The 72,089-nt window shown below is 35.6% G+C and overlaps 5 protein-coding genes across 8 annotated transcripts in view; 2 read left to right on the top strand and 3 right to left on the bottom strand.

Moving 5' to 3' along the window:
• LOC105249852 (high choriolytic enzyme 1) overlaps positions 1–1,002 on the bottom strand; it is a 1,804-nt gene extending 802 nt beyond the window's left edge. The window contains exons 1-3 of the mRNA XM_011255613.2: positions 777–1,002; positions 489–644; positions 1–319 (exon numbers count right to left, since the gene is read on the bottom strand). The exon at positions 1–319 is cut by the window's left edge and continues 8 nt beyond it. Coding sequence (XP_011253915.1) covers positions 1–319; positions 489–644; positions 777–960 — 659 coding nt within the window. The 5' untranslated portion in view covers positions 961–1,002. The remainder of the gene's footprint in view (positions 320–488; positions 645–776) is intronic.
• A 2,187-nt stretch (positions 1,003–3,189) lies between these two features.
• Positions 3,190–6,398, top strand: LOC105249769 (serine/threonine-protein kinase fused). Of its 3 annotated transcripts, XM_011255484.3 has the most exons (9): positions 3,190–3,444; positions 3,531–3,644; positions 3,717–3,862; positions 3,944–4,123; positions 4,193–4,337; positions 4,408–4,601; positions 4,694–5,883; positions 5,969–6,153; positions 6,237–6,398. In XM_011255484.3, the coding sequence occupies exons 1-9, from the start codon at positions 3,310–3,312 to the stop codon at positions 6,303–6,305; spliced, it is 2,358 nt and encodes a 785-aa protein (XP_011253786.1). In that variant the 5' UTR covers positions 3,190–3,309; the 3' UTR covers positions 6,306–6,398. The 3 variants fall into 3 exon arrangements, with proteins under 3 accessions (XP_011253786.1, XP_011253795.1, XP_019882639.1); XM_011255493.3 differs by lacking the exon at positions 3,190–3,444 and having other exon boundaries at positions 3,559–3,644; positions 3,733–3,862; XM_020027080.2 differs by lacking the exon at positions 3,190–3,444 and having other exon boundaries at positions 3,559–3,644; positions 3,733–3,866.
• A 216-nt stretch (positions 6,399–6,614) lies between these two features.
• On the bottom strand, positions 6,615–8,300 carry LOC105249842 (zinc metalloproteinase nas-13). The gene is made up of 5 exons (XM_011255602.3): positions 8,117–8,300; positions 7,757–7,936; positions 7,203–7,505; positions 6,866–6,999; positions 6,615–6,791 (listed from the first exon to the last, which is right to left on the bottom strand). The coding sequence occupies exons 1-5, from the start codon at positions 8,268–8,270 to the stop codon at positions 6,642–6,644; spliced, it is 921 nt and encodes a 306-aa protein (XP_011253904.1). The 5' UTR covers positions 8,271–8,300; the 3' UTR covers positions 6,615–6,641.
• A 23,273-nt stretch (positions 8,301–31,573) lies between these two features.
• LOC105249758 (cytochrome P450 306a1) lies at positions 31,574–48,743 on the top strand. 2 transcript variants are annotated; one of them, XM_025411205.1, is made up of 10 exons: positions 31,574–31,721; positions 32,761–32,889; positions 33,018–33,128; positions 34,278–34,634; positions 45,117–45,265; positions 46,426–46,628; positions 47,454–47,742; positions 47,875–48,027; positions 48,233–48,407; positions 48,502–48,743. In XM_025411205.1, exons 4-10 carry the CDS (start codon positions 34,313–34,315, stop codon positions 48,678–48,680), a joined length of 1,470 nt encoding a protein of 489 aa, XP_025266990.1. In that variant the 5' UTR covers positions 31,574–31,721; positions 32,761–32,889; positions 33,018–33,128; positions 34,278–34,312; the 3' UTR covers positions 48,681–48,743. The 2 variants fall into 2 exon arrangements, with proteins under 2 accessions (XP_025266990.1, XP_011253774.1); XM_011255472.3 differs by having other exon boundaries at positions 33,012–33,128.
• Positions 48,744–54,209: 5,466 nt separating this feature from the next.
• On the bottom strand, positions 54,210–58,565 carry LOC105249751 (cytochrome P450 18a1). Its single transcript, XM_011255449.3, has 5 exons — positions 57,648–58,565; positions 57,084–57,205; positions 56,268–56,712; positions 55,815–56,079; positions 54,210–54,923 (listed from the first exon to the last, which is right to left on the bottom strand). The coding sequence occupies exons 1-5, from the start codon at positions 58,099–58,101 to the stop codon at positions 54,500–54,502; spliced, it is 1,710 nt and encodes a 569-aa protein (XP_011253751.1). The 5' UTR covers positions 58,102–58,565; the 3' UTR covers positions 54,210–54,499.
• Positions 58,566–72,089: the final 13,524 nt, after the last annotated feature.

Below are 72,089 nucleotides of genomic sequence, written 5' to 3'. Positions count from 1 at the left end.
ATGTTTTCCCATATTATAGTGACGTATTTGTCGCGATCTGGTCTCATGTGTTCGTGATTTACACCTAAAGCATGTAGTATTTCGTGTATCGGATGTCCAATTAAATAGAAACAGCCATCCACGTTTAAATTCAGGTTTGTAGGTCTATATGCGTTACGTCCTAAATTGGAGAAACAACCCTTTTGATGACCCGTAATGTTGATCCAATTGTTTGCCGGAAGTTTCTCATATTCTTGAATGCGTACGAATTTAATACAAGTCTTTGACATTATAGTTTGCAATGCACTCTCCAGCATAGCAAGTTTCGTCGGTTCATTAACTGAAGCAGATAATGTAAACCCCATGTTTGGAAATAGTTTTTCAACATGTTACTTGATTTTAAGTTGGAATGGCGTAAAAAAATTGTCATATGTATCATTATTATATGTATGTTTTTTTATTATTATTTCTGTATGATTTAAAATTGTCAAAAAAATGAAAATTTTCACCTATGGAAGAATGAACGTAATAATTGACGACACCATTGGTCCATAATAAAGCTTTATTCGTCGTAATAGTTTTTCTCGATTTTCGCGAAACATGTATATCTCCTTCTGCTTGTTCTGCACTTTCTTCAGGATTATCGTATTGAGACCACTTATCCACTGTGTATAAAATATTATTGTCATAAGACATTGTGACGTTTTAAACTTTATTTTCATCGCTATCTATCTTTTACACGCACTTGTACATTATCTTTACAGTTAACAAATTAATGAATAAACTTCTTCACTTACGTCTATAACTAATGACAGTTCCAGAAGCGGTTCTCCTTGTTTGTATCAATCTTGATGGCTCAGATCTTCTCCATGGATTGAGAAACTGCTTCAAATGTGCGTTAACATCTGTGGCAAGCCAGTTTCCTAATAAAACTATCAATGTTAATAAAAACAAACTACACAAGCATCGAGCTTTCTGCATCCTTTTGGATAAATTATAAACATAGACTGGCGTTGAGATTGCTGGCTCGCATTGTAGTGAAATTAATATTGATTCGGCATGTTTTATCAATCAATGTCTTAGAATAACAACAATCAAAATGTTATTAGAATTATTTTCACCGATAATCCTCAATGATTCGAAATGTCATTGTTAGCAAATTAAATTGGGAAACCATTGTTAAGAAATGGAGCATTATGAATTCACAATAATTGCCAATGAAATTTTGATCAATTAATTTTTATATCGCTCATATAATTTTTATTACAGCAGTTCATCAGAATTATATTCAAATAGTCCAAAGTCTGTCGAAAACACATTTTGCAAAATGTTTGAAAATTTTAAAAAGTACATATAAAGTTTGTCAACAAAACGTGAGCAAGTAATAAAAATCAAGTAGATTTACAATAGCTTAACGTAGAGTTAACAGCAGAAACTCAGTAAAATCCGCGATTAAAATAGGTTTTGCTTTCATATAAATATATATATTATCAATCTTTATTATCAATATATTATCATATTAATTTGCAAGCAAAACACTTAATAGGCGAATTTTATAATATGGATGATCTGCTTTCGAATATACTATCATTCTATGATGACAGTTCGTTCTTACTGTAAATATTTGATATTGTGAGATTTATGTTTGTAAAAAATAATTTTTCAAATCTTCAAAAAATAATATTTTCTGTGCATTTTTGAAGATTTTCATTTCAATTATTCAAAAATTATGCTTTTTGTCATAGCAAATTTAATTTTCTTACAAATATAAATATATATTTTAACGAAAAAGTTAATAGATTGCGGCGCGTAACAAAAGTGTTCTTTTATCGTAATTCTATTTTTTTTACTCTTAAACATTAACACCGTATAATTTTACCGTAACATTTTAACACCGTACAATTAATATTTGTTACGGTGATAAAAATTATCATGCAATAGCAAATTTGATCGAAGGAATCATTCTGACACAAATCAATTACAAAAGATTTAGACACTATGTTCAATCAGAGAGCACATGGCCCAATAAACACTGTTGCAACAATATAACGTGGAACTAATAAATAATATAATGCAAATTATCTGTGTGGTAAAAAACTGTAATATATATTATTTTGCGATATTACAACAGTAGTAATATGACAGAATATATTAATTTAATATAATGTTATAAAACTCTCGCTTACTATTACGCGGCGAAACTAGACTTAGCTAAATCTTATTCTATTTTTCATCATAAAACAAAAAAATATAGGTATAAAATTTATAAAAAACTAACATAAAATCCACAATATATCTCTTTTTTGTCAGTTTCTAATTTAATTTCTAATATAATTCCGACAAGAGATTCAAAACATCGATTATTTGAAATTAAGCTAGTAAATGAAAAATAATTTACTATCTACTTGAAGCAAAAAATTAAAAAGAAATTTCTATGTAAATCTATACCTTGAATCTTATGAATTAAATTGATCAAAAAACACAAAAAATTCTACAGATATACTTTTATCAATTTAATATTATAAACTGAAAGATATAATTCTCAATATGTACTGAGAAGTAGGAAGATTCGGACATATAAAAGCATTCTTACATTGTTTAACGATTATAATTGCTTGATTAATCGTAAACAAAGCGTGATTTAAAATGAGAAAAAAATACATAATTAAAAGAATATATTTATATAAATTAATAAACATGCATATACGATATAATTATTAGTTTTTAACATTTATTTTGTTTATCTGCAATTGTATATAGTAAAGAATTAATTCATCATATATAATTTATTGTATTTAGTTTACAAAATGCATATTGATTTTTTTTCTCGCAAATTGTCTTTTCTCTGTTATCATCAGAGGCTTCTTACCGATCATACATTGGCTTACTATTTCTCTCTGCTTCAACAGTATAAAGTGGGCGTTAGTGCGCAATCATAACAAATAATCTTTGTTTACAAGCTTGTAGACTGAGAAAGTAAGTAATTGAAATATAAGATTGCTTAATTTTTTATTGTAAAAACGTGAAAAATAATATGAACAAGTGTTGAAAGTAAAAAAATCTACATTCATATGTGTTGAATAATTTTTTCAAATTGGAAGCACTTCTTAAAAAAAGAGAAAGAACATGTATCGCGATGCTGTGAAAACTTTCTTAAATTTAAAGTGATTCAAATGAGAAAAAATGTATTTGCTTATATTTAATCTATAGTTAATGCTTTTATATTTAATTATCTATATTTAATACATCTCAACGTCGAGCGGTTTTTATTTTGTCGCATGCGCATATTATAATGTAAAGAGTGTATCTTTTGACTTAAAAGCTGTCAAGATGAAGAAATACGAAAGTTTCAAAATGAAAAAATACGAGATTTTGAAGCACATTGGGGAGGGATCTTTTGGGCAGGTTTATAAAGCAAAGAAGCGCTCGGATGGTGAAATCGTAGCTTTCAAAATGATAAGAAAGGTATGTTGTTGACTGTGTACATGAATCAAGAGAGATATAAATAACTTCTGTCTCGTGACTAACACACCAATATATTTACTCCACAGTGTGGCAGATCATTCAAAGAACTGAAGAGTTTGCGCCAAGAATGTGAGATTCAACGCCATTTGCATCATCCCAATATTGTACAGATGTTAGACTCGTTTGAAACAGAGAATGAGGTATGTCAGATCAGAATTGAATTTATATTTTACACATATATTTCTAGATATTTTGTGGAATATCTGATCTAGATCGTGGTTGTAACAGAATACGCAGATAAGGAGCTCTATGACATATTGGATAAGGAAGGCAGATTATCTGAGGAAAGAACACAAGTAATAGCATGTGATTTAGTATCTGCGCTCTATTATCTGCATTCAAATCGAGTGATGCATAGGTTTGTATGTAATTAATTTTAGACATAAACGACAGCAATGTAATATATGGAATTATATGGTAATTATATTAATATTATTAGAGATCTGAAGCCTCAAAATGTTCTTTTGGAAGCAAATGGTGTGGCTAAGCTATGTGATTTTGGATTTGCTCGTAGCATGAGCACTGGGACACATGTACTTACTTCAATCAAAGGGACACCGTTATATATGGCACCAGAACTTATAGAGGAATATCCCTATGATCATAATGCTGATTTATGGTAAATGTATACTATTCCATATAACTATTAGATACAACTTATTTATATAACAAATTGTATCATTTCTAGGTCTTTAGGTTGTATAGTTTATGAATTGGTAGTTGGTTCTCCTCCTTTTCAAACCAATTCGATATTGCATTTAGTTAAGTTGATCAGATTTGAAGCAATAAAGTGGCCAGATTTTATTTCTTTAAATTGCAAAAGCTTCTTACAAGTAAGAATATTTATTTTATGTAATATATATATACATTAACATATAACTTTTACTATAATTTCAATTTTAGGGTTTACTCCAAAAAGATCCTTCTCAACGATTAACGTGGCCTGATCTTCTCAAACACCCATTTGTCAAAGATCGAATTATAATAGTAAGCGGTACTGCACCTACTCCATTCACAACTCCATTGTCTGCAAGCCAAGCGATAGCAAAGCAGCAGCAATTACATAATCTGGCAATGCGGTCTGCAAATCAATCCAAGTATTGTATTGTAAATTTTTAGTATTCATTTAAAAGGAATTACGTACATAATATTTATATATATTTTTTATATTTAATCATACTTCTTTCAGAGTTGTGGAAAAAGCAATCCAAAAAATGCAAGAGCAAGAAAGGAAACATCAGGAATATCGTCAACGAACGTGTTTTTCACAACCAGGTTATCCAATATCTTTTACTTACTGTCAGCATGGAATAACTCAATGTCAAGCATTACGTCGTAGCGAACCAAGTGGCACTGATTCTAGTGCTAGCATTGATGTACTCTTAGGAAATCTTAGTCGTAGAGCGTCTCTGAGAAGTGATCTATTAGCTGCAGATCATTCTGTATGTCAAAATGATTGTCCGCATAGTGCAAATGTACATCATAACTTTCCAATACTAGAAGATCACTCAAAACCTGTTCAAACACAAACGGATAATAATATATCACAGTTGAATATGGAAATGCATCACACTAATGCTCAGGGTGATGGAATTAATGTAGGACAACAAATCGAAGTATCTTCACACGTGAATCAAATTGTACATGGTGATGGTGATTGCAAACAGAGCTGCTTGAGCATTGATTATGAACAGGAATTCGGCGGAAAAAAATTGACAGAAAAGCATACAAGATTGCCAGATTGGGATCTGAGGGCAGTAGAGAGACCTATCGAAAACGAAGAGTGGGTTGCATTTTTACAAAGATCAATGGAAGAAGTTATGGAGGGCGAGATCGACTCATTATTGCAACAAAACTGTGTTTCGGTGTTTGTTTCTCCTCTGAGAAATCCGGCAGCTGGTTGTCGAGTCGTCGAATATGTAGCTTGCTTATTATCTTTGCCATTTACTGTATCAGTGAGCAAGGAAAATTTGAAAAAAATTGAACAAGTTTATTTAGATGTAAGAGTGGTACCGAATCTCGTTTATGCTATAAAATTGTTAATGTTAAAACGTTCCGACAGCGAATCGAACACAGCAGATTTAGCCAACGCAGGAACGAGATCGGCGTCTTCTTTATCTGCGGATGAGCTTGAAGCGCTTGAATGTGCTATGCTGGTTCTTTGTAGATTAGTCTACATCAAGGATCAATTCCTCATGCAGTTTTGCGATGCTATTTACATTGTGAATGGAATGTCACTTCTACAGCAATTGCTAGCTTTGGAAAAAAGGAAGGCAAGAGTTGTTGCAGATCTCATTGCGATTTTAAATAATGTTTTACGTTCTCAACCGGAGAATGCTGAACTTGTGGAACAAGTTGTACTACGTGCAAAACCTTCTGGTGAGCCATTTATGCATATTATTTTTTCTTACAATATATTATAATTGTATAAATTGTATGAATGTCAATTTATATTTTGATGAAGGAGTTTTGGTGGAACAGCTCAACAAACTTCTCAGTCATCGACAAGCTATTTTACGGGCGAGAACATGTATTATGATCAGATTGTTGGGTAGATTTTGCTGTCGAGCATTACAGCAAGTGTGGGATAAGTCATTAAGAAATCTTATTGAAAGTTTAACTGAGGATGAGGATGAACAAGTACAACATGTAAGTAAATTATTCATGCAGTATGTTCTTTAAAATTTGAATTTTATATAATAATCACACAATTTTATATAATATTATTCTAGGCTGCAGAGGATGCTGTAAATGAATTGAAACAACTAACATATTACAATCAAAAAAGTCCTGCCAATTAAGTGCCTTAAGAGCAAATAAAAATATTATTTTTAGGGATCAATTTTAATGCTATTTTTATTTGATACGTAAGGTTTATAATATTTCAGAATCAAATATATATTTTATTATTCATAAACAGAATAGTTATACTTCATAAATAAAACATATTTGTGATATTTTCATAAATTGCTATATAATAAATATGTATTATACCTTAAAAGTGCGCTTACATATATATGTACATTTAATGTACTTGTGTATTTTAGTTTATTTTTTCTTTTTGCTTTTCTTATTTATATATATTTATATATTTTGATATTATATTTTGGACAATTTGTTCTATAAAACATAAACTTTTAGTTGAATAGCCACTCTATAGAAATCTCTTCAGAAGAATCACTTTTTTCCGGTTTACGATCGCCACATTGCTCTTTATACATTGCTTGGACTTTAGCTACATCCTTTTCGCTGAGTCCGTCTCGCTGACCAAGTTTTACCTTCTCTTTCTGCGAAATGACATGAACATTGAGAGTAAACCAAAATCAATAAAAATATAGCGAATGTGACACACGGTTATTACCTTGGGCGTAATAGTAGGTTCTCCATTCTTGGAAAATGCATGGGAACTATAGTGCATGACACTTTTGTAATCATAGCTTATACCGTAATCGGTGACAGTACGATTGTCATACTTTTTGAAATTATGCTCTTTACCTGCAACAGTTCATTAAAATTCGGTTCATGCATTACACGAGATTATCCGTCTTAAGATTACGAAATGTGTCACCATTTTGATTTTGATATATGAATAAATTAATAAATAGTATATTACGCGTTAAAAAACGTTAGCTTTCAAACATGAAAAATTATTACAGAAGATAAAATATTTTAGAAATATTAGTATTATTGGCAAATACCCAATTTGATGTTCTCCCAATGTATGGTGACCCACTCGTCTCGGTCCGCGGCACTCTGCTGATGGTAAAAGCCTAAGGCGTGCATGAGCTCGTGCACGACAACACCGTGATGAACGCATCCCGGATTTTGTAGATTCAACACCTGCCCCTGACCGTGACGACCTACCAAGGACCAACATCCCGAATTTTTCGCTTGCATCGTCACATAATCCTCGTCGGTATCTTTGTAAGGTCGAAAACGCAAGCAAGTTTTCTCATGATATTCCTGCATAGCTCCTTTGATCAGTTCGATTTGATCTCGATCTATGAGTTTATAATTCTTACATATAAAATTGAATTTTCAGTATATGTTTATAAAATAAATTATTGCTGTAATTAATTTTGTGACACGCTTAATTTCAATCTTAAGCGATTCTGAGCAAGATCGATTAATAAAAATACAAATATATAATATATAATAATATAGCATGTATATATTTAACTAAAAATATTTATTTGATATACTATTCTATTTACTATATATTATAGTTATGTAAAGAAATATGAAAAATTACCAAAATCATTTTCTTGTATAAAAAAGGGCACAACACCGCCGGGCCATCGTGCTGTAGCATCTAGGACGCCATTTTTCCCCGGTGGACTATCCGGATGGAGCATTATGTCACCCTCGTGTAAGCCACTCAGCTCCCAAACATTTTGTGGATCATTCGGACTCCAAGATTTTACATCATTGGCTATGGGAGAAAAAAATGAGTATAACAATATAATTTTGATGAAGCGTTGTTCAACGATTACACCCGTATAACAAAATGTAATTCAAGTAAAATTTATTTTTATTTTAAATTATATATATTTATGTTTATATATGTTTGTCGCGAAATTAGAAATACAATTAATTGAATTATTTTAATTACCAATTTGTTCATGATTGTAGTCATTGTCGAAAACTCCATTGAATCGTGGCTCAGGCGGTATAGGACGACCATGAGATCCGCGATGACTCTTAGCTGGCAATCCTGAACCGATACCGATGGCTACAAACGGTAAAATTATTCGCATTAGGATCATTATTGTTCCTTTGTCTTGAAGGAGAGCACCACTCAGTCTAACATTACAAGGTATTGTTCTTTACCTTATATATGTAACTCCTATCCATCGTAGAGTACACTCACTTGCAGAATTTTTTAGATACTAGATATGCAAATACATAGTTTTTATCTCGCGGATTTGAGCGAAGGAAAAGATAAATGTTTTTAAAATGTGACACATCTTTCATCGATACTTCTTTAATTCAATTTACACCAAATTAGTATTGTCTTCGGGTGCTAATTAGTAACATTAATTATCATCGCTATGTTTCATTCATGCTCTCTCATTTTGAAAACTATTTAGGTCGAAAATTATAATCGCGGACACAGCCGGAATATAAATTGCACGGCTTATCTTTTGCGACCTAATAGTATCCAGAAAATAGGTTCCGGTGACAAGTAGAATTATCACCGCACGTTATTGTGATGTACATCAAGACATACATTTACATAAAGGAAGTTACGTGTACACGAAATAAATACAAATTAAGTTTTGTTGCGTTTTATCTCGTATGATTAAATTTAAAATATTTCTTTTTGTAGAAGCAATTTCTTTTACAGTAAATTTTTTTTATTAGATATTTTGATGACAAAAATACCTTAAATAAAAATATATTTGCAAAATAAATTATATTGCAAAATATTCAAAATATATTTCGCATTTGCTTAATTTATTACAATCTTTTAATTGATAATTAAATTTCTTTTTTGGACATAATTAAATTTACGTTGGATATCTAAATTTTGTCTAATTTATCATTAAAGATTTTAAACTTTGAATTTCGTCTAATTTATCATTTAAGATTGATTTTAAAGATTTATTAAGAAATTTGAGAGTAAAATACAGATTCCGACATATAGAATAACAAACTTTTGACATTTCAAGTTGCGCGTCTTTTACACGCAAACTTTTCAAACTTTTACTCTTTACTCATGCATCTATCATAGAATATTCTCCGTTGTTGGCCAGTTACCAGTAAAAAATATGGCATGTCTCTTTTTTTTCATCTCTTACAGCGCATTATTTATCGCTGTTCCGAAAATGAGCGACACGGTAGATTCGATAAAGGAGCGCCAAGAAGAAGGCGCCTGATCGGATCTCCGGCATCCCGTCGCCTCGAGGCGACCATGGATGTGGGTCAAAGTGATTCGGTAGCCGGCCGCGTAATTCAGTACATCGGTATATTATCTTCGAATCGTGCGTTTCGTGCCTTTCCCTCCGGACCTCCGTCTCCGTCGCGCCCGAGCTTCGTCCTCAGTCCTCAGCCTCTGTCTTCACTCGGGCCCGGGCATGTACGAGGCGAGAAAAAAAGGCGTGCAATTATAATCGCGCGAAATTAACGGTAGCGACTTCGCTCACCGCATCAAGTGCTCGATGCACAAACAATGTTGATAACGCTAATGCATTTTAATAACTATTTCATTATCAGTTTGAATAACGAGAATTAGAGTGACATATCGCAAATGAAAAAATGAATCGAAAATTGATTCAAGATACAGCTATAGTCACTAATTTACGGATGATTATAAGAAATTCAATTGTGGAACACAAAAATAATTTAGAAATGAATTAATCTTCTCTTTTATAAATAATTTTGACATAAATCAATAGCTAGGTTTAATTTGAAAAATTATTTGACGTTTAAAGGATCGATGTCGAAAATATTAATTTTGCTTAACAATTGCAAATTTTCAAGTTGAATAATTTTTGTTATGATTGTGATATTTTTTACACTTAATTAAAAATTTCTATTTAATATTTGTTTCTTGAAAATGTTGAACGTAATCTTCAAATTAGATAAATAAGATTCAGAGTGACACAGAGATTTATTGAATACAAAAAATAAAAATATAGAATATTATCTAAAATAGAATATTATATTTATCTTTTAGTGTTCTTTTTGTCATTTAAAAATCTTCTTATGTATTTATTATCTTATTATTATTTAATATAAACTGTATCTGTATATTTAATGTGCAATTAATGTCACATTGACGGATTTGTCATTTTACATCGATTTTATTTATCTTTATAATAATCGAGCGAAAATAAAATTATAATATCACTAAAACTTCAAATTATCGAAATTACTAAAATTTCCATCTCTTAAGCGGACGTTGTTTAGATTTCATCTTCTCCCTTCCGTAACCGTTCTACGGGTTTGGGGCAAAATTGTCGGCGATGTCGCGTGATTCGCAAGCAGCAGCATGTTTGGTTCGAACCGGTCTAGACGTTTGTTAGATAAAAGCTTCGTTTTAACATATGGATGTACAACCACGCTGGTATACGACAATATTGCGCCCGAAAATCTCGAAGGCAGGGAATCGAAGGCAAGGCCAACGACCGAGGCGTTCCAGATTCGGGGAGCTCGTAGCCTAAATTCTAACCGGACTTCTTGGAACCGCAAGCGAACAAGAATGATTCTTACACGTTCGTTACGGGGAACTCGCGTTTTATGAGCGTCTAACGATGGTTTATGGCTTTTCGTCTCGGTTTCTTCTCCACTTCTTTTCACAAATTGGATCATCTCGTCGCGATCCTGTCGGATGTCTGCCCACTGTCTTTTTATTATCTGGCTTATTTTCTCTCTTTCTCTCTCTTTGCTTTTCTTTTAAAAACCTTTTATTTTATTAAGAAATTTCTTTTGCAAAATACCTTCCATAAAGACCAGATTACGATCTTTGACGCGGATCGAATCATTAATTCTTGACAAGTTGATAAAATTTATACAGTGGCCGATCGATAGCCTAACGGTTGTTAAAATGCAGATGATTCTTTTAAATTTTGTAGCTTTATGCAGAGCTGCTTACGATTTGCTATATATTATACATACTTTCTATTTTATCTGTTATACTGCTGAGAGATAATAAATAGATGTCAATATTAATTTCCTATATGCATACATTAATAATATCTGATGTATCTCAGAGTGGTTGAATTTCTCTGTAATACTTAAGATAAGTACCTTATTTTCTTTATATAGTTGATTTACCTGTAATATTCTTGCAAAAATATGAAACGAAAAGAATCAGTAAATCGCGTGTCATGAAATATCTGTGAAGCACATGGGATAAAATTAATATGCACGATTACATAATACTTGTATATTAATTAGTATATATTATGAATACAAAAATCAATTGGTAAATAATCCGTTAGAATCAAAATGGACTCTACTAAAAATCGTCCATCTTGTCATCAAAAATAAGAAAAGAGGAAGATATTTAAATTTTGCCTTCTCGTCGTGTTTTTTTCTCTCATTAAAAATTCTCATTGGAAGAAGAAACTCGTTTTAGATTTCAACACGTCTAGATATGTTAATAAATCACACATCTAGTTTTTTAATAAATTAATTAAATTTTAATATTAAATTTTATACTAATTTTTGGTGATTACGTAGAGAAAGATGGAGAATTTTATCAGGGAATGGCGAGCGAAGGAATTCTAATTCTACGAGAGCCGAAAGAGCAAAGATCGAGACATTCGCGCAAGTGCGAGCGAACGTATCGCCTCGAGAGGAACGTCATCGTCCTTATTGGACTCTCGGCCGGCTCGTCGGAGTCATTGTGTACAGGGCGCGAATTCAGCGTGGTGCTGTGGCACGTGACTTGTCTAACGAGCGATTAGGCCAGGCGAATGCCGGCCGTGGCGCAAGAAACGTGAGAGATTTCTAATGATTGCCGTGGTCGCATTAGCAGTTCCTTGCTCCCGGCGCGCGAACCGAGTCGAGGCGATAGTCGCTAACGATCATTCTCCTAACGCGAAATCTTTTGCGAATGCACATGCTACTCCACGTGTAGCCACATATGTGGTTCAATGAACCGAGATCTCTTTTCCGTCGTGGGGGCACTTATATGGCGTGCTTTTACCCCGTTGTTTTTAATATTCGAAACGCAAGTGCAATGCAACACGAAACAGTTTCTGGGGGAGAAGGGATGAGTGCAATATAATGCTATCAAATTTTGACACACGCAAAGCCTGATGATCGATCCTGGCCTATACGAGAAGTTGAAGTGGTGGAAATTGTATTTTCTCAATAATATGTTATTAATGCTTTTTTTAAGAGCTAATTTTTTTCAAATTAGCATTCAATATATATTTTATACATGTATTCTTGTATATTAACGCAATGTAACAAGTAGTATAGGTATCTATGTATGTTGATGATTACATATACAATAATATTTATATTGAATATATTTTATATTAGTTGATAAATTAAAAATAGATAAATATATACAATTTCCGATATTAAAATATTAATTTATAAATTGTTAAAGCAGAATTATTGGTTTAAGAAAAATGAAGAATGGAAGTCTTTATAATTGATATGGCTATTAATAACTTCATGACGATATATTTTACTTCATCACAAATATACCTTTTGCGAGATAGGAGATCGTAGTCATTAACATTGCGCAATAAGCCAAACATGCGGGTTACTTCGTGGTAATATTTTGAAGACCATATTTGACTTTTTCTGCAGAGTGTTGTCACTCATTGAACTCGCTCAATATCATGTACGTAACCGGTCTTCATCAGGGGAAGTCTCCCCGTGAAGTTTCACTTGCACAACATTCATTTAGTTTCTTTTTTCCTTTTTCTTTTCTTTTCTTCTCTTTCCTTTTTTGCGAAAGTCCCAACCTGCTCAAATTATGCCGGTTTTACCACATAAATATATGTTTCATTTTTGTCAGATATATAAAAACAACTTTTTCAAGCGTGTTTAAAAAATACTCTAAGTAAGTGTCATAAATAATAAATAGAGATAAAGAAAGTATATAATATTGATGGTATACATGATAATTAAGACACATTTCTGTATTTTAATTATGTCTGAAAAATTAAACGAATTTCTTTTCTTTTTAATATATTGTTATAAAATTATAAATAAAAATATGATAAAGTATATATAAATAAACATAATATTTATCGATAAAAGATTTAATTTTAATTAACAAAAAATTAAAATTGTTATAGGATGCAGAACTAGCTGCTTAGAATTCTACACCTACAATCCTTCAACGTCTTCTCCAATTATTCTAATCATTTCTATTTTCGCTCTATTACATCCAAAGTCTTGCGAGCTTGCAGAATGTTGGATACGAGAGAAATGGATCTGATATATGCAGTGGATGGAAGACGAGATGCGAAGGCGGGATGGAGATATTTTTAGCAGCACAACAGTTAACCTCTTTATCCTGCTTTACGAGCCTCGCGTCATTTCTGCAACGCGATTTCCTTTCTTCCCTTCGGGCCTGATCGCCAAATAAAATCGACCGATGGCTCTGAATGAGGTGCCTTGTCGATCACTTGCGCCTTGTCGACATACTCGACACGCTTCTACCAAACGACGCTACTTGGCGAAGCAAATTTGCAGAATTCAAGTTCTTCAAAATCAGGCAAGTCGAATTTTTTTTAAACGAATAAATGATCCATCGAACGATATGAAATGCATATATCTATAGAATAGAAAGATATAACAAAATGAGCAGATCCGCTTCAAAACGGATTTAATTTTGTTCGCAAAAAACTGGCCAAATCCTAGATGAAATTTTAAAAACAAAATACATATTGAGGATTTTTTTTAAGTAATGAAAGTATTCTTTGTTTCTTGTTAACATGAAATAAAAAAAAATTGAATACAATTTTAAAAGGTGTGGGAGCAATTTTGAAGTGTAATAAAAAATAGATATAATTTATTCGCAAGAATTTAATTATTATATATTAGTCAGTTATCAATATATTATGTATATCACTTAATCTGGCTCTAATAACCATCATAGATTGTCTAACAATATGTATGTACATTATGCGTGCATATCATATATAATTGCTTATTAATCTGCGAACGAATTCTGATATGTGTGCCGACATTTATAATTTAATCATCTACTTTCTACGGTGTTTCGCGAGCGCGAATGATGCCAGCGTCTAACTTTGCGTTTCCTGTAATTATTGTTGTCGATGTTGGCAAGTGGCACCGTCTTGTGCACCGATATTCTCGAAGATCGCAGGCGCCGATGAAAGCCGAAATCGTAAAGGATGTTTCCGCACTGCGTATCTCTCTCCGGGCAGGCTCGGTCCCCCGTGAACCACTAACCCACTGGGACCACTCCGGACCATCGGGACCAACAATGTATTTTGGTAGTGAGTAAACTCGGCGAACAACGCGGACGTCCTCGGTTCATCGACCCTTATCACCATCCTTTTCTCTCTCTCTTTCTCTCTCCGTTTCGCCCTCGTTCACTCTTTACCTCCCTCTTTCTCTTTCTCTCTTTTTTTCTCTTGCCCCCCTGCAGAGTTCTTTCTATCCCTCCTCTCATCGTCGCCAATGCTGCCCGCGGCTTTTAATGCGATCATATCCGCTATCGCGATGGACCACTGTATTCATCGTTTTTCACCTACTTCGCTATCGTAAAAGAACGCGAAACAAATCGATAAAATTGATTCGTATAAATCGATTTTATCGTAAATATTACACTATTTTATTATAAATATTACAATTTATATCTATATTTTACATTCAGTCTTAATTAAAAGATATATAAATAGAGGTTTATATCTACTTTCTTGAAAATAATGAAATATACGAAAAAGGGTGAAACGAATAGGATCAAGAGACGACTATTTGAGAGAGGTCAGTCTTTATGATCATCTTGATCAAATCACATGTCAGCGTAAAACTATGGTAATTTCTGTTTTCGCTAACAATTAAACAGTAGAAAATTTAATATATACAACTTTCATCAAAGTAATGATAGTGCATGTGTATTTGTTGTATAAGTGTATTTTTAAGTATATAATATTATCTTTTAGTAAATCTTTTAGTAATTATTTTTGTAGTTATTTTGTCAATCTAGGATATATGCTCTTGTCAAAAACTGCTCTTTATTATAAGATTTTAATTAAAAATTTAATATGGGATAAAGTTCTCTATTTCTTGTATATTTCTTAAGTCATATCGCGATATGTCTCAATTAAAGATGTAGTCAATAATTTTCAACAATAATCAACAATTGCGATGCATAACAAGGGGGCGATTCAACGTCCAAATACGACATATCTCGTATTATCGCGATGAAGGAGGTGAACGTTAGTACGTGCGAGCACGTGACCGATGGGCCGTTATCTAGCGGCCCTCCACTTTATGGAACGGAGAGTCCGAGATCATTGCGGTGTTGAATCTTCCTTCCTCCCTTCCCCCTTTGCTCTTCGCTCTTTTTCTCTTCATCTTTCTGGTCCTTTTCCTTCTGGCCCTATCCTCCCTCCTCTCTTTCTCTCTCTTTTTCTCTTATCCACCCTCTTTACCGCTTTGTCCTCTCTCGTTCGCTCGAGCAACGAGCTTCGCGTTCTTCAGTCGGTCATACACCTGTGAGAGTGAAAGTGTCCTCCGTCCTGCCCCGCATTCCTCCCCCCTTCCCACTATTTATCAAACCGCCACCTTCGGCGACCACCACCTTCCGCGACACTTCCAACGACACAAGCTGCCCATCCTCCACGATTGCCAAGTTCCTCGACTCGTCCCGTCGTGTCGCGTCTGTCCTCCAGCGAGACGATTTCTTCTTTCTGTGAATTCTTCTTTTTGCAACACGCGGGACGGCCTCGCCCGCGGCAAATTTTTCCGATTGTAATCGGTTAATTCTAATGATTGTTCCATGTTAGAAAATGTAATATGTAAGCTCCGAAAATTATTGAGTATGTATCTTCTAATTGAGACATGTCTCAATTTTTTAACATAACATAAGAAATATACAAAACTAGAGAATTTTTATCGTATATTAAAATTTTTAAAGGAGAGTTCAAAGAAAGATATATTAAAAATCGCAAAATTTATGTGGCTTTATTTGAAAAATAATAGAATGGAATAATAAATTAATTTAATTAACTAATATTGATCTTTAAAAATTAAGATATTTCATGAGATTTTTTAAAAATATCAAGCATAAATTGTAATTGTAAGTTCCGAGTTAGCATATTAATTAGAAATTGTCATTATAGACTTGATAGATTCTTTGTCTATGAGACATCAGAAAAAAAGGGCAGTTTTCGATGGGCTTATTTTGGCACAATATTTTTCTCTGGATCTGTTGTTCGAGAAGCAATTTCATGAGCGTATAGTAAAACACTCAAATGAAGAAATTTTTGAATAAAAAGAAATCCTTCTTTCTTCACTAATTGTAAAACTTATTTCGAGACTTTATGAGACTTTATCGAGCTGATATGAGACTTTTTGAATATTATTTTCTTTTTAATTTTTGATAGAATCATTCCTTAACGGATTATATCGGTTAAGATAGATGATTATATCTTCGCATAAATTTCGTGTTTTTTCCCGAAAATATCGTTTTGTTAGAACCAGATATTAAAAATAAATAATTAATTCATTAGAAACAAATTATCATAGAACGAATTGAGGAACAAATTATTTACATATTTTTTTATTATATAATTATATATTTTTCAAACGTTTATCTTCAATGAATATAAATACATTTTATACATTTAAATGTATAAAGAATTCAGAACATTGAAAAAATGTCCAAAATATATTTCTTGACAAGCAATCCAATATTTTTGATTATTGTCACATATTATTTGTTATTTTATAATATTGATATAATCATATATAGCTTTTTGCAAAGATATAAAGGAAGATGTGCGATTACAGGCGAAAAAAATAAATGTTTTAGACATTGAGAACCTCTGCCCCGCGATAGATCGAATGGCCACGGGGCAATGGATAATCTTCTTGACCGGTCGTTCATTATCATAAATTCGCATTAGAAATTTTGTTAATAGACAATATCGCGAGACTCGCATGCTGATGAGCCGGGAAAGCTTCGACTTTCGAGTACGTCGACCCCTGATGACCCGGAGCAATCGGCCAAACGTCTCGCTCATCCTTTCTACTGATTGTAAGATCCGAATCTTGATTTTATAAAGTCGTGCAAACCCCTATCTCTTCTGGACATTTTCGAACGTTAAACTGAAGTGCACAATTATTGACTATAAATTAGAGATGGAGAAAGAGAGCGAGAGTTGACATTTCAAATTTTAAAAATTTATTATCAGAATTTATTTCGGTAGTAAGCACAATAAATAAAATATTACAGTATAATGTTACTAAATAAATTTAAAAACAGGTTAAGATTATATATATTTATGCTGGAGTGTAATTTAAATTTTCTATACGATGTTTTCTTTCTGCATTCTGAAAGCTATAATTACATAAAAGTATATAAAAGGTGGAATGCATCGTGTGAAAAAGATGCAATCCAATAATTTCAGAAATATTTTTAGGCATTGCACTGTGAATGCAGATCACAAAAAAAAATTCCTCTTTTGCAATCTTTAAATAAAATTTATTTTTTCTTATTTTATCATTATTTCGAATTTTATCATTTACTTTTTTCGCGAAAAAATAGTGCTTAATTTGCAACTTTGAGTATCGCTGCTTTTGATGATGTTCTTTCACGGTCGATTTCTCGCATTCGTCGCACCTCTCGATTCGAGATTCAAGATTCCAGATGCCACAAAAGAAGAACTTTTTTTCTGTGGTCGACATTCACAGTGCAATGCATAAAAATATTTCTGAAATTATTGGATTACATTCTTTTTACACGATGCATTCCATGGTTTCCATCTTTTATATAATTTTATGTAATTATGATTTTATTAATTATGGATTATATTTTTTTGCAAACAATTTTATCTCCTATAAATCAATAAACTATCACATTAAAATGGTTTTTTTTTATCCTCGTAATTATAATGTAGAATAAAATTTTCTTTAACGAAAATTTATTTCACATTTAAACTATAGATTGTGCAATTCTGTGAATGTTTTTATAACTTATCTCGATTTTTTGCAGAGATTGCGAATTATTGTTTTTAAATTAATCAATACAATTAAATCCTCACACATTTAACGAAAAGAAGAAAAAAATAACATAAAATCAAATAGAATTCTAAGAATTATAAAATGTTCAAAAAATTCTTAAATTATGGAAAGCTCAAAATTAGGCTTTGGTACCTTGACAGAGGCCCAAGGAACCAACATGCAAACGGGGTGCGCGCAAATGATTGCAGTTACGATACTTGGAATCGCATCGTGTCACGACGGAGGCCGAGCGGGAGAGTCGTGCGTGCGTTTTGGGTGTCGTAACACAATTTTATAATTCCGCCGCGCTGCTTTGCCTACCGCGGGGCCAGGTCGTCGACCGACCTGCCGTGTGTTTCAAACGGGGTACAAACGCGGTCGTACGTACATACGATCGACCGATCGCGTCTCTCTACTCGACCGACTCTCTCAATCGTGAGATAAGAGAGCGTGAGCGCAATAAAGAGTACGGAGCTAAGATTCGTAGACTAGGATCCCCTTGAATAGTAAGATGAACAAATCGGTGGTTTGGTGGGATAGGCCCTGGTCTACTCTCTCTCTAAAACCGACCAAGTGAAAGAGACGGTCGAGATGCGTAGAAGAAGGAAAGAGGAAATAGTAATCGTCCGCGAAGGAAAAAGGAAAAAAAAAACGAGCTCGACAACTTTTCTATTTTTTTCGCGAAGATCTAATCGTGTGCACTGCATCTTTTTTCATGATCCCTTCGTGTAATGTTAAGCAAGCTACGGTACATCTTTGCTCTTGTATCTAGGCTCCACTGTAATCCGAGTTTCGATTGATTCTGTATTATTAAGGGCATTGTAATTAATTATCAAAATTTAGGAGTGCTTTTGAGATATTTCAATATTACATTTTTTTTCTTTTGATCGAAGATATGTTATTTTGGCGGTTTTGAGAATTTAAAATTGACATTTATTATTCGTATATGAAAAAGTTTATAATAAACTAAAATATGGAAATTATTTTTATTTATCTCCAGGATATATTCAACGAATTGATAAATCAATTATTAAATATTTAATATAATTTAATATAGCTGAAACAATATTGTTAGAAGTTTTCGGAACAAAGTTTCAGGACCTTACGCAATTTCCTAACATTCCGATTAAATAATAACACCGATTCAATCTCGCCCTCAATAGTGCTGCAAAGATATTGATAAAGAGTGAGTCACAGTCTCGTACACGTCGTGGCTTCAAACTCGCTTCAAACCGCCTCGTTAAACTTTAATTATGCATCACCGTAATTACGTTGAGTCGCAGGCCCATTTCAGTTCTCACGGCGACGGAACTTGTAATGCGGCCTAGTCTGAATCTATAATGCCATGCAATTATAACATCGTCCCTTTAATGACAGATGAAACGAAATTGTTGGCGTCGGCCTCGAGGAGAGACGTTGACATGGAAAAAGACTGTTTTTATTCATTTATCGCAAGAAAATCGTCGGCATAATCCGTCTTGATCGTAATCGCTCGCGAGGACGATCGTTGGCATCAGTGCGTATTTATGCGTGTAACGCATGTTTTTTTCACCCATTTCTAAGCGCTATCACGCGACAACTCTTATTTGCGATCTTACTTATGTCGTGTATTACAGCTCACTTTGCACACGCGTGCAACGACACGCATTTTCAGTCCGCGACATATTGACTTGTCACAGATGCAATCGGCTTCACGCGTGACACTATTCATAACTTAGTTAGTACGCATTTTGCGTACTAACAGCCGCGAATAATGTGCAAAATAGCTGCTAGAAAAGCTAACAATGTATCCCATTATTGGTCTTGCAAATATTTTCTATCAAAATTCAGCTCTCTGTTGGAGAGATAATAGATTTGCAAATTTCTTTTTTTTTTATTTTACATACATATATGTTTTTTAGATAATTATTAATCAATTATTGATCAATATTTTAATCATTGTATATCAATATTTATATTATTAATCACTATTTTTATTATTACTATCATTAATATAAAAAATTAACAAACCTTTATTGATATATAAACAGTTTCACACACATATACATATACGTATATAAATATTTAAAAAAATATTCTTCGACACATGTGTGATGCAAACAAATATAAATCCTGAATCCTCCGAGCACAAAAATAGCTTACTTAAGCATTATCACATTTTATTTTTACCTTTAATCAATTATCCAACAGGTGTTTTGTAACCCCTTGTCAGGCCGTCTCGCCGAAACTAATTTTTACTGGTTTTCTCTCCGCGCTCATGTACGTATGTGTATATGTATACGTCGCACCTTTACGAGGTTTCGTGCTTTCGATACGATATGGTACCAGGACGGGTCCTCGCGTGCTTACGAAACGCATATACGCGAGGTGCGATGCCGGTACTCGCGAGAAGCGCGGGCAGAAACAGTAAACCCAGAAACGCGCGACCACGGGGCCGGTGCGCCTGTCTTCTTTCATAGGGCAACGAACTCCGCTCTCGCGGCATCGCGGATGTCACTTGCTACGGCACTGGCCGAACCACTCGGAGAAACCGATCGAGAGTACGATCCATTTTTTTCTTTTCGCACGGGCCAAAAGGACGAGCGTTTCTTTCTGCGATCGGCGGCGTCTGCGGTCGGCCACCATCTATCCCATTGTAAGAAGAACCGTACAGTTGTTAGCCAATTGGCTCCATAAAAACTTACAATGAAATCAATTTTGGATAATTGCCAGCTTAGTTGCCAAAATTCTATCATTTTGCACTTAGTAGACACAAATATAACAAGAGAGAATATATATTTTAATACAGTATAGAATTTAGCAATTGGCGCCAACGTGTGCTTTTCAATCAGAAACATGTATTTATAATATGTATATATATTTGGAATTATATTGTTTAAATGTTTGCACACTTACATCCTGTTTTGATGTCAATGATCCGAGGGCAACACGCAACTCGAGAACGATTGTTTTACGAGGGGAAAGCTTTATATGACAGAAATAATCCACCCTGCACATTCCACGCTATAAGAAGGGATATCATATTCATTCTATCTGAGTCTGATAGGCAAGAACTCTAGACAGATAGACGGCTTTAATATCGCTGACAAGACGCGATTCTGCAGCCAGAATCTTTATACGTTATGATATTTCGTTTAAGAGACCCAAAGATACGATAAATATAAATGTATCGTGCGTATTTCAAACTTTTAATATTATTTTGTTGCGTATTTATCACACGAATCGACAATACATCACAATTATATAATACGTATTTTTAAAATATAATATTTAAATATAGTTGTTCAAAAATGCGATAGATATTTTTAAAACACTTTGCATCTGTTTGTCGATTCGCGAGCACTAGATATAATAAATAGGCGACGAAAAATATAGAGTGAAGAATAAAATAAAAAGATATCCGAAATCCAAAATGTTAAGAAGATGTTAAGAAACATCAGATTGAGTATTTGATGAGCAAAATAATTTCTTTTTATATTTACAAAAGTATATTTATTGATGATTAAAAGCAATTTATAAATAGCTCATTAATTAGCAACTTATCGTTATTCGATATCACATTCTTCTGCATCGATAAATTGTAATTTACGATATTCTTATATAATTATACGGAAGCTGAATCAAGATATGTATATCATCTAAAGTAGTGAACATAAATATTGCTAATTTTAAGTCGTAACTTACGACGGACAATATAGATAATATACAAATAACACGTAATAACTTTTGGCCAATTTCATCTTTTACGCATAATTAAAATATAAGCCGGAAATAAGTTGTCAGGCTTTTAAATTTGCCCCCGTCTTGACGGTCGATATAATTTTACGTAATAAGTTGCCAGATGGTTGTCTCTAATTATCGTAGCTTTGGGGAATGTTCTCCTTTTTCCTTCTTTCTCTCTCTCGCTTTCTGTCTTTCTCTCTCTCTCTCTCTCTCTCTCTTGCTCTTAAGCGTGTACGCAAAATACCGGACGGTACAATGGCGTGGGCCGGAGTCGTGAAAATAGCATATTAACGAAATTAGCATAAGAGGAGAAAGTCGCGGTCGTCGGCCGCACGACCGTTCGCGCGAGTGCCGAATCTGCGAATTCCCATGCGAATGACTTTCGAGAGAAAGAGATAAAAAGCTGGTGCGTGTAACTCGTGCGATATCCCCGGACTCTCGTAATTATCGCGGTCCCTTCGACGCACGCCCAAAGAAATCCATCTGGACCATTTCACATTTATTTTAATCCTCTTAAGAAATTTGATGGATTGCAAAATTCCCAAAAGACATCGTGACGATTTCTGTTATTGTTTTCCTTCTTATCAGATTAATACGCAATTCCTAGTCTGTCTATTATTTAATTATTATGCTTGTACCGTGTGTCCTAGACTCTTAGAAATTTAAATTTAACAACTGTATGAGATTCTAAAATATAATTTAAAATATAATTTTAATAAAATATAATTTTTTTTTTATCTCTAATTATTGATGCGTTACAGTATTTTAAGAAAGCCCATAAAGACGATGGAATATTAGGCAACATGGGATTCGGTTTTTTTTTTAAATAATAATTTGCGCACCCAAATCTCGCGAGAGAACGGAGCCGACGTGAAAACGCCGTCGCGGCAAAATATTTGCGCACTCAAATTAAGGCGAAGTTTGTCCACAAGGAGTCGTCGATGAGCGAGCGACGTTAAAACATAACGTCGCGCTGGAGTGATGTGCAAAGACGCACTTGCATAAGTGCAGCGGCGGCGGAGACGCGGCGGCGTTTATTTTGCAGCGAGGTGTCCACTGTCGTGCAAACACTTTAAGTAGGCACAAATATCTAACTGGCGAACAGGGAGGTCGTTGAACCCGTGGGAGGGAAGAGGAGGAGGAGGAGGAGGAGGGGCGGCGGGAGGGGGAGGGGGAGGGGGGGCGTCGATCAGCTGGTCACCGTGGCTACGTGTGCACACATCGCGAAGATCGATGGTTTTCGACGACCCAATTTCCTGACTGTCACGCGGGGGAGCGGGACGAACGGGGGAGGGAGGAGGGGAGGAAAGGGTGAACCTACCTATCGCACTTTCAAATCACGCACTCGCGTTACAGTCATCTACATGGACGACGGCTCGCTAATTTACTTTATACTTCCCCGTGCATCGTGCGTTTCGTCACGAGTGCATCGATGCCAATTACGTTGAGCGATATATTATACCTATGCAGCCGCCGGTCTCGTTTTGGTGTAAAACGATACAAAATTACGTAAAATTTATATTTTGCGAAAAAACTGCAATTTGACAATAAACTTATCAATACTGTAGATGTCAGTAATTTCGAATGGGAATTATGTTATTTTTATAACATTCACATTGTTACATGCAATTTTACATCGTTTTGAGAATGGATGACTACATAATAGTTCTTTCAATGTTAATAAGTAATAATTGTCATCAAAAATTATTTGAGAAATATACAGCATTTATAAGAAAATGGAATAAATTTAATCAGAATTAAAGACTTCGAAATCTCTTTTAAAATCAAAATTAAATATCATATTCTAAATATAAAGTATATTTTATGAATTTTTTTTGTACGTAATGTGTTGTCATCATCAATTAAGATTTGATAAATGCAATGCAGCTTCTATAATTTCTGAATAAAAAAAGAAGCAAATAATACACGATAATATATATATAATATAATATATTTATAATAAAATAATATAATATATTTATAATAAAATCATAAATTCATGATAAATGAAAGTAGATTTCATATTTTGGTTTCCTATAAAAATTTCCCAAAAAACACCTGAAAAGATGCATGAATCGTGTCGGCATACAAAGATTAGAGTGCAAACTACATGCAAGAAAGACGCTACGAGATAAAAATATATAAATCCATGTAATCTGCTAATGTAGGATGAGTCGTGGATATTTTCCTGAATGGCTGTGCGAGATGAACGATAAGGACGCAGCCCGCGATTCTAGTCCGAGCTAGTCTGCTAATCGCACAAGCTAGTCACTGACTATCCGCGACTGAATGATCGAGCCGGTCGTGTTACGGAGGTGGTAGACCTAGGATCGTTCCGCTTCGATAAATGCGGGGGAGGTAGATCTGACCGATAGCACATAAAACTGGGTTATCAGAACGCAGCTCCCCTTGGACCGGTTACGCTCGATTCTTCTTCTTCTTTTCCACGTTTTCTTCCTTTTGTTACCTTCTCGCCTCTACGAAGATCAGCGTTTCGCATTCATCATCTAGATTAGAAATGCGTTGTATGGTATTGTTCCATTTGAATTTTGACGGTAAAAGATATGCAGTTTTAAAGATTTACAAAATTGTAAAGTTATAGAGTATCATAGATAACAATTGTTACATTAAATAATAATAGTATATGCTCTTGAGTTTCTAAAAGAAGAAAATATATCACTCGTATAAATCTATTTACCGATTAGATTTTGGAATATCGATTAATAATACATTATGTTACAAAATCTTCTAAATATTAATTTAAATATTATTTATTATTAAACATTATTTATATATATTATTTAAATATTCATTACTTATTTATTTATTATTTAAATATAAATATAATTGCATTAAATTCTGTATTAAAATTGTAATGGTTTAATTTTTTACAATATTTAAATAACCGATCTCGATACGTGCAGTTAACTGTGTTTGTTGCCATCTGGTTGCATTGCCACCATCTCCTCTATCTTACAAGGACACGACGGATCCTTGTTTCAAAGAGATCTGGACAGTTTTGGCGAGGGAAAGAACAGGTTCATGAACTCGGATGGTGTCGACATTCTTCCTCTATGTCCGAAATGTGAGTCGAACATACAACGACCTCGCTTTGGATATATTTAGCAAAGGGCGCCTGTTTTATGTCGCCGGAACGGCTCTTCATGGTTTCCAAGAAAAACGATAATGCAGTCTCGAACTTATATGACCCTTGAGCTGTGGGGCAGTCGGCCATTCAACGACGTGTCGAGAAATGCATTTTTGAAGGTCGCCGGAATCACGTGTATCATGAATACGCTACTACAAATATATACATATACAAAATTCCAAAACTTATTTATTTAGTTGCGATATGTGATCGTAAGTTGCATGTCTGGTAAAAGGATAACATTACAAAAATTAATTATTAAATTAATAATTATCGTATAAAACAATAATTATTTAAACTCGCAATCCTGGAGAACTAAGCTAGCAATCTAGTGCAATTTTAAGAGAAGGGTTGTGCGATAATGTAAATGTGATGGTGAGCTTGGAAGGTGTGTGTGTGTTCGTCGATTCGTGTCGAGGAGAAACGGCGATCTCCTCGCTACCGAAGGAAAAGGACCCCAACCTTGATAACTGGATCCAGCCAATGACCCCGGTCGTTCGTTGCTCCGTAGGTCGATACCTACCTACCTACCTACCCGGTGCAAAAGTTTAGAGGGAACAGGTAGGTAGAGATATATACGATCCTTGTACCCATTGCCGGGATCCTTAGGTGGAGCCTCGAGCATCTACCTCAGAGTCTCGTAAAAAAGATGCAAGATCTCCCCAAGATATAAATAGATACCTTCGTGCAGCTGTACCGAGCGAAAGGAGAAACAATGGCAAGGTAATCGAATTCTCTTTGCGACCGAGCCTACATCCGGTACTTTCTTCTCGTTATTCGCAAAATAGCATTACAATCGGCGTTTGTGCATGTCAAGAATAATTGCTTTTATCATTAACATCATTAATTTGACATATATTTTGTATTAATGTGGATTGATGTAATATTTAGAGAAATTATATTTAAAATTAATATTTAGCAATTTGACTCAAATAAAATAAATTGATTTAAATTATATTTAATTTATTTACATAAACATTCTTTTTTTACAATCAAATTTTTTTTCTTGTAATATATCATTTAATAATTATGTAATTTTATGAGAAGAGTTTCGTGCAAAGTTAATTATATTTATTGAATGTACATGTGCTAAAAAATAATTTGAAAATAATCTTACTATTCGAAAATTAATTTTATGGCATATTCCGCTCGCGAAATCATTCACCCATGGTTATGTTATGATTAATGGAGCACCCAACTTTCTAGAGACGAACGCGAGACGAAATGTTTTGAGTTGAACGACACACGCCATGACCTGCCACGGCATGATCTGCCACGCCATGACCTGCCACGCCATCACCTGCCACGCCATAACGTTGGCTTTTTCGTATAGATGAATGACGTAGAATTGGTCGAGGGAAGGTTCTTCCCTTAGGAGCCATGCGGACGCATCTAACGCACAGGGACACAAAGGAGAGTGCAAAAATTGGCCGTATTCAATTTTGAGGTCATTGAAGGCAGAGGAGGGGATGGAAGGAGAAAAGAGAAGAACGCGCGAAGGATAGCACGTCGGGGGAGCACGACTCCCAAGAGATCGACGCACCCCAGAGTTCATTATTCTCTCGAGCAGGCTCGACAAAAAGCCATCACTAGCAACCCGGCACCTCCTTCGCCTGCCGCCCGTCTCTCGTCTCCGGGCAGCAGGGATCCTGACGGAAAAATCCGTTTCATCGAACCCAGAGTAGTCGTCCTTAAGTCGAAAGAAAAATAATTTCATTATCCCAGGAGCGAGTGTACGGTCTCACAGGCACGGATTTAGCAAACGTTCTCTCCGCTCTCTCTCCGTGACATTCGTATTACCCGCGGAACGGAATGATCGTCCACTTCGCCTTTAGATTTTTGATACGAAGGGGACACTTTGATTCGTGGGTCGCGATGAGATCGCGACGAAGGACGGAGAAAGGTCCTTGCCCGGATCTTTGGTCACGTACGATCGATCAGCGTGGCGATTGCAGCCCTGGAGCCCCCAAGAGAACTCCGGGGTTGGTACCCTCGCTCCTGCATTCTGCATTCAGTGCATTCCCCCTGCGTTCAATGCACGCTGCAGACGATATCTAGATGGCTGCTCGATGTCTGCCGCCACCGCCGCCGCCGCCGCCTCCGAGAGAAGAATCCGGCTTACGCTTATACGGTAGATGGTGGTAGTTATGTGCCATGCCGGTGCGCTTCGGGGGCTCTCCAGTGAAGATCGAGAGAAGATGGAGGCCGTAAATAACGGTCTATAGTTCTCGAAGGGGAGGTTGGGTCTCCTCGTTGAAAAGCTATCTTTGGCGTTAACCCTTTTGCAAGAGCGCTAGGTGTGATTCTTTTCAGAATCTTTGGAAAGAGCACCAGGTGTTTTTCACGATAGGAATGGCAATCTGTATACGTCGAGATAGAAAAACAGAGGAAGAGTGATAGATCGATGACATTAGAATGATGAAAGAGAATCGATCAAAGATTGCATTATTAATAGCATATTTTGTAGATTATTGAAATTGGGATATAAAAAATTTAATTTTTTCTTGGTTTTTTTTATGTAAGGGATTCACATGAATGAAGAAAAAAAAATTTCTAACAATTTGCATGTAATTTGCATCTCACTCCATCAAATTAATTTTGCAAAATGGTTTTTTTAAAAATATTAAAATTCTCAATATTATATTCAATCTTGTTATGAATAAATAAGAAATTTATTAAAATTTTATTATAATTAATAAAAATTCTTAAATATAGTGATACTCTTTCCTAACAAATAAATATAAAGAAAGAGATAAATATAAATATATATAAATAAATATGTAGAGACAAGTAGAATAAAATGTACAATAAAGCAATACTTTATTTTTCAAATTCGCGAAAACCAGATTGGATGCGTCCGAGAACGAAACCCTCGATTACTCAAAGTGGTTCAACGACTCGGCACGGCGCGTCCTAACGATCTCTTAACGCGGGCAGCCATTATCTGGAGCACATCGATCACCGCGATTAATTCTATTGAGCACTACAATCTTACCTGCAGGTGATCGGTAGTGGCGGTCTGCGTTGGAATTTCGAAACGATCGGTTGTCTTCTCCCCACCTCTCTTCTCTATTTCGCTTTGCAATATTTTTTTACTTCGCCATCCCTCTCCTCGCTTCTACTCGATAGGACGACCAGGTTTAGGCAAGGTTATCAGCCGCATTAGACGAGACGACGAACTCTCATGCTCTGTTCTTCCTCTTTTCTGCCGCGTCAAATCAGACTACTTGTTTCAGCGCGAATAGGTACCCTCGTTTCCCTTTCCTTGTTCGTATAACACAAAAATCCGAAAATCGATTTCCATCACATTAGAAAATAATTACAAGCAAGATTTAAAAAAATATCGATGAAAATTTTACAAGACTGATGTTTACAAATTTTCAAGTTCCTCATATACAGGGTGTCCGAAAAATCGCCTGTCACACTTCGGGAGGTGATTCGGGAAAAAAGAAGAAAAAAATGTTATCTACATAGGTCCGGAAATAAGTCGTTTCCGAGTTATAACCACTTTTATGTTAAAAAAATCATAATTTGTAGTCCGCTTCTTTCTTTCTTAAGTTTTTCTTAAATTAAAAATTTTTATTTGTTAATTTTTATTTATTATTTTTATTTTTTAATTTTTTTCAATTTTTATTTTTTTTTCAATTTTAATTAAAAAATTTTTTTTTTTTTCAATTTTCCAGTATTTGTAAATACACGATTACATTATTTTTAAAGCATAAACATAAACAGATATTTAAATCGAATTAAATAAGGTGTTCAAAAGGATCACCTTCAGCACGAATGCAGGCCATTATTCTTCTATCAAAGGAATTCCGAACTCTTTGAAGAACATTTGGATCTCTTCTGAATGTAATCGTGTATTTAAAAATACTGGAAAATTGCAAAAAAAAACTAAAAAAATAAAATTGAAAAAAATTAAAAAATAAAAATTGAAAATTAAATAAATATAATAAATAAAAATAAAAAAATAAAAATGTTTAGTTAGTTTTGACATGGAATTTCCTGTATTTCGACACTGAATAGATCGTGTCTTTTGAATAATCCTTCTGATCCGGATAATCCTACCAGCATTTTTGACCGATTTGGCACGCCGGGAAAATGAACAAGAGGCGGGGAAAGAAGCAATATGCAAATATGCAGATTTAACGTCGCGAGTGACCTTTGTCGGTCGTTGCACGTCCCGAGAGATGGCTCGGATGCGTTTGTACTCGGTTCCGCGATCGGCGATGCATACCAGAACCGGCGCAACGCAAGGGGGGCTTTGGGAGAGAGGCGAGAAAAGTTGCGCGGGGGCTCTCATTAACGTGATCGTTTGCTTTATCCGAGGTCCGAGCAGGAGCCGATTAAAAAGCTGACGCCCGCCCTTCATTCGCTTCCTCTCTCCGATCGCATTTAACTGTAGAATCGAGTTATCGATCGTGAATTTTGGATCCTTATTAACCTAAGAAATGTCTGACATGAGAGTCCTTTCGCTAGAGCATCTTAAGAATTCATTTTTAAAGTGAAGACGATCTCTTCTTTTCATCAGGAATAAATTATAAAAATTTTTTACTTTTCGGGTGATATTTTTGCTACATGCAATTTATCATCGTTCAAAAAAGTGAAATGAGGTGATTATTATTCAGTTTGATTCTCGCATACAAAATTAATTATAAGAATAAGCTCAAGAGGACTTATCGATGCGTAAGTGCGTGTCTCCAAAGTGATGAAAATCGTCGAGAGCGATTGGGATAATTGCGGCGGTGCGGAAGAGGCAATCGCTAGGATTGAAGATCATCAGTATCAGCCTCACGTTTCCCAAAGCGTGCAAATCGTAGCCGAAGCCGTGCACTTGATCACCGGCAACGTGCACAGCCGATCACGTTTCGGCCTGTTCCTTTATGCGTATGTGTCTGTCTTCTTCTTCGTCACCTTCTCCCGCGGCTCTTCCCTTCGACTCCTCTTCCTCCGCAATCCATTTTATGGCGGAGGGAAAGTGGCGCGCCTATCATGCGGTCCATTCCTCTCGCAATATCCCCGCGAAACGAGATGCGACGAGACGCGCGATATGCTCGCAAATGCGTAATTTACGCACAAATTCTGCACGCGCCACGCGTAAAACCATCACGCGAGTTCATTTGAACATTCATCGATCTTCCTCAAAGTTTGAGCTCATTTAAAAATGATCTATAATATCGCGCGTCAAATGGAAGAGTCACTATTAAATGTAAGTCCAATTTTTCCCAAACTGCGATTAAAAGAGAGATAAAGGAATTATATTTATTTTTGCACATAATAGTTCAGTTTTTATTCGATGTCATTATACGAATTTTGTTTAGAAAGTAAATTATATTTATATATATTTCCATATTACTGTTTTGTAAGAGAATTTATTACTGATATATCGAAATTATATTTTTTTCGATTAAAGTTTTTTATTCTCGCAATAATCGATAGCTCGTCCGCTTGTTTCTCAATCAAAACTAGGTAAATGTCTTCTGTTTTCTGATAAACGTAATATGAAAAAAAGATTCGGCATTATCGCGATCGCGAATGAATACAAACCGACGACCCGATTTTATGATTGCGCGCGCGAAGAGAAAATCAGATTCCTGCTCTGATGCAGCGTTCTTTTAAGTCGTTTTGACCACGTTAACAGTTATGGAAAAAACATTTTGATAATAAAAAATTTGGATAATGATAAATATAAAATATACAAATAAAATACATATAAATGTATACAATAAAAAAAATACATACACGCCCATATAAATACAAATATTATATATGAATTACATTAATTATAATTGAAAAGATATATTAATTACATCAATTATAATTGAAAAGATATATGAATTACATTAACTACAATTGAAAAGAACTGATTGCAAAGTGTAAATTAAATTTACACGTGAAAAATGTCATCCAAGACACGTTATATTATATTGAAATTTAATTATAATATTTTTCCAGAATTAAATATCTCTCAAATAGAAAATTATTTAAATATATTATTATTATTTAAATATAATATTTAAATATATTAAATATATTATTTAAATATATAAAATTTTATATTGCATACTTTTGTTCCTTTATATACTTTTTAACAATTATTATATAATTTTGAGAATAAAATAAATCGATAATTATACACACATTTTGATTACTAATTTGATATAATGTAGAATTTTTCTTATTCCTTCTCTCTTATACAATCTCCAGGTGTCGGTACAAAAAGTAGAAACATTTCTCACCGACGAAACGTCTTTCAAAGTAGCTTTCCAAGAGGTCAAAGGGCACTTTGGCAATTGAAACTTCTCTACCGAATCTTCTTCAAGCGGGCAGTAGGTCACGATAAAGAAAAAAATGTTGAGCTCTCCTTGTTTTCATTTTTTCGGTTTAAATCGAGCGCTCGGGCACGTACCATATAAATTGAATTCGGCCCAGAGAGACGCGATCGATGTATAAACTCGCACGTGATTGGCGAAGGCGAGCGATAGCTCGCACGTGAGCAGAGGTGAGTGCACACAGGATACTCGTAAGGTGAGCCAAGAAGGTCAGTCGTGTGTGTAAGGGCAACGGGTCGTTGGTATTCTGAGGCGTGCATGTGTTTATGCACAGAGATATATTATAGGAATATACATTTATAATATTCTCTCGTGATCTCATAAACGCCACTCACAAGGAACTGGTTAGTTATTATATATATATATATATATATATATATATATATATATATATATATATGACTCGTTTATTTATTCATTACAAATATAATAAATGTACAAAGAATGCGATTTTTAATTGCATCTAGATTCATTCATTCTTATTCGCGAATTATTTTCAAGATGTTCTTTAATTAGTCGTAAATTGTGTATGTGTGCGTGCGCGAACATCTCTGTAAATTATAAAGTGGACGGCTTAGTTCATAAAAGCCAAACCAGAAGACCTGTTAAGTCAGGTAGATATACGTAACTCTTTTTATCCGGCTAGTCCGTCGAAAAGGGTCCTTCTGCGCGAAGAAATTCCTTTTCACATAGGCGCCGCATGCAGATATTTTATGTGTCCCATAAATTAATCTTTATTCTTGCTGCATCATGCATTTAATAATCTAAACAAAACAATCTTTTTTTTTTAAATAATTTGATAGAGATTGTCTCTTTTTTCTTTTCTTATTATATTATATCAAAAATATTATAAACATATATTGTAAGCACACACATGTAAAAAAAGTATTTCAATTTATATATTTTACAAAATATTTTACAGCTTTTTAATTAGAATTAAAACGCTATATATATATATATATATATATATATATATATATATATATATAAAGCGTTATAATTCTAATATTAAATCTTGCTCGAGAGAATATAAATATGTATATATATATATATATATATATATATATATATATATATTCTATATATATATATTTCTTTCTCTCTCTCTCTCTCTCTCTCTCTCTCTATATATATATATATATATATATATATATATATATATATATATAAGATAAATGGCTATAACTTCGTCAGCGGATATAATTTCGTCAAGTCTTCTTAAAATTAAATAAATTAAGCAATCTCGCGTATATCGACTATATTTGAAACGAATGTTCAAATATCCATTTATCTTATATATATATACATTTACATTCTCTCGAGCAAGATTTAATATTTGTTAGAAAACGTAATAGTCTACTTTAATGTTATCGAATATCACAGATCAAATCTTTGCTGTCGCAGCAGTTGTCATTTGGTAGTCAAACGACTCGGGATCACTTTCGTCAAGTCTCGCAACGACACTTAGTTCGATACTAGCGTCGAAGCTACAACGTATATTTTTTCTTTACGGTAATTTTCTTTCATAGTTCGAATCTCTGCTTTTATTTTATTTTTCACATGTAAATATAAATATAAGAAATCATTTGTTCTATATATTTATTTATTTAAAATCGTATAACTTTTATTTTTAGTCGCAGATTCAGAATTTATAATTCCTGTGAAACCAGTTATAATATTATTCAAGAAAGGCATACTGCGGTTGCTATAGTTTCTGTAGTTTGTGTAAAAGTCCCGTGTTTGCAGATTTGGTAAGTTTTGTTCAATTCTCGTGTTTTCTGTATCTTTACACAACTAATGTCTTATATAACTAATACATAAAAGAATATCTTTGTTCTTTAAATCGTATATTTTATTCGAGAACGTAATTTTCGCGAAATATAAGATGAATTTTAATTAAAATCTCGAAAATTATTCATTACCAAAACTTTTGGTTGTATCCAAGACAATTTAAAGCGAGATTCATGCATGCGATTTAACAAATATCTAAAGTTATTTTGTAAAACTGATAAAATAAAAGAATAGATATTGATATTAACTGATTAATTAAGATAAAAGAAATATCAGATATTGATAACTGATTAAGATAAAAGAAATATCAGATAATTTTATATCAGATTAAACAAATATTTTTGGAGCATTTTAATAAATATTTAATAATAATCAATATTTATATCAAAATATAATAATAATCAATATTTATATCAAAATTATAAACAAAATGCCGCTGTTCATGATTAAAGATCTCTAGCGTTATGCGCGAAAAATTTATTTCACATTAGTCGATTAAAATACCGCAACAAATTGAATAAAAATACGAAATGTCATAGCTGCTAAACATTTGCGAGTCAAAGTGATGATGATTGTGAAAAAAAAAATCCTGCCGGCGATACGCCGTCGAAAGTAAGCTTCCTCGATCAGTCACCGGCACGTGTTTGACCACGTGTCGGCCTATATCGCGTAGTCGCAGCACGGAATCGTTCCTTGTCCTCCTCCGCGATTGCACGTGCGCGCGCGAGCTTGATAATGAGATGAGTTTACACATGCACGGTGCGCCGTAGGCGCAGAGAAAGGTGTTTATCATTCATTTCTGTCGTTCGCCATTCCTGGAAGCTGCAATCGCGTTCCCTCAATTAGAAGCGTTTACGATCACCGAGGAGGATCGCCTGTTACATACGCGCGAAAACACTTACGTGATTTATTACGTCCGTGTAACAGCACGTTTCTCGCCCAAGTTTCTAAACAGTTTGATTATAAAGTACCTTTTATCAACGTGCCTATCTACGCCGCCGTCTCATATAACAGCTACACATTTACATAAAAATCTTGCAACACGATAATTACAATATCTCGCTTTCGCCAAATTACTGTTATTCAACGATATCCTCTTTAATTTGCAGGTACCGCGGTATCGCTTCCCTTTCCACGTTAAACAATGATATCCCCCGTATATATCATCCTTGGCATTTCTTTTGTATTTTTTGTTTATTATATTTTTTATCGCAAAACCCTTCGACTTCCGCCGGGACCATCCGGCATCCCGGTACTCGGTTATTTGCCCTGGATAGATTCTGAACGTCCTTACGTGTCGCTGACAAATCTGGCGAGGAAGTACGGACCGATATGTGGACTACGGATGGGCTCGGTTTATACGATCTTGCTGTCGGATCCTCAGCTGGTAAGACAGGCCTTTGCGAAGGATGTGTTTGCCGGTAGGGCTCCGCTCTATTTAACGCATGGAATAATGCAGGGACACGGTGAGTAATCCTTTCTTTATTCTTATTAAATAAAATTATTAAATAAAATTATTAAATAAAGTTATTAAATAAAATTAAATCTAATATCCCAGACAGCACATCCTTAAGAGATGTCTGAAAAGCGATTTGAAGACGTTTTAACGTCCTTTAGATATCTTGAAGATCTTTTTGTGATGTCTAGGATAGGCACATATATTTTCTGTAGTTTAAATTAAATAAAAATAGATCTTTATAATATAATAAGATCTTTATAATATAATTATATAATTAATATAATATAATAAATTTATAACGGGATAGTAAAGTATACCTGTCACTTTAAAATAAAAGAAATAATTTAATTGGAGGATCAGAAGGAGGAGGAGAGAGAAAACTTACTACTTTAATTATTAAATATTTATGTCATTTTTTATATGGCATTCCAATTGCAATTCATTATTCCTTGAGGATGAATGAAATTCAAGTATAATTTAATGATAGTAGACGCGCTTAAGAATCTAAAATATTCTTCCAGACGGCTGTTAACCGCGTTTGATCCGGGCAATCTAACTAATAATTTGAATAATCCTTGAAAGTACACCATTCTGTCATACATACAGTACCATATTGTATGACACATGGCGAGTGCGAGTCGGGAAACTCACGTGCGCGCGATCACGACTTGCCGGGAGAAGTGGTAACAATGGAGCGACCAGTCGCACAATGGAAGGGCCCCATCGGTCATTGTAGGACGTAACGGTTCCTCTAACGAACGAAGTTTCGAAGTTGGACCGACTAACCTACTAAACAGCTAAAAAATCTACCGACCGGTGGTGCCTTAGGATCCACAAAAAAAAAGCTGACGTCTCTCGGCCATGCCGTAGATAGGAAACGAGGTCGGCCCGGCGTGGGTCGGAGGATTTAGAGAGCTTCCGGGTGACGTAAAGCCGCCGACCTACAAGCATTCTTCCGCGTTAATCCGACGTGTACGCGCAGTGAAAGTCTCTTTGAAGAGACCTCGCCCTCGAGTGTAAATGAGAAATGGATTTCTTTTGACGACACGTATTTACTCGCAATGTCATTCCAATAGCTCTTGAGATGTTTCCGAAAAATCTTTAGAATATACGCTCGAAAGTCGTGTCGTAAGAACCGCGTGTTTCATCTTCACCGAATTCTCTCCTCCTCTCTTTTACGATGACTTTTTACGCATGATATATTTATTGCATAGAACGCTTGAAATGAATATAAATGGGTGGCAAAACTCTTACGCTTAATTTAAAGATTATTATATTAAAAATTTTAATTTTATACAACGACATGAATATTAAAACCAGGTGTTGAAAAATTATGATAAGAATTTACGAAATATGACTTTAATATCACTCAACGCGTAAGAGCGATATGACCTAGGCTCACAAAATACATGTATTCGATTGTCGTGACGACGTGTCGAGATAAAAGCGCGAGGTGTGGACCGTCAAGGAGAATAGAATAGAGCTAGTCAGCCTGCCACACGGATGTCCCGTTCTCGCGATAACGAGGACTCTCTAGATCCAAGTGCCGTTACGATTTTCGATTTACGATCAACGTTACCGATTGCGGCGCCGACATTTGATAGCGGCTCTTCTGCATACGAGAGAGTTTCGTTCGTACCCCGTTATTTGACGTATATAGAGTGTGTATCGGACATAATATATGCGATAGATAAGCGTCGAACATGCTCGGTGCTCCATATATCATAGAAACGGAAAGATTTGCGATTAAGGACATTTTTTTAACTCAAAGTTTGCGCACGTAGGATCTCCGCAATTGACGATGGTCGTGCGGCTATCGCTAGTCCCTGATTTAACGCTACGCGGCTTTTGTTTCCAGATGAAAACAGGGTTACTCGAACGATCGTAAGTTTCGCCCGTCGACTGAAAATTCGCCGGCAAGGCCACAAATTCCGTCGTCGGCGACGGCGGAGCCCGGGCCGATCCGTGCGGGACGATAATTTCACGACAAAGTGTACCACGGCACCCGGTGGTACACCTTACACCTCGTTTCGAAAGCTCCCATCCTCTCGTTCGCGATCCCGACCGTCGTCGCGCGTCCCTCTCTTCCTCCCCGCCTTCCCTCCCCCTTTCCTCCTGCCCCTCCCGCGTCTCTTTTCCTCCTTATTTCTTTTTTTTTTTCGATTCCCAGTGCATGCACGCACGTGTGCGTGAGCCTTCGACGATGTTTACGAGGCGCCATGTCTCCAAAGTCAACGGCCCCGTGATTTCTCCATTCATTTCCTCCGTGCTATCATCGCCGATCTCTTTTACAAGCGCGCCGATTTAGCGAGTCGATAAATGCGTATGTATGAATCAAACCAATCTAATCGTTTGTTGAACATTTCAACTGTTATTTCATATACAATTGGGCTGCAATTTATAATTAGAGGACTTTGCTTATCCGATGCGAATTTTAAATGCAATCTTTTTTATATTGGCTTTATTAAATTAAGTGAGTCAATATATTTTAGGCTTGTACATTCAATTTAGCGATATAATTTAAATAAATATGAAATGATGTGAGAAATTATAAATTTTAGCATAGGTTTGCATAAATAAATGTTCGAATAATATTAAAATAGTGATATTAAAAGAAAACTCGATAAAAATCTCTTTCTATGATGCATCATAATGTATATCTCTTAAAGAAAATGATAACTTTTATAAGCTGAATATTTTCAATTTAAAAAAATTTATTTATCCTAATTTTCACGATGCGAAGAGATTGCATTTTTTCTTATGAGATGTGTGTCGCCTTTCAGGTTAAAAGTTTTACAAAATAAATTAGATAAATTACAAAGAAAGCAATATGCTAAAGAAAATGTAAATTCAAATCCAGAAATTAATGTAAAATAAATATGAATTTAAATTGTGCGGCCAATTTATAATGCACGATAAATTTAGCGTAGCCACATCCTTTGCACGTGCACCCTCGCGACATTGAAGCGCTTCTGACACCTTTCACGAGAGACTCTTGCGTCCGGAGAGCCTTCCTCCACTCCTTGTAGATGCCCCTCCAGAGCATTCAGGAAAGATCCTCCCGCCGCGTGAGTCTCCTTTCTTTCTCTCCACCGGAATAGGTTTGGTGGGGAAATCCTAGCCACGCCTCCATCAACAGGTACAGATCCCCAGGTACATATCTCGTGTGATACACGTGAAGTTTCGTTAAACTTAGATCAATCGCGAGCGTTCGGTTTCGAAGGAAAGGGAGGCTCTCTGAGGCGTCTAACGTTCGTTTCAAGTAGTGAGGACCGGGATTAGTCAGACGAGCGACCGTCACTGTAGACCGTTACTACTTGGGCTCACGAAAGTGCGCATCACGGCGCATTAAAGTCTCTAAATCGGAGCGTCCAAGGACGCGTTGTCACTTTTACAGTATTCCGATGAAATGCGACTAATGCAGCAAATTATTCCTCCCGCTATTATAGTTTCGATGGATAAAAATACATTTATCCTTTCCATAAAATAATTAGAATATTTAGTCAGCGAGAAAATATATAACTTTTTATCTATCCATTTAATTTATAAATATCTAATATTCGTTGCACCTCGAAAATTTACTGAAACAACAGCTTAGAATAAACTAAAAAATACTTATTTATAAAATATTTATTAAAAATTAATAAAAATTAACGAATTTATTTTTGTATTTTAAAATTTTAATTTGCAGAAACTTTCTTTAACTTTTATTGCTAAATATTCCTATAATTATGTCAGCAATAAATTATAATTATATAATAATTTTTATTCGTTAAAAAAAAATTGCTTTGGATTACCCATTTCCTTGATTGTCAGCGCGTGCTATTTTTCAATATTACGTCGGATAATCTCTTCAAAACGCTTGTCTGTTGTCCAATGTGAAATATCACGAGAGAAAAGCTATACACATAAATCGACGATGACGATGCGGCCGCTGTCTACATGAGAGATGAACACGGGGAAGAATATCGACTCGGGAGGCGCGTGCCTTCCAGCGCAACCCGTGATTATCCGACAGCGCGTTTACACGCGCCTTTATGGGCGCGCTCACATTTCTTATGCAAACTGGTTGCCCCGCCACGACGGATAATGTCGTACGTAATAGCGTTAATTTATTATAGAGCGCGCCGATGGCGAGATAACGCGCCGTCTGTAAACATATTACGCAAATTTTCTGCATTGCTCGTCACGTGTCGCACTGTCAGATCGATCAATTCCGTTTTATAGAATTTGATTGTTCCACGCATTGAATATCGCAAATTATCATATTTCATGTATTTTTCTTAATTAGACTTATCTTTTCAATTGTTGTCTTCTTCATTTGTAGCTAATTTTATTAGGATTTTAGGAATCCCATTTCATTGTTTTAATACATTTTTAGCATAGATATATTTTGCTATTTCTAGATCTCTGGGTTTTCACACTCTTCCTTCAATTTTTATTTGATAAAGAATTACAATTTATTTTATGTTCGTATGCAACAATTTATTTTACATATGAATGTAGACGTATAACACTAATATAATCTTTGATTTACATTAATGATACATATAATTAAATACGAGTAGTAAAAAAATATGTTTCTTCACACTTAACAATTTTCTATTGAAAGCCGAAATATAATTGGCATGTATAACTTGCGGGCTTATGAAATATTTCATAAAGACGGCAGTTCCTAGAATAGATTCTTTGATTGTTCTAGGAAGTCATCTTAGCGAAACCTATTATAACAAGTAATTGCATTAGAGATTGTGAAAAGGATAGGATGGATCGGAAATGCCACAAATACCGTCATAAGCACCGTCGGTGGTGTCAGGTAACGGAGAAACGCAAAATTCCGATGGTGCGCAGCAAAGTATTAATAGGCTTCTGAGAAACGAATCGAAAGTAAAAGTAAATTAATCCTTATAAGATTAGGGGTATCCTCAGGATATAATAATAATCTGGATTTCGCGTTTAGATGTAGTCCTAAAAAGAGACTTATAAAATTACACATACGCAATTTTTGGCAAAAATAATTTAATTTTATAATAGATAAAATAGATAAAATTAATTTCCAGTAAATCATTAATATTACTTTAGAATGAAATAATATATCACGCAATAAATATAATTTATAAAAAAGTTTTAATATTTATATGAATAATTTTTTAAAAAGATTAATAAAAATATTCTTTAAATTGTATTGGATTTTCTTTAAATATAATTGGATCGATATATAAATTCGAGGGATTCCGCGACGATTCAGAGACACTATCAATAATATTAAATATAAAAAAAGCGCATAAAAAACTCGAAGATATTGTCATCACTTGGTCCTCACGAAGTCGGCTATTGCGATTACAGCCTAAGTTTAAAGACCGATCGAGTGTAGAAACCTAAGGTGTCGGGTTACACCTTGTAAAGTCAGGGCAAGGTGTGCCGATAAACGGCGGGAAAGAGACCTGATCTTGGAAAACGATAGACCATTGCAGACTCTTGTTACCATCGGTGCATCGACCTGCATGGCGGTGATCGTCAAAAGTGTCTGGACGATGCGACGGCGTTGGCCTTTAAGCGGGTCGACGAAACCTGAAATTCTCGACGTCCTTGATGTTGCCGCTGCCACACGCGAGCGGCAGTATATTGCTAATTTCAGCTGATAGAAAAAAAAGATCATTCTGTTCACGATTCACTTTTGTATCGCGATTTATTTTAGAATCGTTCGATAGGATTCGATGAGGACGATTAAGTTTTCGCCATCTCCACCAAAAGTATTCAAGTACCATTGTTGATTCTTCTTTGATGAACACAAGGCCAATAAAACCCAGCAAGATATTATATATTTAATTTGCTTGACTTATCTCTTTTGTGATGTTATCAAAGATACAAGAGTTAATCATTGTTAAAATATACAAACACATTATATTGTGGAAAAATGATGATAGTCTGATTAAAATCTTTTGATATCATCGAAGATACAAGAGTTAATCATTATTAAATTATACAAACACATTATATTGAAAAATGACGATAGTCTGATTGACATCTTCAAATACCATTTTTCTGTTCATTATTTATTAAGAAGAATATTAATCATCAAGGATTTCTTTTCTCTCTCATTATAAATTTCTCAATTAAGTTAAATTATTAAATTGATGTGTGCAAAAAAAGCTGATAGATTTTTAATTCAATTGCACACATGTGCAGATAATTTTTATATAAATTCGAAAAAAAAATCAATTGAGTAAGCAGACGCGAATATTCACGTATAGACGATGATTAACAATCTCATTTACAATCAGTTATAGAAAAGTCGCAGTTTCAATCGCACTTGGCATACCTCAGCACTGACTCAACGATGCGGTCAGAAGCGCGCGTGTAAAATAAGCGTTACGAGCCGAGCTTCCATACACACGAGCGACTATTCGTATTCCGTTTAGCTTATTACAAACGCGTAACACTGACGTAAGATGTCCGCGATTTTCCCAACGACTTGTTTTCCTCTTTCAAGCGCGGGAGAGTGGGTGTGGGTGGAATTCAATTTTTCCCCTCACATGCCGATCCTGCTCCTAGTACGCAGTATCCTTGTATCGTTTTTTTTTATTCTACATAATTATTCACGCTATCTATCGTTTATACATCTTTTATCGTTGCAAAACTACAATATATTCAACTGTAACTTGTAAACAGTTTTCAGAAGATTGAAAGAAATTTATTTGTTAGTGTTCTAAAATTGTTTTCCAAAAAACGAAAAAATATTTTCGAAGAAGACACTCAAGGAAATGTTTTGCTGATGTAAGTAGATTTCTAAATGTCTCAATAAAAATTTACCGCTATATTTTGTAGAATATAATTTACATGTAACATGTAGAATTTATAGCAGCAAATTCTAGTTAATATTTTTTGGCAAAAATTTAGGTCCCATTCAATATTAATTATTCCATTTGAATAAATATGAATTTCCATACTATAGTTGGAATGATCTTTAAAAATGATTTTTCTATCATACCAAATTTTATCTTGTCATTTAGATCGATTAAGTTTAAAACATACGCAATATTGCTGTATTTGCTAAGCATTTATTTATTTCGATTAATTTCTTTAGAAAATTGTTGCTGCAATTGCAAGATGAATTTTTTTGAATAGTTACACACTGCTGGCTCAGGATACATCAATCTTTTTTCCTGTTTTCGTAATGAGTGGCTTATTCGCGATTGGATAGGTTAGGCACGTTCGAGTAAACCTGGGACCGGCCGCATCGCACAGATGCGAAGGACTCTCACTTTTATATCGGTCTCCTTGAAGGAAGTTCTCCCGGTCGTCGACAGTTTTGCTCTGCATCCGTGGGGAATTACAGTTAGCTTCGCAAGGACGGGCCGACGGCCTCTCCCGTTAAGAGCGACGGATTGTATGAACGAAGACCGTTCGCATCATCATCATCGACTTGTCACGACCCGCGTTCCCGATAGATTGTCTCTCGATGATTATTCGAAATTTTTCAACTTACAATATTAATCGAAATGTGTATAATATTTCACAAAAGAAAATTGCAGCAACAATTTTCCAGTGTCAAAAGAGCGATATTTGACAGTTGACGATTGCTACTGATGAAAAAGATTGATTAATAAGCAAAGTACAGAGTCGATCAGTAGACTCCCTCGTTGAAACAGAATGATTTTCCGAAATGTGTTTAAAAGAATTGACACATCTATTCACTTATTTATTTAATAACATTGCACGATTAGCTTTATCTCAATAATAGTAGGAGAAAAATTATTCCTCAATAATTTTCTGATTTTTAAAGAGCAATTTTCAAGCTATTGCTATTCAATATTTATCGAGGAGCCATTACAATCTTTCACAATTATCGTACGCTTCGATTTATCTGTCAAATTTTGCAATCGGAAAATCATTTGTAATCAACTGTAAAGACGTTGTTAAGTCTTCACGAGCGGTATAGATGAATATAACATGTATTGCGAAATGCATGCTTTAATGAAAGGCAAAATCTTTTTAATCTCTCTTCTCTCTCATAGATCGTCCTCAGGAATCTTGCGCATAATTCGAGGATTCACTACGAATTATTATCGAACAGTCGCAGCACTTTGAGTATGCGATCGACAGCGCCATATCCCGGTATTTTAATGATCGTGCCATAAAACGGCGATCGATCGATCGGTCGGCTGTATTTGGACAGGACGACTATCGCGCGTCGCCTTCTGCTGCATTCGTCGGACTTTTTGCCAGCCGAAGTGGAATGACCGGCCCTGAAACGTTCGGACGCATGTATGCATTATCCGTCCGCCGTCCGGTTTATTTCTGGCGGTTCGCGAATTCGTGGTAAGAGCGCTCCTCTCCACGAGTGCCGTGCCCGAGAGACCGAGTGATGTCATCCCTTGAAATCACCCGCGGCGGGGTGTTTAGTTGCGTAAGAAGCTCGACTGGCAAGGAGAACTTCATTGTTCGTAGGATGCATCGTAGAGATGAAAAGTAGCATGCGAGCTGCAAAGTTGAAGCAAACTTTTTCCTTTATGAGTTCTCCCTTGAAGACTATTATCCTAGTGCTCTTTCCCTCTTTCTAAAAATTGCTACTAAAATATTCAACATTATTCTTGAAAAAGCAAGGAAATGCAAGCTCTACTCTAGAATATTTCTTTTTTGACTTTATATATATTAGAATATTTCTTTACTTTATATACATATATCTAGAATATTTCTTTTTTGACTTTATATGTTTCTTTTATAATTAAAATATGCAATTAATGAATATATTTAAATCTTCCCTGAACTGATTTAAAGTTGGTGTCTCAAAAGATTAAAGTATTTTAAAAAATTGAATATAAAATTAAATTTTTTGTCGTGAGCTATACAACAAACAAGTATAAAACTACCACAATTATAAATTATAAAAAAATAAACGAATAATAAATAGATAGCTATAATATATATGACATTTGTTTTTTAATAAAAATATGGTGCAAAATTTAAACATAAAATTTATACGAGATTAAAAAAATATAAGGTTTATTCGTTAAAAAATTTAATTAAGATTTTTTAATTCTCTTGATTTCATTGTTCGATGATTTGAGATCTATTGACCAGAGTGAAGAGAGATTAATGCGTACTCGCGATCCCGGAAAGTTTTCTTGGCGTCATTTAAATACGACACTGACCTATCGACAGCGCTGCCTTTTAGAACAAGCTGCGAATGATAAATAGTATCGCAAACACTCATCATGCGATAACCTATTTGTACCCCGCGCCGACGTATACTTTCATTACTTCTTCTCTTGACGCTCAAGCGTGCGATGACGAATTGTAAATTTGCGAAAATGGTTGTCTTTCCTTCAAAATTCGCTTTCATTTCTCCGAAAATCACGCATTGGCAGCTGCGATTAAACATTTCTTTATATTCTTCTGTTCCTCTTTCCCCGTATAATTGATAAAAATATCAATTCGCGCCCAACATAAAAAACTACGATCCAATATATATCGTCTGATAAATTGCACACCAGAGATCTCGATCTGTATTCTCGTGACGCCTCGACCGTAAACCTCGATAATCTCATTGAGCGATGATCAAGATTCCGAGATCATTCTCGCGCGTGTGATCTGGCTGCGAAATCGGATGTACATAAGCGACACACCTTTACTGTCGCGGCGCAAATGCATAAATTTTGCAACACAAAGTTTCCTATTACCTCTTTAAAGAGCGTAATGTGGCTCATTTCAATCTTGTTTAACGTTGCAGCAAGAAAAAACATCATGTAATATTCAGATTAATTAAGTATAATCGATAGTCGTGATTTTATCTATTCATATCAAGCGATCGAATTGTTGCTTAATTTTACACTTTATATATTTACTAAAAGAGACATATAGGTATGTAATAAAAATGATAGAAAATGAATACATTTGGAGAAAGAATGTAAATTGATGGAAGAAACAGAAAAAAATTAATATATTTATTAATAATATAATCAATTTTATTATTAATAATATAATATCAATAGGAAAAAGAAATGTGCAGGTGGAAGAAAAACAGATGTAATAGATGTCAGAAAAATGCAAAAGAAATCGAACGATAAACAGCGTTAATGAACGCTTTATCGCTCTGGCCGTCGTGCTTAATCAGCAATCCCGATCGCTATTAATAATCGATCATCGTCGTAGCTGTCTTTATGAATATACCGAAGGGAGGGACGTAATTTCGAATGGCTATAGTGAGAGATTATTGTTTATTCATTCGAGGATTATCCTTCGATGAGTTCGGTGGCTGCGCCTACTTACGGAATGACAATAATCCTCTGTGTTATTTTTTTCATCCTCAAGAGCGCGGCTTGTTTCACGCAGAAAGGCATGAGAAACGCGTCCGGACGCATTATTTATGATCCCTGCGATTAAGGTGCGATCATCCAAAGAAGAAAAAAAAAGATAAAAGAAAAAGAAAAAAAAGGACTTGAACACAAAATTCTCACCTCTCCGTTTCTTTATCTGTGCTCCGCAGGCATCATTTGTGCTGAGGGTGATCTTTGGAAGGACCAGCGAAAATTCGTAGCAGGATGTCTGAAGAATTTCGGTATTATGAAATTACCCAGCTTTAAAAGGGACAGGATGGAGACAAGGATTCTCACAGCCGTGAACGAATGCATATCGGTAATTTAGCGCTCAAAGGCGTTGCCAAGTCTAGTTAAACTATATTATTCATAAATGTTTCACGCGAGGCCGTCGTGTCGTGTAAATCTACGATATTTACCCTAAACGGATATTATATCGATGACTAAACATTTTATTCCAGAAGGAATATTGAAAAGCGGATTAACACAAATTCTTATGCAAGTTACGATTTGTTTATCTGGAAATGTCATTGCATTTAATGAAGCTATTAATTTCTGTGACATTTCGACATGCTATCAATGATGGCAATTAAGAATTTAAATGTAAAAACCGTTGCTATAACATTAAAAAAAACTACTCGATCATTCATTGCATTACACTGAGAAAAATCGTTTAATTCTACCAACAAGACGTATATGATTGAAGGCATTTTGGTTAAATTAAATAAGAATTTCTAGTTATCATAATAAGATTCGATTTTTTATAACTAGAACGTTTAATAGATTTTACTAGGATTTACAAGGATTTGATTAGTATTTTCTGGTTGGATCTATAAAATTTCTTGCATTAATTTCTTTGCTTGCCGCTAGGCGACGAGCCATTCTTAACTTAATTCATATTCAATATTTGCCATGAAATGTATATAAAAAACTAGTATTAACATTAAATCTAAAGTATATTTTTTTTTCTTACGAGCAGTAATGCCAGAAAGAGGACGCTAGCTCTCTGATTGTGTGTGTTTGAGCTGCATCTTCTTGCATCACTGTTTATCACAGTTTAATTTCTAACAAACTGAATTTAAAATAATTCATTCAATAATCTGGATTGAATTTATCCAATAATCTTGTTGGAATTCAGAATATTAAACAGACTTTTGAGATTAGATGGAAAAAATTTTAGACGACTTGGTGCTGGTGCGAGTTTAGTATTAATTAGAAAATTTGGTAAATTTAACAGGAAGAAATTAATCAGATTCATCTGGTTCCTACAAAAATTCTGGTTCGTCCACTTTCCAACAGACATACTGATTGAATCTAGCAGAATTCTAATTAATACAACCAGATTATTTTCTCAGTGTATTAGGCACAAGTGTAATACTTTATAAAATACGCGAGAGCGCGTGGCTTAAAAGTGTTTTATATTAATTCCTGATTAACGGAGAACGAAACAGATAGAAATTTCTCATCTCGATCCTTCAGAAATTAAAAGATCGCGCTACGGAGGATGGTATCGATCCGCTGGAGACACTTCATCACTGCGTGGGCAATATGATGAACGATCTCGTATTCGGTAAAGTTTACAAGGAAGACGACGAGGTGTGGAAGTGGTTGAGATATATGCAGGAGGAAGGAGTCAAGCATATCGGTGTCGCAGGCCCGCTCAACTTTTTGCCATTCCTCAGGTACGACGCTATCCCTGATAAAGATCCTTCGAAGATCCTTCCGATCGACGTGTATGATCGACGTGTATGATCCGATGACTGCATATTTTCATAACGCGCGATGTTTTACACCTTGCTAACGAAAGGTAAACCGCATTATCGCGCAGAAAAAGATCAAGCGAATTGATCCGCACGATCAATTAACACGATGATGCGGCTATGATTCATTCAACGTCTATCATGCAAATGTCATGTTTTTTATCGAAGACGGTGGCTCTCGAGCGATAAACATGGAAAGATAGACGATTCTTTTTTATGCAAACGACATGATAAATTGAACTAAATACCCATCTAGAAGAGTAAATACAAATCTTTGTAAAGAAAGATAGCGCAAAGAACAATTTCACTCGTGCTAGTTAAATTTACATAAGCTAAATCAGAAAGATTGTTAAAGTACGCTTTCAATAAAAGGTTATAATTATAAAATCAAATTAGCTTATTCTAACAAAGATTAATATGCGAATTGTAAAGGCTTCATATAATTACGCTATCGATATTACAACGATTGTATTCTTAATATATTCGTTATTTTCAAGATTCTCATACATATCATTTATTTTATTTAAAAAGGAATATAAATTCATTATATTATAGAAACAAATAATTTTTATAGTTATATATATTTGTATAAAATATATTTAAAAATGTTCAGCTGATTCAAATGAATGATGAAAAAAAGTTATATTTGCGTTTAAAAATGTAGATGTTAATTTAAATTAATATATATGAGAGACTTTTTCAGGAATAAATAAAGAATTCCTTTGTTGGGCTTTCTGGGTCGTACAGATTTTTACCACGATATGGAAAAATAAAAACGTCCCTTATCGATGGACAACGGAAAACGCATCAAATATATCAAACGTTTATCGATGAGCATCGTGCTCGGCTTGAAAAGACGGATAATTTTCTTGCGGCTTTCGACGATGTAATGAGAAACAATGCGGACGATCCCGGATACTTTACGCAAACTCAGTTTCATCATTTATTGGCCGATCTTTTTGGCGCAGGCACCGATACGACCCTTACGACTCTTCGTTGGTTTCTGCTCTTCATGGCGATACATCCAGTCGAGCAAGTATGTTTATTTCTTCTCAAAAGTTTCTCAAAAAGATACTTTTAAATATAAATGTCATGTCTGCATGATTTCTGACGCAGAATCTTGATCCGTTGTACGATTTTTTCAAATTTTATGTCTTTATTTACGTAGAAAAAAATTTACGATGAAATGAACGAACTGTTGGGACAAAAGCCGTCCAGTTTGGAGGACAGACTTGTTTTAATTCGACTGGAAGCTGCAATTGCGGAGACACAAAGATTGCGAAGCGTTACACCGCTTGGCATTCCTCATGGGACAATCGAGGTAAAAATTAAATAATTTTTTGTACATCATTTATTTATTTTGTAAAATCAAATATATTTGTTTATTTATTTATAATTATATTATTTGCAAATCAAAGATATATCTTTGTTATCGTCTAATATCGATAATAAAATCGCGGTTCATGTTTTTGTGAAATTTGCATATAAAAATTGAAATAAATTCATGCGAGCCAATTTACATCCAGGACACGCAAATAGGCGATTATGACATACCGAAAGATACCATGATTGTTCCGCTGCAGTGGGCTATTCATACGGATCCTTCATATTGGCACGATCCGCTCTCTTTTAAACCCGAAAGATTTATCGCTGAAGATGGAAGTCTTGCCAAACCGAAAGCTTTTTTACCTTTTCAAGCGGGTAAGAACTTGAACGCGAAATGCAAGATCGACAGCGTTTCGTTTAAAAATATAAAATAAAACATGTATGTTTGCGTTTCATTCACAATTTTAAGGTAAGCGTATGTGCATCGGTGACGAATTCGCCAAGATGATATTATTTCTCTTTTGTGCGAGAATTCTTCGCACATTTGTTATATCTGTACCACCCGATACACACATCGATCTGGAAGGCGAATGCGGAATTACTCTGGTTCCAAGACCGCATCGGTTGGTTTTCACGCTGCGAAAATAAATTTACATATAATAATATTTTTTTATACTTATTAATATTACAAATTATACATATATAAAATTAACTATATGTTTAAAAGTACTTTTAAATATATCTTTATTTCATATAAATATATACATACGCATTTTATATATATATATATAATGTAGCATTCATGCAAAAATACGATTAAAATAAATGATAATATTTTTTTCACAGAGCATTCTGCTATTATAAATTGTTATACATTAATTTATTATTAAGCTTTTTTCTATAAATTTATTATTCTATAAATTTATTATTCTATATATTTATTTATAGTTCTGATAATATGAGTCTTACGTAAAATATGTTCGATTGGATTTATGTTAATTATATCAATAATTTAAATATTATTATGCATACAATCGCTTCATATTACGTCAGTAAAATTTATTAAAAATCAGGGTTTTATTTTATCTTCCTCTTTCCTGAAAATTAAAGCTTTTTATCAAATCATAACAAACTGCGAGAAAGATTGCTGAAATTCATGATTTTAATTAATTTTATATATCACTCTCTGATTATCTGCTCTTTTGCCTGTTTACTTGCAACAAGTTGCATGCCAAACTTTTATATCAACATATACGTTTTTCACAAGGCAGATATTAATAAGATCGGTAGCTAACGTCGCGCAAGATGTCAGATATTCGCGTGCCGGTTTATAACCTGATTGCGATAACCTCGGCAGTTAAATATTTCGCCATCGCCAAATATTTCGGCATATCGATGTAAGAAAAAACAAGTGTTTTTATTAAAGCATGCAATAAGGCACAAGGCGAGTCGCGAAAAAATATTCCACCCTATGAAAATGGAGAGCACGCATCTCGCGACTGTTATTTTATATCTGCTCATATTTACTACCAATATGTGCGTAATATCACTATAGAATCATATGCTGTTAAAATTAAAATGTCAACCACGATCACGGATTATTGGGAGATGATTTTACATAAATCGCATGCGCGCCCCTTCGCTTCGCTCCTTCTCTTTCTCTCTCTCTCTCTCTCTTTTTTTCTCGCACATCTTGCATCGGATTCGTGAAATTCCGTCATCGTTATGCAACGCGCATTTTTTTCTTCCCAATGTAGTGGCCTTGGATAAATTATAAGAGCGCACCGTTCACCACAAGGTACCGAAATCGCTGCGTTTCCTTCTATTAATTGTCGGGGCACGCAAAACCGCTACAGAATATAGAGAAATAAAAAAACAAGAAACTAAGAATTTCGACTCTTTGTAGTCAAGGAGAAGAGAAAAGGTCGAGGCTCTCGAAATGAACGACGAGTGCATTCGAAGGTCTCATCCTGTTTCTTACCATGTTAACATATTCATGCATTTTAAATGTCAGTAAAATGCTTGACGAGATGAACAACATGTAAAATTATGCAATCAATGCAAAATTTACTTGTAAAAGATCTTATAAAAAATTAATCTTACACCTTGCCTGTGATAGGGAGATATCTTCTGATTTAAATTAATTATATTCTTATCATATACAAAGAGGGGATTAAATTTTTTGCTTTAGTTTCGACAAAGTATTCGGAAATGATTAAAAAATTAATCACTTTCAGTGAAAAATGTGGTGAGTCAATTGTTTATATAATAATCCACACCATAAATATTATAATCGAATAGATAATTAAAAAAAGTAGTATAATAGATAAAAAGTTTATAATTTGAGCAAGTGTTCTATAGGTTGACTAATAATATACGCAAAAATCTAATGAATGATAATAAACGACAAATGGCAATCAATTTATATTCTGAGAACAATCACAGCCGACTTAGTGCTTCTTAATACATCGCGATGGCCCAATGCCACTTTAATCAAAAGAGAGATGAGGAAACTCAAGCGAACCGAGCTATAAAAAGAAGTTGCTCTATCAACACACTTTCAACTTTGTGCTGGGCAGTAAAAAAAGCCACAAAACGCCTCTTCCTGCTTCATTGAGCCAAGCCTTGAAGCAAAGGTTCTTCAAACTTTCCGTCTTCATTATATGCGGCAGCCGGTTGGCTACTCGACCGACTTTTTGGGCGACGAGAAGACCACGAAAAGTGACATATATACGAAAACATAAAGTATGAAGGCCCTATTAGTGGGCCAGCAACAACAGTTACGGTTGCACATGGCGCACCAACGCACCTGGGATACCTATCTGCGTTCTCGCATGCACGTATACTGCAGGAAACGCGCCATTATTACAATGTGCGTCCCGGGACGTGCTGACAGCCGGCTGAGCTGACCTTACGTAACTTGTGTGCGGTTTGGGGCCACTTGACTTTCGTGTCATTAACCTTACTTTACGGGCGTAATGTGTACCCGGCGACGATATTTCGTTAGAAACTCAGAGCGCGCGAGTTTCTCTTATGTAAGCGCGCGAAGCGTTCGTCTCTTGCTTTTGCCTGCCGCGATGCTCCGCGAATTTTATTATCCCGTTCGTATATCTGCGCGAGTAAACTCGAAGTTACACAGTTAGATCTATAAATTAATTTGCATGTAAATTTGAAGAATTTCTGAAAGCTCTACTATTGCTGGAGTGAGAAATTTTATTGTAAAGATATTAGATTTGATCGAAAAGTCAGCCAATTGATTTTGTATAATATTCTAGAAATATGAATCTTTGATTTAAAATTATTAATCAGAAATTTAGAAAGAGCTTTCGTAAATAATCTGACAATATCTTGACAATATTTCTTTTTCTAATTGGACACTAGCCTTCTCTTTAATCACCCGGTCAAACTCGCTATATCAGCAGGATTGTATCTATTCGTGACTATTTTTAGCTACAGCATCGCGGACTGCCTGGTTGTATAAATTGGAAAAAAGTGTACTACCAAATGCGAGAATACCGAACGGACCAGTGGAAGAGAAAGCTAGGCCCAGCTCAGTCCTCTTTCGTAGACCCCAAGCCAAGAATCCTCGAAATATTGAGCGGCAGGAAGGGATGAGCGCGCGATCACAGAGATCAGAATCGAAGGCCGATGGTGCAGCTGAGGAACCAGAGAAGTTTTTTTTACTCATCTTTAAGAATCCGGTTCTCGAGGCTGCAGTTTTCAGTTGAAATTTTTCGCGAGAGCGATCGATGAAAAATTCGACTTCTTGAAATATTTTTCCCTCTCTCTCTCTCTCTCTTTCCTTTTCTTTCTCTTCGGAATCCCTGAAATGAGTTTTCTTACATGGGGAGCGATGCGATTTGGATTGTTAGGAACAAATCGGGCATTGGATCGATAATGTCAACTGCAAAACATCTTTATTTCATAGAAAAAAAAGAAACATTAAATAACACAGGTCGACGGGTGAACACAATGCGGCATTCTGCAATTCATGCGTGCTACGTGCTAAGATTAATTAACGTCCTACCGGATAACTCGGGCGAAGAAAATTACTCTGCGCGCGACATATTGGATCCCGTATGCTGGGAGAGAATCCGTCAGTCATATCGACTATAAAAGGGTAGCATCTCGGAGGTTTCTCGGACTCGAGTTCCTCTAGACTTTGGCAGAGAAACGACTGGATACAGCGATACCGCCGCGCGCTCTTTGCCGTTTCTAGGATGCACAGCCTGGGATACCTTTGGGAAATCGGACTGAGACGACGTCACAATGAATCGTCGACCGTACATCCCGGATCTCTTGGATTCACAGCCTCAGCCCGCGCTCGCGCTCGAACAGAAAAAAAATGAAATGGGCGATCATCGCTCCATCGATCGATGCTCCGTTCAGTCTATTTCCAAACGATCGCCACGTCGCGGTGGATGTCGCAACGGCGGAATCTCATGGCGACTTTCACGAAAATCGCTCTCGGCCGATTCACATCGGCGCCGACGCACAGCCCGCTCGTTAATCGCTAGAAAAGTCGACGAAATCGCGATATTTTGGCGCGAGTCGTCTCGGATACAAGGGCAGTCTCGCATTCTCGTCAAACGGCACGTCGACCAGCTATATATATATATCATTAAATATACGCACACACGCTAAATACACGCTAAATACACGCTAAATACACGCTAACGCACTTACGCTCAATTGTGAATTTATTTACATACATGTCGGTTATGTGTGTGTATGTTTGTGTGTATGTGTTGCTCTTTCTCTCTCTCTCACTCTCGCACTCTTTCTTTAATCACTATTTTTTTCTATCTTAATAGCGGATCATTATCGTTATCGTAGATGAAAGAGGGGCATTAAATCGTCGTCATCCTCGTTCATCCACATCGGAGATCTACGGCAAATCGACGGTGTGTTAAGATCGGAATACTTAAAACGAATGACAAAGCGCGATAGCTGAGATATCTCTCTGAGATACCTCTGATTAGAAACGATTGTATTGTAACGGGATTAACGCTCGTTTACTCTCATGAGACACAAAATTGTTGTCGAAATCGTTTGATAAATCGAACACGCGTCGATTTCGCCGATTTAAATTAAGCTAATAAATACGAGGCCTGGGGAGGAAGGGAAAACGGGGCAAAGTAACATTCGCAAAACAATAAATACTCATAGAGACTATCGAAAAATCGGAGCGGGTGAAAATTGGCCAGACGTAGGAGAGGAGGTAGGGAGAGATGATTCGAACTGTAAACTCCTTTTGTACTCTAAGCCTTACCCGAGGAGGATTCTCGTTTCCCTTCGATTATCCGATCGATTTCTGTTTATACTGCTTTCCAAAGAAGTTACACTTTTGCAGCCAAACGTGTTAATCATTATTCTTATGGTCTCGGCGTCGATAAGATGATTGTTTGAAATTTTTAACATTGTAATAATTCTAATGGGATTTTTAACATTGTAACAATTGTAATTGGATTGTAATAATTTATCACAATCCAATTTGTCTCTGAAAATATTTCGATGCTCGCGATACCATGGTTGACAATTTTTTTTCTTTAGAAACTTTCTTTGAATTAAAATTTTTCAAATTTTGCGTAATGAATAAAATTTTTTAAATTTTACGTAATGAAAAGAAGCTACGCTTCTAGTATGGCGAGATCATGTGTGTCTATGGAATTAAAAATTCAAATAAAAATGATTAGTGAAACTTTCTAAAAGACCTGGATTTTATAAAAATAATAAAAATTATAAAAAAATATATTTGTTAATAGTGGATAAATTTAATAATTAGAACTAGAGTCATATAAGATCTCACCGTATCAAATTAAGCGACACGAGCACATCGAGCAATATCGAAATACGCTCAAAAACCTAACTTTTTCTCTTTATATCTAACTTACTAATTTTCTCTTATCTATCATTTAGTCCATCTTTATCTCTTACAATTAGTCCTTTTTGATCTCGTAATCCATTTTTTTTTCGGAGGCATCAATTCGCTTCAAATCATATACTAGAAAGATTACTTTAGATATCGGAAGACGATCGATGTAACGGTTCTCTTTCTGAGAAGAATTCCCAGTTTTTAAAAACTAGAATAGATATAATATATTATATATATATATATATATATATATATATATATATATATATATATAAGTATTTTGATAAAACTAAAAATGCTCTCTCCTAGATATTCTTATAAATGGAATAAGTCCACGAAATTGTATTCTTATTTAAAATGAAATGAGTACTAAAATCGAAATGAGTACTAAATCGCGATTATAAAATTTAGCATAAAAATTCTCGATCGTTCTCCAATAATAGCAAACAATCAGACAACCTTATGGGAGTCCACCTCGGCCGATGCGCGCGTGAATGGATGATCCCGTGGCGCAAAATCTCTCTTTGTTCGATCTTTGTGCGGCAATAGGAACAACTACCGTGCCCATGGTTCTGGAGCCCGCTGAACAAGCTTAATGGCTGCCGACGTTACGTAAAGGACCGCCGGTGGTGACCTCGTTACTGCCGCATTCCACATTGAAGTCCCTCTGTAGGAAGCAAACCTTGAAGGGGTCCGGGGATATCGTGATACCGGCATTGCCCCGCAGACTCGGCAACGAGGCGCCTTCGGGCAGACTCAGATCGAAGGTGTGCATCAGCGAGCCGAAGAACAGGAAGATCTCCATGCGCGCCAGTACTTCGCCCAGACACATTCGTCTACCGACTCCGAACGGCATGAAGTATTCCGGCTTGCAAATCTTACCCTCGCTGGAGAGGAAACGGGATGGTCGAAAGACCTCAGGCTCATCCCAGAGTTTCGGGTCCATGTGCACCGCGTGCAACAGCGGCACTATTTGGGTACCAGCTGGTATCGCGTAGCCGTTCAATGTCGTGTCTCTGCAACACGAAGAGACGGAATGTTTCATGTTAATTATTGATCGATTAAATCAACATTTGACTGAGGAAGTGGATTTCGGAGGCGGGAAAGAGTGTTGCAATAACTATGTCAGTAACCGGATAAAAATCAATGCGTGTTTCGTTGCTAATATAATAATAATTGACTAGTAATGTCATAATAATTAACTAATATAATAATAATATAATAATAATATAATAATAATTTTCTGGAGAACATGTAATAAAGTTTCTCGCGATAAAAAAGTGTTACAATTGCCGTATCTAACATTTCAGTGTCAACTATACGGGATATTAATCTGCCGGTGAAGTCAAGCGCCAGCTTGACTTTTTACGCGCACGCACGTGCGCTCGTCACGCTCTTTCTGGCCGCGTTCTCCGCGAAGAAGTGAAATTGTGCCGCCCGCACAGTTTCTAATGGCGGCCATTGCTTTCATGCGCGATCATTCCTAACGAGTTATTCTCGATATATCGCGAGTCGAATACACTTGCTAGCTGTAGGAATAGATTCTTTGTCCGTACGATTAACGGTGTCGTCGACCTCTCGAAGCCGCTTCGAACCGAAGGCGGGGCGGCCCGGCCGAAAAGCAGACAGAGGGGCCACGCACCTTTGCTTTCACTTTTGCTTGCCGAATATAATCGTCCAAAATGATCGCGAGATTCTGATATGCCAGACACGGAAAGCCGTCTGAGGAAGAAGGCGAGGACTCGTTGTGAAATCCGCTCTTAGCTCATGTAAGTAGAGAGAAAGGGAAAGGGCGTGCGTCCGCGCGTAAGATAAATCAGATAAAAAAAATAGATGACGAGAAACGAAGAATTACAAGACGCATTGCAAGGAAATAAAAGCTCAATTATGCGGGAAATTAATTTTACCGTGTGGTGGCGTGCGTGGTTCCAAGCGGGACGATACTGGATTTGCGAAGAATCTCTAGAATCGTTGCCTCGGTGATCGGAAGGAAGGGGAGATCCTCCAATGTGGGCATTCTAGCTCTTCCTACGACCTCGTCCAATTCCCTTTGCACCGCTTTTGCTGCCTTCGGATAGTGCAACATGAAAATCACCGCCCACTCCAGAGTAGTTTTCACCGTTTCCATACCAGCAGAGAAGAGATCGCCCAAAATCTGCTGCATCTGACGATCTATATGAGAGAAAAAAAAACAGTATTTTAAAGAAGCGCTAGCATTATCAACGAAGATGAATCAATATAATAAATTTAGTATAAATTTAATATAGTAAATTTAATATAATAAATAATATAAATTTAATACAATAAATTTAATATGATAAAAAAAGAAATAGCGGTAAAGAGAAACATCGATTTCTTACCATGGTTTTTTCCTTCGAAAAGCTGTTCCTCCCGTCCTTCCTCCTTGGCTTGCTCAATCTCGAGCAAATAAGTGTCCACGATATCGCGCACGTTGTTCCTGTTGAACGTTGCTCTGTGCTGATCGATAGTCTCTTGAAAGAAATTTGCCATTTCCGCCCGATTCTGCGAGATCTTGTTTCTAGTGACTTGCATGCAAGGTAAGAAACGCAATAGATAGTTGATGAAAGGCCATAGATAGTTGATGAGTGCTATCTTGGCGAAGTACTTGAATCCTTCCTCGATGAGAGCCATGAATCTTTTGAATCGCCATTCGCTGTGATGGAAACGCATTCCCATTAAGAGCGTGCAGATCACGTTACTGATCGACATACCGAGGGGAAGCGAGATGTTTATGGGCGTCCCATGTCGTACCGCCAACCCCCGCAAAAACGTAACAACTTCGTTCTAAATCAAAATATTACAATCGTTTATTTCGAGAATTAAATTTTGTAGAAAATTTTTTGTTTTTATCTTGTGCAATTTAAAAAAATTTCTCGACATCGTAAATTTAAAAATCTTACATTATTATATTATTAATATTAGGCACAAGATTCATTGATCATAGTATCGCTAAGAAGCGTGTATAATGTTTTTTTTAATTACAGATACGTAAAAATGAATATTATCTTAAGTAATCGAATTAGTAATTATCTTAAGTATACGAAAATCTATAAAAAATAACGGAACAAAAATTTCTCGTGTTTTATGCAATATTCATCGAATGAGACAAATTGACAGATTGCGCGATTAATTAATACGAATTTTTTGGTACTCACCATAATTTTCGATTCCAAACTTTTATTTTTAGCGGAGAGGTTCGTCATCCCGAAGCATCTAAGCTTGTTGTGAAGAAATCTCCTCTGATCCTTCCACAAGGCACCCTCCGTATTGACGATGCCTGCAACAGCAACATGAACGATGCTGAATCGCAACTCGACTATCCACGATTAACTCGGTTCGTTATTCGCAATGCGGTACCGATCTGTCCGCAGTATACGATTTCATCATTTTAAAGCTCAAATTTGATCGAAAAGAAATCCGCGATGGATCAAAAAAGTAAATCCAAGAATGTGAGAAACGATTGCTCGAAAGATTTCACAAGTTTGTTATCGCAAATATTTCGTCGAGCGTTTAATCGAGGAAAATATTTCGGCGAATATCGGCGGCGAGGAATAAATTATAATTTTTGATAAATCCGACAGAACGTGAATTCGCGCGAAAGACAAGCGAGCCGCGCGCAGAGTGCTTTAACCTCCTTCCCTCTGCCTCGGATGATACGAAAGCATGCGAAAGTCGCGAGATAAAGCGTATTATCGGAATCTGCTGCGCTCGACACTTACCATATCCGTCGAGGATGTTGGTGAACTCGATGTGCGGCCTGCCGGTGAATTCCTCGCGTCTAAACATATCGCGTATGATTCGATAATCACTGACGACGACGACCAGCTGATTACCCAAACGAGCGCAGAATATCGGGCCGTACTTTTGGGCCATCTCGCAGTACTGCAGATGAAGGTCACTGCCGTTTATGAAGGGCAGGTAGCCTACCAACGGCAACCCCCAAGGACCGGGCGGTAAAGAGCAGATGTACTTGATCCAATTAATAAACAACCGCACAAATAGGAAAACACTGCTGAATTCGACAAGGATATAAACTATATCGATCTTCCCCATCTCGTGCCAGCTCGCCTGCATCAATGGATACTCTAGCATGTTGAGTTCGAGCGATCGATCGAAATTCGAAGCACTCGTAACGTGTCGTAACGAGTGGTTACCACTGACTGTATGTATCATATAAAGTCTCTGTCTTTATATCTCGGTCTGTATATCTCTTTTAAAGTCTCTCTCGATAAAAGAAAGATAAAGCACAATTTCGTCTTCTTTTCTGAAATATGGTCTCCCGTTTCCCGCGGACTATGTTCCTCCGACTCTATTCGATGTTGCGATGACTGTTGTCGCGAGAGAAATAAACAATACGTCCGCGCGCGGTAAGATAACTATTTTACTCGATTAAAGGCGTGTACTGGGAAGAGGGAGGTCCCGAAAGACGCAAGGTGATAACGAACAATTTTCGGGACAGAGAGAAGGGAGCGATAATAGAGGAAGGAACGAAGAGAAGGAAAAGAAGTAGGAGGAAAAGAAGAAGAGAGAGAGAGAGAGAGAGAAAAAAAAGTCGGTCACACACCGCAGCCGAATTCTCCGCCACTCGTCACGAAGTGAACCGTGCGAGCTACGGAAGGATTGAGTATGTACTAACATACACCTTCTTGTCCTTGCCTGTCTTATATAGTGACTCATCAGGCTACGGTCCCCCGGCGGTCCCTTGCACAATGGAGGGGTGGCCGGACAGACACAGAGAGAGAGGAAACACCGAGGACGTCGGAGGGAGGGGGCGATTCGGAGTGCAACAGGTGGGGATCGCGTAGAACGTAGATCGCGTTCCAAGGGTGGTGGTTATTTCCTCTTTGGGGGATGTGAGGGCGGACTCTACGCTCACGGGCCCCGTTGGTCGAAGACCACGAGGCCTCTCGCCTTAGGATTGTTGGTGGGGACCACGGGCCCCCCGCAGGTGTCCAGCTTCGGCCACCCCGGTGGGGGATGCGGCTAGCGAGCGAGTCCGCGCAGACGCCGCGACGCGATGTGACAGATCGCGCCGAGTGCCGAGTTGTGTCGTGATGCTATTTGGTAGGGATGGGCGATGCTTGCCGATTACTCAAGATGGTTGTTATTGGTAGTTTTTTTTCCTAATAACCGATCATTTAATTAATCTGTTTGATGTTTTTTTCTCATCCGATACATCGATGCTCGATCATTTATGTAAGACATCAATGTTTTTTTTAATTATTTTCTATCTAGTAATTCCGAATGATACGGATTAATCGTTCCGAGGTAGTTTATTAGATGTCATTGACCAATCACAGCCATTCCTCTGAAGAATGTAACTATTATATTCTTCAGAAGAATAATCCGTTCCATTCGAAACTGAAATTTTTGAAAATTATTTATAGCGACAGCAAAAGTGCACTGCAGCATTTCGGAGATTTGACTTTGATAGGAAACTTTTTTAACAAAGAAATAAATAAAATAAATTATATTCATTAATTTGCGTTATTCCTTTCTTTTTCTGTAAAATTATCGACTTTTCAACTATTTCTACTATTAAAAATTGTTTTTTTTAAAAATAATTGATTTATCGATACTTTTTATAAATCGATAAATCATCGATGTATTCAAACATTTATTAATTTGGCATCGATTTTTTTCCATACATCGCCTATCCCTACTATTTGGAAAACTGTATGCGAATCTATGAAAATCGTTTTGCTGCTTCTATTTCTTGGGAGTGTCATTTCGATTGCGCAGATGGATCTAAACCCGAGTAGAAATGCAATTTTTGGCCAATTTAACTAGCCAGAAACTGCACACACACACATTATGTATTCTTTATAATATATAAAGCATTTAAATATTTTTCATATAAAACAAATCTAAAATTAAAAAATCGGCAATTGCGCAGATGAATCTATATGATGCTTCACTGTATTATCGATCTCGACTGCTTCTTCAGTTTGTCAATAAGTTTGTCTCAGTGCCTGAATTTATCTAATATCGCTACTCCACTTGACCATCACAAGTTCAAACTTCAAAGGTTCAAATTGAATGAAAAATTATTCGGTAATCTAAGTCTCTCAATCAAAGTAAACTATAACAAATTTATTTAGTTTAAAGCTTAAGTTAGAGATAAATTGATACAATTAATTTTACGAGAAATTATTGAATACCCTTAGAGAATTTCTTTATTTACTTATTTACTTATTTACTATTTCTATTTACTTATTTACTTATTTACTATTTCTTATTTACTATTTATTTACTATTTATTTACTTATTTACTTATTTACTATTTCTTAGATAATGTCATAATGCAACATTGCGATGTCACATTTTTATTTATACAAGTAATAAAATAAAAAGTAAAAAGAAAAAAGGTTTAATAAAAAACAACAAATCTAAAATAAAGAAATCGGTTTGCGCAGATTATAAAGTCGCAATAAATACCTATAAAGAATGAAGTTAATTTTTAAAATTAATTATGTTAAAATAAGTAGAAATATTAGACGCCTATAAAATTTAATATATAAATGTAATTCAACCAAATTCAATGTCTGTGCGCTACTTGCGCCATACGAAGATGAAAAATGAAATGCACATTCAATATTGATAAGGGACAAGTGTCGTTGAGAGTAATTTATAGCGATTGAAAACATTACTTAGCACTCGGATACGCTGACGCGAATACATTTTGTCGATCGGCTCGTGCAGATTATAACGTCGCAATGAATACCTATCTACGTGCCGCACGAAGAAATAACGGCCTCATAATCGGCCGCTTGCATCATAATTTGCGAATTGTGCCGATCGATGACTTTGCTTCATCGACGTTGCTTCTCTTATCAAATCTTTGGGGTCATTTGGTCATTTGGCGCGTCGCTCCAAGATTTCGGACAGTCATAATTTGCGACGACCGACACGTGTAAACCTAATTAATCTCAATCGCGAATGCATTCATCGCGCACGACAATATATTTGCGAACTTAATGAAGCCCGTAATTGGCAGTTTGTGAAGCGGAGAATCACGAATTCTTAAATGACTAGTGATTCACGAACTGCTAACGAAGTATTATAAAATTATTAAGAACACTATACATACTATATGACAATCGTGTCGATGTAATTGATATTCAATATGTGCAATAATTAGCCATTAATTAACGATTGAGGTCACATATCGATGCGCGTAGAGTGCGATAAGAAAAAATTCGAAAAGTAAGATTATCAAAGTGAAATTGTGTGTGTAATAAATTTTATCATAACCGAAGAAACAGATACAAGGAGATTCTTCCTTGTCACAAACAATTTTATCATTTGATCTGTACAGTGCTTCATATTTTTCATCTATTTATTTTTATATTTCTTTTACATGTTGTATTAATTTATTATTGTCACTCTTGTCAGGGGGGTCCGAAAGGGACCGAAACGTTTGTATTTTTAGAATTTGGTTTTTTTAAAAATTATAGATTTTTATATCACGTAATATCACCTGCACTTTCCTTAAATAAGCCTTCCTTATTATTATTATTGAAACCAATGGAACTTAAATTTTTTAAAAGCCAAAACATACTTGTATGCTTTTATGTTACAAACATATTGAGAAAGAATATATAATAAATATTTATTCATTGCGATATATTTAACAATATTCAATATTTAACAATATTTAACAATATTCAATATTTAACAATATTCAATGAATTTATAGCATAGTCATATATAATACAGTCAATATTTAATAAACAATCTAGAGATTAAATATCTATCGTAACATAATCAACGCAATATAATCATTTTTGCGAAAATATTATTTTAACGATCTAGCATGTAAAAAATATAAACTATTGTATATTTCTTAATTTCCATAATACGTGTATGTAAAATCAAAATCTAATCCATTTGGACATTTTTATCCGTCCGCTAAGGACCTGTTCAAATAAAAGGAAAACCACATTCGAAAGTAGACGATATCTAAGTGTTTATTTTCTGAATATGATCTCTGCAAATAATGCATGTATCTCCCCTTCCCCTCATAATATCCCTCGTGGAAACAGCATTCTTTTTTTCTATTTCTTACGGAATTACTTTAGTAAACAATAAAGGAAAACCGCAATCGCAAAATATAATGTATTTAAAATTCACTAGTAGAATAAGTGTTTAATAGAACACAATGCGGATAAAAAGACAAAATATGTATCTCTTTTGATTATCAGATGTTAACAAGAGCGATAGAGAAATATAAAGAGAAGGAGAATAAAGTATTCTCTTTTTATATTTACTCTCTTTTCTTTTCAACTTGATAAAAGTTAGAATGTACGAGAAAACATCCTATCAGTTATAATCAATATTTAGTCATGCTTTATCAAGTGTTTTACGTCCAGGTTCACGAAACAATTTTAGGAATTGGATTATCCGACAGAAATTGATTTATACGATATTACTCCTAGTCTCGGATCACTTTATGCGCACAGCAGATGGAATCGGTTTCGTTACGCATTTGAACGAATATAACGCGTTCGTTTCAGTTTACAACGCTATTCGTCTCCAGCGAATGGCAAGTCGCTTAGGCTCGCCAAAACCCGAGTCGTTGTCTACAAATGGAATTTTCACGTTATTAGCATTTTGCGCTGAAGCGACGTCAGCGTAAGAGCCTCGTAAAAGGTACTGTCGAATTTCAATGTACGAAACGATTATCTCCATACGATCTTTTCTTTGCCCGAAGTAAATTCGCATTCATCGTCTTTCAAATTTTCTCTTTCATCGAAAACATTTCTACATTCTTCATTAAATTTTATTCTATTTCTCAATTCGAATTTTTTAAAAATTATACTTCTACCCTTAACACCAGTAATTTTTTCTCAACGTGTATCGTTTCGCGAGGAAGCATTCCGTTGAAAATTAAAACATGACTCATTGTAATTCTCTTAAAACTTTCCGCTTCGTCGATATAATTGTGTAATTAAGTATGTGTTAAGACACGTTCGTTGAATTCGCTCAAGGCGGTAATAATCGCGACGCACTCGAGACTATCTAAATTTTTCGCACTTTGATAAGTTTCTATCGAAGCTGTTCATAGTGCAACATCATGTTCACGCGAATGTACTTGAAATGTGTGCGAGTGTCGGAGATTGCACTTCTTCGGTCATTGATCCAGAATATGGAGAACGCAACCGATTCTCTCTCTCTCTCTTTTCATTCGCTCGATTTAGCGCAGGTCAATGTAAGGAGATATCGATACCGCGATGAACCACGCCTCGATTATCCTCGTGGCTGTCATGATGAAGGATTCCACGCGCACCTCTAGATAACCGCACGCGCGACCTTCGCGATCTTCGGAACATATCATCGATCGCACATATGAACGAGCTTATGTCATCTTTCGCACGATAGCTCGTCGGGGTGCAGAGTACGAAGATTTAATCAGTGCGAACATATATGCATATCTTTAATCAATCGACGAGATGACACATGTTAATTTATTATCGTTCATACACCGCCGATTCGTCTTTCTGGAAAAACCCGTTTTCGAAGGAAATCGAGGAAAGTTAAAATTTAATCTCTTCTTAGTGAAACTAGGCGAGACGTTAAAATATTAATGTTAAGTTAATAAATTAATATAAATTGTAATATTTGTATATAATTCCGGCAGAATAATTCTTGAGAAAATTTCTTCGATTTCGTGTTGACGATATGAAAATTAAAGCATTTGTCGCGCAATATTCAAAAAATCATTGAATATCGTGATAAGCCATCGAGGAAAAAGATGTTTCACTGATATGATAACAAAGTGATACTTTTTATCTCGTTGCGATGACGATTGCAGTGAGTAAATGGAACGCAACGAGATGGAGACGAAAATCAATCCACTTCGTCGACGAGAAAAGAAAAAAAAAGACAATGCATAAGTATAACGCATCACGTCCATACCCTTTATGTGACCGTTCATAAGAGGTGAACGACCGCGAAACAGACTTCTCGGGAGAAAATCGTCATGTCCCCCCCTTTCTCCACCCTCTTCTCGAATCCCCTCCCCCGTCCTTCTATTTTGCCTTGCGCCGAACGCGAATGGACTTGCGGACGCTGGAAACGACATCCTGGAAAATTAGAAATGTGCCGTGGTGTGACCATTGCTTGGCGAAGAAAAAGGAGGGGAGACGGAAATGACAGGGGGACGATTCGTCTCGATATAGGCGAAGAAGAGGAAGCGAAGAGCTGGGGAGAAGAGAGGACGCAACGGCATCCGACGACGAGAGGACGAGGAAAGGGACAGAGCGAAGAAACGCGGTCTACGCTCTGTCTGTGATCGGCAAGGGTGAACGACCGTCCATGTGGAGGACGTGTCGCTGCTGCCGCCGCCGCTGCTCCCTTCCCATCGAAGGTGCGGGGCGCTGCCGATCACAATCGCGTCACGGGCGCGATTCGCGGCATGCTAAATCGCCGATGACCGATGCGGCGGTATGCGAACGAGGATTTCGCGCGATGGAAATCGGGGAGAGTTTGCCGGAAAGTGCGCACCTCGGATTTTCCTCGGATTTCTCGCGCGAGCGAGACCTGAAACTTGGCCGCCGCCGATCTCTATCCAGAGGCCTCGCCAGCAGTTTCAACGTGGAGGGGAATTGACGGCTCATCTAGTAGAAAAACACTACGCTTAACGTTGCTTTTCAAATCTGATTTTTATTCGGGAAAATGTGGAGAAGGGAGAGATTTTGAAATATATTTTTTATTAATCTTTTTCTATATCTCTCTCTCTCTCAGGTTTCGAGTGAAAAAATTTTTAGGCACGTTGCCCAGCATCTTCTCCGATGCTCCACGCTCGGTCATTGCCCTCCTCGCGAATCAGACGCGATTCAATTGTAACAATTGATGATGGACAATTGTAGCAGGGGGATCACGAGAATCCGGGCCACGTGTAACTAATTATTGGGCCTACGAAAATTCCAAGTGGGGAGACGAATCAAACGGGAAGATCGCAATTGTCGTTGACTGCAATTGTCCCGCGACTTGTTACGCATACACCCGGGACGAAAGTGTCGGGACGAGTAGGTTAATCATCCCCCCGGATGCATACCTGATGCGGGACTAATAATCCGCCAACCAAGATTTACATAAGTCGCCCGATGGCTCCTCGCAACAATGGCATTCTATCGCACGCCTTCGCTATTGGAAACGCACGTCGGGTCCACAATTCCTCGCACGTACCAATAAGTGCATCCAACATTCTTCTTCCTTAATGAATTCGTGATCGGCTTAACCGGCGCTCTATGTACCAATAGAATTTACGAGAGATGCACGTAGAGAAACAACCAGGCTTTCTGATCACGTATGCGCCTTACGACAGCGCGGGTCGTCGACCTGTCGATTAATATAGATAATATAGATACTAATTAATGTCAATCGTCAATAAATTTTCGAATCTAGAGTGCTTCTCGATAACGTTTAATAAGCGAGCTCATCACATCGATGAGCATTGATCAGGTGATCAATTGCAGATAACGAATGACAAATAACGGATGTGTCATCGATACACAAGATTCTTGAATCAAATTTCAAGTGTCTTCCTTATTTGTTTCATACATATTTGATTAAAGAAAAATTTCCACGCACATGAAGATCAAAGGTAGTAAATCAACAACTTTTTATACAACAGTTGGTTTAAATAATAGCCGATCACAGAATATCGACAGATTTAACGCACCAAATAAAGCTCTTTATTTATCGATTGGATGAAATTTAATGAAACGAAATGTCAATTACATATTCATATAAATAGAAATTCTACTGGTATTTCCTGATTTCCTTGTGCGCGATGTCGATCGATTTCGCAGCAACAACATCTAGCAAAAGGAGAGGCAGCGGGACACTAGAACGGCACTATGCGTGCACTCGGCACTACGCATTGCGTGCAATAGAGAAGGTGGCGGCCCAAGTAGGAGGAGGTGGGACACACATCTGGAATGTGTGTAAGGTAAGCGGCATCCCGGGCAATGCCCTCGCATGTAAACAATCAGAAATTGCAGCCCCGGTTTCTCAGCGAGTAAGCGGCAGCCGCTCGCACGTGTGTTCGCGTTTACGTTTACGCATTTTACGATCGATCGGCGACTATATACGCGCGTGTACATATGTATGACTCGCATACCAGACCGCTCATTTATCGCGCGTTGCGCTCGTTACCCTGCAGCTACCTCTCGTCCGATCATATACTGTTGCCCGATCACGCGAGCTTCTAATTGAAGCGTTGCGACGAACAATTACCAAAAGGTGGACGCGATATCGTTTCAAACGCTTCCTATTCCCGGAAAAAAAACCCGCGAGTTTTTAGCGGTAGGTTTTCTCGATAATAGTCTTGACATTCGAGAAATTTGAGGAACGAGACTTAAAAGACTTCTTCGATATGATAATTATATGTAATTAAATTGGAATGCTAAATATATATATATATTTTTTTTTTTAAGAAATTTCACTGACACAATTTGATTTTGTACCTTTAATTCAATTTTCAATACAGAAAGAATGTACTATATACATGTAATATTTTTGAATGTTTCTCAATCCAATGTCTTTAATTTTAAAAAATCGTTCAATGGCCTTTGCGCTTACACTCGCTTCTTGAAAAACTGTTATGCAAACATCATTTGTCAAGCAAAGCGACATACAATGCGGCATTCCTGCTATATTTGTGAATAAAGTCTGTTCCGCTGTTTACATTTGAGATTTTTAATTATGACAGATATCCGTTTATTAATAATGAACAAAAATTACTCGTGCTATTAAGAATCGCGTATTTTTAAGAAAACGATTAATAATTGGTAATAGCATACAATTTAGTAATCAATTATCTGTTACAGTACAGAACTCAATATTAATTGAGCAGCTAGTTTCGTTCATGAATATATAGTGAACATATGCATATTTCTTGCATTTTTTAAAAATAATATTTAACTTTGTAATGATTAAGAGAAAAAGCAATGTACGAGAACCCGCCCGTGTGGAACGCTTGCCAATGAAGTGCATCAACTTGGAGAGGGAGTAAAAAAATTTATCGCAAAAAAATATAGCGTGCGAGGAGAGAGAGAGAGAGAGAGAGAGAGAGAGAGAGAGAGAGAGGGAGGGAGAGAGAGAGAGAGAGAGAGAGAGAGAGAGATGTTTGCATACTAAGCGCGGTTATGCTTAGACGGGCATTTAACCTAGAGCCAAAAGATTTACTACCTCTCACTCGCGAGAGCTCTAGTTCTCATGTACTAAGGACCTTCGGTCATCGAACTCGAACGCTCGATTGACGATAAATGGAAAAGCTTATTGCGCGTCTCGTTACACGATCGATATGTTTCGCAACTCAATACGAATTACACATATTCAAATTACACATGTGCGGATTATTGCATCCGAATTGTAACAGCCACGTATTTTTTTTTTTTTACACCTAAATAATAGTTACTTTCAAAAATCAATCGAAGCTTTATATTAAAAATACATCGGTCGGTTATTGAGATTGCCGCTGCAGAGTCATTGACTCTGAGATATATTATCCCTGTTGAAGTCTCCGATATTACAAGAGGGAAATGTCTACGAGCCTTTAGATGTCTTTCGATACATATGTTACATACATGTACCTAATAAATTTTCATCGTAATTATTTTCACAATTATTTTCTGTTCCACAAACGATACGATCTCGAGAAATCGCACCGATGAAGATTGCTTTCTCGTTATGTAGTTTACGAAACGCGATAATTTCCTTTTGGTTGCGGTGTAATTTTTTGGATTCGTTTCCCTTCAATTATCGTTATCAAATTAAAAAGCTACCAGATGAGGCTGTCTCGTCTTAATTCACCTCTGTGCTTCATCTCGCATAAAGTTGCAGGCTGCATCTCTTCCGGCACTGGACCGCGTATGTGGGTCAGAGTGGGACCCGGTAAATGTACCGGTACCCGCTATAGTATACACAATAATGTCATACCGTATTCTTAAACAGTTGGCATTGTCGACTTAAATCTGCCCACGCGTGACACGCCCTTTGCGCGCGCGCGCGCGCGAGAAAGATTTATCATTGTTACGCATACATATATACTCCTGAACAAAATTAACGCGTAATTTTTTTTTCACTTTTTCTTTAAAAGCTGATATTTAAATTTTAACGAAAAATTTTAAAGAAACAATGAAACGAAATTATGCGTTAATTTTGTCCAGGAGTTTATATAATATTTTTTAAAGTTACATTTATATCGAGAGCGATCTGCGCCATCTGTGTTTGGAGAGGACTTCCGTTAGAAAGGACTTTCGTGGGAAGAAAAGCGAGAAAAATAAATAGCGTTTTATAATGCGCTTTATGTACTAAGGACCTTCGGTCATTGACGCTCGTTTGACGATAAATGGAAAACTTTATTGCGCGTCTCGTTGCACAATCAAAATGTTTCACAACTTAATACGAATTACACATGTTCAAATTACACATATGCAAATTATTGCAAATCCAAATTGTAACAGCCACGTATTTTCTTACATCTGAATAATAGGTAAAGTTTCAAAATTAAATCAAAGCGTCATATTAGTAATTGATTGGTTATTGAGATTGCCGCTGCAGAGTCATCGACTCTGATTGTGAGATTATCATTCCCTGTATATATTATATTATCATTAGTCTCCGATATTATAAGAGGAAAAATCTACAATTTTTTGGTGGTCTTTCGACACATATGTCATACATACATGTATATAATACATTTGTCTAAAGAAAGATACACATATTTATTCTATGAAATTTACATTCCTCCTTTCGTAATCCGATTACTCGATGTACAGATATTGAATCATGAAGTAAACACTGAGATATTTTCCATATAATTTTCGATAGATAGATAGATATTAGTTTCTCCAATATATTCGTTAAATTACATGATATTAAAATAAAGCTAAAGCTTATATAAACTAACAAAAATAATTAAAAATTAAATTTGCAAAAACACAAAATATAAAAGGTCCAAGGAAAAAAAATTTTTCTTGTCTATATAAATTCGTTCCTGTTTTGACATTTTAAAAAATTCACAGACACTCATCAGTTTTTATTTGTGAGTAAGTGATAGGGTCTATTGCGTAACAAGTTCTAATCTGTAAGTAAGACTTATTGAGCAGAGACAGTGGACGGTATAAAAGAAACGTAATGGATATTTCGTGAGGATCCACACTGTGCCAATCCAACAGGTTTCGTTTCTAACGGCTAATAACGGGCCAAGGTGATTTTGGGGAGTCCGTTATTCCTCTCACAAGTCTGGCTCGGACATTCGTCCGTTAGAAATCGGGTCGGGCCTCGCTGATAACCTCGTTGCACGCTATTATTGTACTTGAAGCGTTCGCGCATTGACAATGACCCGCATTTAGCAGATTTGCATTTAGAGCTAATAATAATCGCGAATCCTCGATCTTTCATCTCGTTTTTTTAAAAATTGTTGCTTGTTATTAAAAATTTAAATCAAACCTCATTCATAAAAGTCCGAAATTTTCAATAGTTGAATAAAAATACAATTGTTTATTATTTTAAAGATTTTATTAGGTATAAAGCTTTAAAAAAAGGAAATTATATATCATGTTAATAAATTTATTTGTCCGTTACTATTTATTCGCGCATGCGATATTTTTTTATTGTTCGCGCAATTAATCTATAATAACAGAAAAGTTTATCGGGCATCGCAGGTTCAATGTAAAGATCTTTTCCTATCGGGCATAAAATGATTAAAATTTTTATTAATCAGATTGTATAACTTTATATCAATCAGATTGTATTCGCGCATGCGATATTTTTTTATTGTTCGCGCAATTAATCTACAATAACAGAAAAGTTTATCGGGCATCGCAGGTTCAATGTAAAGAGCTTTTCCTATCGGGCAAAATGATTAAAATGATTAAAATTTTTATCAATCAGATTGTATAACTTTATGTCAATCAGATTGTATAATCAAACGTGTACAACTTATCAATTACATGTATAACTTATCAATTGCATGTATTAATTGCGTGTAGTGATTTATCACATCTAAATCCAAACTATTACTGTATTGACAAATCATCTACTAATATTTACAATTGAATCATTCTCGAAATCTTTTCGAGCACTTACGAATACAAGCATTGACGCATTCAAACAGGTTTGTTTATCAAACAAATTTCATGGAGGTTATCGCACCTTCTCGATCGACATGCAATGCTTAAGAGCGCAATATACGATAATCCGATGACCGAGATCATTTTTTCGCGTTTTATAACGAGATATAATGCAATAACAATTTATCAGCCGTGTAAGGATGTGTGGTTCGATGATATGAATTGGCCCATGTTACACAATATTGAGCTGGACGTGGCTTTATCGATAAAATAAAGAAAGATGACTTTAAAATTTACGCTATAAAAAAAGAGAATATTTTTCATAATTTTCATTCAATCAAAACATAATATGATTATTCGAATCACTAACATATTTTATTAAATATTACAAATAATTTCAGGGTTTAAATAATATCTTGTATGCAGAACTTTCTGGATTTTTTAATTTAATAATTAATCTCATTGAGATATTTAATATAAAAAATTAAAAACTAATAAGTATGAGCTTGTACTGAGTCTCTGCTGTAACAAAAATTAATTTAAAATTTATTTATACATTGTTTGTAAGAATAATTTAATGTATTAAAAATATTAAGCACAACTGATTTTCGTCATTAAATCATGTTTTCTTTACATGCTTTGTGCAAGATGCATTGCAAAATTTATCGCCAAAATTATATTCTTGTTGATAAGGTGCGTATCGTACATTGCACTTTGCCATAAGAGCAGATGCATTCTGATAATCGCCAATTAAGATTGCAATTGAGTGGTGAAATTTAAAAGAGAAACAAAACGCAATAAAAAAGAAGGCTAAAAGACTGTGACGCAAGATGTTAGCAAAGAAAATAAAAATGATAATAAAGACTCTAAGTAAAAGACACAATATATTAATAATCAGTTAGGTATAAAAGTACAAAAATATATCTGTACAAATTAATTTGATTGAAAAAAAAATAGTACACATGTACGTTTCGATCTTTTCAAGATCCTTTTCAATGTTCGCGGGATGTCGTTAAAATATAAAATAAAATTTAAAATAAAAATAACAGAGAGCGATTAGACAAGGACAAGCGCGATAGGAAACGGATAGACCTTGTGTACAATTCCAAAGGACGCAAAATTTATCATTAAAGAACGCCTTGTTTTTTCAAATCTCTCGCTCCTTTGTCTTCCATATCCTAAGTTCCCTTTTCTCTTCCCCTCGCCCTTATTTTCCCTCTCTCTCCTCTTCTTCCTAATCTTCCTAGTTCGCCTTTTGTCAGTTATTGTTCAGTCTTTTCACGATCGTAATTTTTCACTTTTAAGCATAGTTTAAACTCGGTTTATCTCGATTCTCTGTTTTCCATCTTCGTAAATATCAAGCTTAGACTTTCGATTTCTTTCGCTCTATATTTTCCCATGGCTTTTGTACAATACTATGTACATTATTCTCTTTTATAACTAATGGTTTTCAGTTTTGTTAACGGATTTTTGTGATATGAAATTACTAGCTATTTATTACTTTTATGTTTGGCACGAGTTTCTTTGTTCTTGATATGTATTGCTTTCTTTCTTTTGAATTTTTTTACATTACATCTTTCTTTTGTATTTTTTTACATCTTCCATCTCGTTCCATCGATTAAAGGAGTCAATTTATTTCTGCTGACTCTCCTGAGGATCTTCAATTTAGAGAGACTCCCAAAAATTTTTCTACAAATTTTTGATCAGTTCAAAGCAGCTCAATTTTATCTCTACGACGCTGACTAATTTACAAATTTGGGAACCTTTTTCATCGGGAGATTGGCACGCAATACAATTTTGTTTAAAGTTTCACGTATGCAGTTTATTGCATCTTTTTTCTGAGGTAAGCATTAGCCTTTTTTCAGAAACTTACGGCCAGGCATTATTAGTTTTTCGTTTTTAATCGTCTATGTAATAGACAATTGTAATAGATGTAATAGATAATTGCGCTTTCTTCTCTAAATCATTTTTCATATTAATTGTTTTTGTTTTTAAATTCCGTTGGAATTGTACATAAGATCTATCCGTTTCTTATCGCACTTTGTTATTTTTATTTTAAATTTAATTTAATTTTCT

Source organism: Camponotus floridanus, unplaced genomic scaffold (assembly GCF_003227725.1).
Source record: "Camponotus floridanus strain SB8 unplaced genomic scaffold, Cflo_v7.5 scaffold38, whole genome shotgun sequence".
NCBI lineage: Eukaryota > Metazoa > Arthropoda > Insecta > Hymenoptera > Formicidae > Camponotus > Camponotus floridanus.
The sequence above is the reverse complement of the archived record's forward strand: the minus strand, read 5'-3'. Positions and strand labels throughout refer to the sequence as shown.

Bases quoted from the DNA above. Each gene is read 5' to 3' on its own strand.
- LOC105249751 (XM_011255449.3), bottom strand. From the start codon at position 58,101: ATGATACATACAGTCAGTGGTAACCACTCGTTACGACACGTTACGAGT. The intron at 56,713-57,083 runs GTGAGTACCAAA...ATTTTGATTTAG, and splicing joins GTTTGGAATCGAAAATTATG to AACGAAGTTGTTACGTTTTT. The intron at 56,080-56,267 runs GTAAGAAATCGA...TCTCTCATATAG, and splicing joins TTTCGAAGGAAAAAACCATG to ATCGTCAGATGCAGCAGATT.
- LOC105249758 (XM_025411205.1), top strand. From the start codon at position 34,313: ATGATATCCCCCGTATATATCATCCTTGGCATTTCTTTTGTATTTTTT. The intron at 46,629-47,453 runs GTACGACGCTAT...TGGGTCGTACAG, and splicing joins AACTTTTTGCCATTCCTCAG to ATTTTTACCACGATATGGAA. The intron at 48,408-48,501 runs GTAAGAACTTGA...CACAATTTTAAG, and splicing joins TTTTTTACCTTTTCAAGCGG to GTAAGCGTATGTGCATCGGT.
- LOC105249842 (XM_011255602.3), bottom strand. From the start codon at position 8,270: ATGATCCTAATGCGAATAATTTTACCGTTTGTAGCCATCGGTATCGGT. The intron at 7,937-8,116 runs GTAATTAAAATA...TTTCTCCCATAG, and splicing joins CTACAATCATGAACAAATTG to CCAATGATGTAAAATCTTGG. The intron at 6,792-6,865 runs GTAATAACCGTG...GTCATTTCGCAG, and splicing joins AACCTACTATTACGCCCAAG to AAAGAGAAGGTAAAACTTGG.
- LOC105249769 (XM_011255484.3), top strand. From the start codon at position 3,310: ATGAAGAAATACGAAAGTTTCAAAATGAAAAAATACGAGATTTTGAAG. The intron at 3,863-3,943 runs GTTTGTATGTAA...TAATATTATTAG, and splicing joins TCAAATCGAGTGATGCATAG to AGATCTGAAGCCTCAAAATG. The intron at 5,884-5,968 runs GTGAGCCATTTA...ATTTTGATGAAG, and splicing joins ACTACGTGCAAAACCTTCTG to GAGTTTTGGTGGAACAGCTC.